Below are 72,089 nucleotides of genomic sequence, written 5' to 3' on the forward strand. Positions count from 1 at the left end.
TGTCTACTTTATGTTGGCATCATTTTGGAAATGTCATTTTATTTTTTTAGGACGTTAGAAGGCTTAGAAGTTTAGAAGCAATTCTTACCATTTTTAAGAAAATTTCCAAAACCCACTTTTTAAGGACCAGTTCAGGTCTAAAGTCACTTTGTGGGGCTTACATAGTGGAAACCCCCATAAATGACCCCATTGTAGAAACTACACCCTTCAAGTTACTCAAAACTGATTTTACAAACTTTGTTAACCCTTTAGGCGTTCCACACGAATTAAAGGAAAATGGAGATGAAATTTCAAAATCTCACATTTTTGGCAGATTTTCCATTTTATAAAAAAAAATTCTTTAACACATTGAGGGTTAACAGCCAAACAAAACTCAATATTTATTACCCTGATTCCGCGGTTTATATAAACACCCCACATGTGGTCGTAAACTGCTGTACGGGCGCATGGCAGGGCGCAGAAGGAAAGGAATGCCATACGGTTTTTGGAAGGCAGATTGTGCTGGATTGGTTTTCTGAACGCCATATGTTTATTTTTTTTCTGCCGATCGTCTTGTGCAGGGGCTCGTTTTTTGCAGAAAGTGTTGAGGTTTTTATTGGTACCATTTTTGGGTACATAGGATTTTTTGATCATTCATTATTACACTTTATGGGGCAAGGGGCCCAAAAATTGGCTGTTTTGGAACAGTTTTCATTTATTTATTTTTACAGCGTTCATCTGAGGAGTTAGGTCATGTGATAGTTTTATAGAGAAGATCGTTACGGACGTGGAAATACCTAATATGTATACTTTTTCTTATTTATTTAAGTTTTACACAATAATAGCATTTCTGAAACCGAAAAAATGATGTTTTAGTGTCTCTATAGTCTGAGAGCTATAGCTTTTTTATTTTTTGGGCGATTGTCTTAAATAGGGTATAATTTTTTGCGGGACGAGGTGATGGTTTGATTGGTGCTATTTTGGGGGTCATACGCCTTTTTGATCGCTTGCTGTTGCACTTTTTGTGATGTAAGGTGACAAAAATGGCTTTTTTTTTACACCGTTTTTATTTTATTTTTTAGGGTGTTTATCGGACGGGGTCTATCATGTGATATCTTTATAGAGACGGTCATTACGGACGCTGTGATACCTAATATGTGTAGTTTTTTTTTTTCTTTTTTTTATAGGAAAAAAAGGCAATTTTTTTTATTTTACATTTTTATTTATTTATTTTTACTTTTATTTTTTTCACATATTTTTATATTTTGTATCAAGTCCCTCTTGGATCATGAAGATCCAGTGGGGCTGATGGCTGTACTATACTTTGCAATGCTCTGCAGCAGCCCCGGTGGTGGAGAGAGGGAGCCCCCTCCCTCTATTAACCCCATGGATACCACTGCCGCAGCATCTATGGGGTATCAGCAGAGTGTCAGCATAGAGCTGACACTCTGATGATGGTGGCGGCTCAGGAATGGAGCCGCCGCCATCAAGCACAGCGGGGGGGCAGCACTGGAAGGGGGGGGAGGAGGGAGGTATGTCACTCAGGGGGCGGACTCAAGGAGGGGGCAGCACTGGGAAAGATGGGGTGCACAGATCACTGATGGGCTGCACAGATCGGGGGGGTGTCTGCACAGATCGGGGGCGGGGGGGGCGCTGCACAGATGAGGGGGCTGCATAGATCGGGGGGGGCACGAGGACACTGATTTCAGGCTCTGATCTGCAGAGCGCAGATCAGAGCCTGAAACCGGCATTTTAACACTGCCACAATCCGATTGGTTAGTCTGCACAGACTAACCAATCGGATCGATTGCCGGCAAGGGGCCACTCTGATTGGTCCCTTGCCGGCATTACTGCACTGTATGCTGTCTGTGACAGCATACAGGGCAGGGGCAGAAGCTTTAATCCAAGCGCTTTGCAGCGCTTGGATTAAAAAGCTGCCAGAACGTATATATACGTGGTAGCTGCACGGGGTATGTGCAGCTATCACGTATATATACAGATTGCGGTCGTGAAGGGGTTAAACTACTTCACTGTATTTGCAGCTACAACTTCTGCAGGAAGGCTATTCCATGCATCCACTACTCTCTCAGTAAAGTAATACTTCCTGATATTACTTTTAAACCTTTCCCCCTCTAATTTAAAACTATGTCCTCTTGTAGCAGTTTTTCTTCTTTTGAATATTCTCTCCTCTTTTACCTTGTTGATTCCCTTTATGTATTTAAAAGTTTCTATCATATCCCCTCTGTCTCGTCTTTCATCCAAGCTATACATGTTAAGGTCCTTTAATCTTTCCTGGTAAGTTTTATCCTGCAATCCATGTACTAGTTTAGTAGCTCTTCTCTGAACTCTCTCCAAAATATCAATATCCTTCTGGAGATATGGTGTCCAGTTCTGCACACAGTACTCCAAATGAGGTCTCACTAGTGCTCTGTAGAGCAGCATGTGCACCTCCCTCTTTCTACTGGTAATGCCTCTCCCTATACACCCAAGCATTCTGCTAGCATTTCCTGCTGCTCTATGACATTGTCTGCCTACCTTTAAGTCTTCTGAAATAATGACCCCTAAATCCCTTTCCTCAGATACTGAGGTTAGGACTGTATCACTGATTTTATATTCTGCTCTTGTGTTTTTACGCCCCAGGTGCATTATCCATTCGAAAATATGGGAGTCCAAGCTCAAAGACTGCAATTTATTGATAAGCTTTCTATGTGGGACAGTATCAAAAGCCTTACTAAAGTCTAGATAAGCGATGTCTACTGCACCTCCGCCATCTATTATTCTAGTCACCAAATCAAAAAAAGCAATAAGATTAGTTTGACATGATCTTCCGACGTAAACCCATGCTGTTTTTCATCTTTCAATCCATGGGATTTTAAATGTTCCACAATCCTCTCCTTAAGTATGGTTTCTATTAATTTCCCCACTATTAATGTCACGCTTACTGGCCTATAGTTGCCCGATTCCTCCCTACTACTTTTCTTGTGAATGGGCACAACATTTGCTAATTTCCAATCTTCTGGAACCACTCCTGTTACCAGTGATTGGTTAAATAAATCTGTTAATGGCTTTGCTAGTTCACCGCTGAGCTCTTTTAATAGCTTTGGGTGTATCCCATCAGGCCCCTGTGACGTATTTGTATTAATTTTAGACAGCTGACTTAGAACCTCTTCCTCTGTAAAGACACATGCATCAAAAGATTCATTAGTCTTCCTCCCTAACTGAGGTCCTTTTCCTTTATTTTCCTTTGTAAAAACTGAACAGAAGTATTCATTGAGGCAGTCAGATAGTTATTTATCTTCTTCCATATACCTTCCTTATTTTGTTTTTAATTTGGTAAATTCCTTGTTTTAATTTCTTTTTTTCATTTATGTATGTAAAGAATATCATATAACCTTTTTTCACTGACTGAGCTAATTTCTCTTCTGCCTGTGCTTTAGAAGCTCTTATAACTTGCTTGGCCTCTCTCTGCCTAATCTTATAAATTTCCCTGTCATCCTATCTTTTTGTTTTTAATGATTTTGGCCACTTCTGCTGAGTACCGCAGTGTTCTCTTCCTTTTTTTTGCTTTTACTGTCAAGCCTAATGCAATTATCTGTTGCCTTCAATAGTGCCACTTTTAAGTAGTCCAATTTCTCCTGGACTCCATTGAAACTGTTCCAATCTGATATGGACTTGTATACCACTAATCTAATTTTAGAAAAGTCAGTTTTTCTAAAATCTAAAACTTTTGTTTTTGTGTGGTGTGACTCAGTCACTGTACCAATAGTAAACTACACTGACTCGTGATCACTAGATCCCAAGCTTTCCCCTACAGTAATATTAGATACCAAATTTACATTTGTGAATACTAAATCTAAAATAGGCACCTTTCGGGTTGGCTCCTCAACTACTTGCTGTAGAGATAATCCAAGTAGGGAATTTAGAATATCTGTACTCCTGGCAGAACTAGCTATTTTGGTTTTCCAGTTTACATCAGGAAGATTAAAGTCTCCCATAATTATAACCTCCCCTTTCAATGTAATTTTATCTATTTCCTCAACTAGTAGATCATCTAATTCTTTGACTTGGCCAAGTGGTCTATATATCACACCTACATGAGTCACCTTATGAATATCAAGCTGCAACGTAACCCAAACTGACTCTAAATTGGTCCTGCTAACTTGTATTAGATTAGATTTTATGCTATCTTTCACATACAGGGTCACCCCTCCCCCTTTCTCGCCTTCTCTGTATTTCCTATATAGAGAGAACCCTGCTATTGTTATATCCCAGTCAATACTCTCATTGAACCATGTCTCAGTAACAACCACTAAATTTATATTCTCAGATGCCATTATAGACTCAAGTTCATTGATCTTATTCCCTAAACTGCGAGCATTTGTAGACAAGACTCTGAGCTTGTAATTTCTTAAACTATGTGCTACTTGCATCTGCTGACATTGTTTCGGGGGGCAGTCGGACTGATGGATTATTACTCTTTTGCCCCCCTTTCCTAGTTTAAATGCTCCTTAGCAAATACTTTGAACTGTTCACTGAGGACATTCGTTCCCTTAAGAGAAAGATGCAAACTATTTTTTTTGTACAGTTATTTTCCATTTCAACTTGAGCTAACATTAGACACAAAGCCAAACCCTTGGTTCAGACATCACTCACCAAGCTATACATTGAATTCCTTAATGCGCATCTGCCTGTCATGCTGAAGGTTATGCACAGGCAAAATTGCAGAGAATGAAACAGTCGATGTAACCTACCGTACATCATTACAAAGTGTGTGAAAAGCTTCCTTAACCTTTGAAAGCTTATTACAAGCCAGATCATTTGTCCCAAGATGGACAATAACACCCACCTCCCTTTCCTGCTTTGCTTGCTTAACAATATTAGGGATACATTGTCTGTCCCTGCTAGCGGTAGTGCCAGCGAGAAATCTCACAAAACCATTTTCCTAGAACTTCACACCTGCTATGATAGAATCACCCACCAACAGCTGCTTACTATCAGTCCTCACCTTATCGTTATTTTCTTCGGCTGCAGTCTTGCATACTTTAGGCATAGGAGATGATTGTTCCTCACCCACTGTGCCTGAGCCATCCTCCATGTTGCTCTTGCACTCTGAAAGTGCTGCAAATGAATTATGGAGAGTAAAAGACTGTGGGACATGTCTTCTATCAACAACTCTAAGTCTACCAGAACCTGCAGTAACCCATCTTCCATTTCTGGGGGGCCTCTGTGGCAGTGGCATTGCAACATTCCCAGCCTGAGTTTAACAGTTAATGGAAAAAAATCTCAGATTTCAAAAATGCATTTCCTGCTTTATTACGGAGAGATGTCTACAGATCCGACAGCATCCAAACCTCCAAAGAGTGGAACCTGAAATAAAAGCACAACAATTCCTGCACAGAACTAAGTCTGCCATTTTAAACAGGGTAAAGATTTTAAACAAACCTTACTTTTTAGATTGTATCCACCCCACAGATTACCTCCTGAGTATCTCTTGAATATCTCTAATGCACTTAGAAATGCTGCACTTTGAGAATAATGCAAGCTAAATTTAGGCAAACTAATACTTTGTTACTATATATACACACACTCCCACAGAAGCTCCTCCCCCAACTACAAATTTAACACCTTAATGGCCCTATGCCCAATTGCAATCAGACAATAGCAAAAACCTGTCTCACAAATGCCTTACCTTACCTATTACCTAAATTCCTTACCTAACAACACTTATTTTCAGACAGAGCCTGCTTGGCTGTTGGGAATAATTTGTTGCCCTTTTTAGGGTGTTTTGTCCAGGAGAGTCATTGTTTCCAATGGATTTATATTGCGTACAGTAAAGGTTAGAGAGTAGACAAATACAGAGATTACTGCAGCTCTCACCCCTCACCAAGTGGAGCATGGATGTACAGACCTGAAAATGTGAAAAATAAAAAAAATTCCAGCTCTTCACAATAAAAGGCTTCTTTATTCCACTTCTTTAAAAACAGACATCAAGAGCAGAGTAGTATGCTGTGACGCGTTTCAGGCTGTTACATCTTAGCCCTTCATCAAGACAAATATACAAACTTAAAATCTCCTTTTTATACACAGTGAGGAACAACCCCTCCCACCTGATTGGTTGACTTCCATGCCCTAGAACAGTATCAGGTGTTCCTGACCTGTTAATCCCAGGGAGAAACAATTCCAATCAGGTGGGAAGTAATCCACAGTTTCAGGAAAAAACACTTCATTTATATTGTAAAGTTAGGTCATGCTTCCTATTCAATCCTTTAGGTATACATGTCCCTAAATTAAACATCCAGAATGTTTCACGACTGTATAATTTTTGCCTACGGTCTCCTCCTCTAACTGGAGCCGTGACTCTCTCAATTCCCTGCACACAAAACGCAGAGGTATCGCCCTTATGTACTATCACAAAGTGCGATGTAGCCGCTGAAACATTGCGTGTTGCAATATGTGGGATGTCGCTCAGATGCTTCCGAATTCTCACTTTGAGCTGGTTGATCGCACATCCCACATATTGCAACATGCATGCACGACATGTGATGACATAAACTACATACTCTGTATTGCAATTGATATATTGCCGCATTTTGTGTATGCTATTATTTGATGTAGATACAATCTCTTTACTCACTGACATGTGTGTGCAACATATACATTTTTTACTTCCACATTTGAAGTTTCCTTTAGTGTTCAGCCAGACTGGTTCATACCTTGCGTTTTCCATACACAAACTGGGGCTGACTTTTTGTCCTATAGTTGGTGCTTTTTTCGCGATACATCTGACACCTGCCTCCGCAATCTCCCCCCAACCTTCATCAAAGCCTATAACTGGAAAATGCATGCGCAGAATATTGCAGATAAGGGAATATTCTACACTATAATTAGTGACAAAAGTCGCAGTGTTGCTCGGATCGCGAGTGCGGACCCGAATATTTTAGTTTCGATTTTTTCGCTTCTTCTTATTCGCACTCTTTATTCGAGCAAAAATAAGAGACTCCTTATCCACCGAAATCGCATATTCCCTGGCTTTGCGAATATTTTCTCTCAAATATCCCCTGATCTGCAACCTGGTTGAAATATCAGATGCCTCTTTCACAAACAGATCCAGAGATGAGCAATTTCGACGCGCCCTCAGCATCTCCCCTTTGGGTATGTCCTTGGCCACATGTGGGGGATGGCAGGATGATGCATGAAGTAAGGGGGTTCTCAGACGTAACTTTACGATGTGTACAGGTACTAACATTCTGGGTTGTTCGATTACCAGATAATACTAGGTCAAGAAAAACAATTGAGGTGGAATCACTGACCATAGTAAGTTTGATCGATGGAATACAACCATTAAGAAAATCCACAAATTATGTCAACACTTCTGCATCACCCTGCCAAACCCACAACATGTCGTCAATGAAACGCCCATACCATTTTAGTGATGTTACATATGGGTTGTAATCTGAAAATAAATTCATCTCCCACCATGACATGAACACATTTGCCACTGAAGGCGAAAATTTGGCACCCATTGAAACTCCGGATATCTGTAGGTAATATAAACGATTAAACATAAAATAGTTATGTTTAAGTAAAAAAATCTGTACATATATACAGATATAATCACGAAGTTCCAAGGTGTAATTGCTGAATACATCTAAAAACCATTTCAGGGCTAAGATCGCCAGGTGATGGGGGATATTGGTGTACAAAGAGTTAATATCTGCGATAACCCACACAAACTCCTCCTCCCATACGAATTGATGGAAATTCTGAAGTACACTACATGTATCTCTAAGGTAACCAGGTATATGTGGTATGAGGGGTTGCAACAGGAAGTCACCCCATTCCGAAAGTCGTTCTGAATACGACCCAATTCCAGCCACAATCGGTCTTAATGGTGGAGGAAAACCCTCCTTATGCACCTTCGGAAGGGCATGGAATATGGGTGTACTCGGATGTTTGACATATAAGAATTCTTTCTCCTTTTCAGATAGGATGCCAAGGTGCACCCCTTCTTGAAGGATGTCGTACATCCTGGATTGATATTGGGGGATAGGGGTAGTTGCCAGAGGTAGATATACTTCACTGTCTTTTAACATATTCCCAATTTGTACTTTATAAAACTCACTGTCTAGCAACACCACCGCTCCCCCTTTATCAGCCCTCCGGACAACATCCTTCATATCAGACAGACTCACTAGAGCCGCATATTCTTCCTTTGAAAAATTTCTTTGTCGATCAATTCTGGTAAAATCCTTAAGGGAGCAAAGATCCTTCTCCACTAGTTCTTGGAATCTATAGAGAGCCAGGGACCTCGATTGTATGGGATAAACATCCCTATTTGAGGTTTTAAAACCAACAGAAGAATTCTGTAGAGGTGTATCCTCTGGCTCTCGATACATTCCCTGCCGTGAGGACACAAAAGAACAAGCTCATAAAAATCAAAAACATTCTGATTACAACATATATCTTCATCGGACAAAGTTTTAGCTTGTAAATTATCGTCCGAGGCTGTTGGTTGCCCCCCATCAACATCTCTGTCCATGTGGGCAAAATGCTTTCTCAAGGTAAGATTTCTTGCTAGATGATTCACATCTATAATAGTGCGATAAAGGTCAAAATCGCAGGACGGGTGGTCAAAATGGCAGTGAGTGTTCCTCACTGTGTATAAAAAGGAGATTTTAAGTTTGTATATTTGTCTTGATGAAGGGCTAAGACGTAACAGCCCGAAACGTGTCACAGAATACTACTCTGCTCTTGATGTCTGTTTTTAAAGAAGTGGAATAAAGAAGCCTTTTATTGTGAAGAGCTAGAATTTGTACAGTAAAGGTTACTATTGTATGTGACCTTCCCTAAAACAATACTACTGTAAGATCCTCACCTGCTTTGCACTCCAGGGGAACCAAGAGGGGTCCTCGTGGAGTTGCGGGACAGGTTATGCGTGTCTCTGATGCACCAGCGCTGACCCCTTTGCGAGCCAGTGCGGAGATGCGTTCGCGTGGACATCGGAGGGGAGGACCGTCGGAGTCCCGGGGACAGAGTGGCCAGGCGAGTGACAAGACGCCGCGGCCAGGGTTGTCTCTGGTGTCTCCTGCGACTTCCGTTTCCGCATCTGGGTCCACGCGCTCGCATACTCGCGCTGAGTCAATCATGCGTCCATGTGTACGCACGAGGGCAGGTTCGCAAAGGGATACACGGTCGTGAGTACGCGCTTCTTATGCACTTCGTCGACCAGTGGCGCATATTATACTGACTCACAAGAGCAAAGTGGATTAGGGAGCCAGCCATGGGTTAATCAACTTGTGATTGCCTTAGGCCTTGTACTCAGGTGCAGGGCAATTTGTTCACCTATGGTAGTGGACACTTGGCACCCTGGGATTGGTCAGCAGGCATTTAAAAGGAGGTCTCTCAGGGTGATCAGTGCCCACTGTTATTTTCCCTCAACCAGGTATAGGTCACAACTCCTAGTGACTGAAGACTGCCAGGAACTTTGTCCTTACAGCGGACCCAAGATCTGGAGTGACTCCGCTGCCAAGTGCACAGCATCATTCAGCACTGGTTGGGACTATTCCTGGAATCTCCTTGCCTGGTTTTTTGTTATTATTCCTTGTTACCAGCAAGTGTCCTGGACGTTTATGTTTCTGGTGAATAAACACCTTTTTGCTTTCATCACTGGTCTGTTTGTTGGTGCCTTGCATTACAGAACAGTGGGCCCAACTAACAGTTGCCATGGACAAGATCCAGCAGCAGCTGAATGAATTAACGGGAGCTGTTAACCTGCTGTTCCAACGACGCCCAAATATACCAGCAGCCACTGCAGCGCAAATTCAAGAGCAACTGACAACTGTGATGGAGGAGGTTCAGCAGCTTATCCAGGGAGCCTCAGCACTACCCGTCACTATCGCAAGGCATCAAACAGAACCTAAGATCCCTCTGCCTGACCCCTTCACAGGAGAGCGACAGGAGTTCTTAAACTTCAGGGACTCCTGTCTCCTTTATTTCCAGTTACGACCGATGGCTTCTGGCACTCTCAGGCAGAGAATTGGGATTGTAATGTCACTGCTACGTGGAGACCCCCAACGTTGGGCATTTAACTTGCCTCAAGACCATACAGCTTTTTCGTCAGTGGATGCCTTCTTCGAGGCTATGGCTGTGATTTACGATGACCCGGATCGTACTCACACCGCAGAGACCAATCTTGAGCATATTCAACAAGGCCGCCGCCCAGCTGAAGAATACGCTGCAGAATTCAGGCGATAGGCAGCTTTCACCACCTGGGGCGACGCAGCCCTACGCCATCGCTTCCGTTTGGGACTTTCGGATGCGGTCCGGGATCTTCTTTTGGCCTTGCCTACCCTCTTCTCGTTGGAAATGGCTATCTCTCAGGCAATCGATGCCGACAGGCGAATCCGTGAGAGGCGAGTGGAACGGTCGTCTCGGTTTTCATCCTCTCGACCACATCCAGGGCCTCTAAAATCGGCCGAAGAGCCAATGGAGGTTGGATCCTCCCATCTCACACAGGCAGAACGAGCTCGTCGCCAACAGAAAGGCCTGTGCCTATTTTGCGGGAAGTCTGGACACCTCGTTAAAACCTGTCCCCTCCTGCCGGCGGGAAACAAATGAACCTAGGGGGCATAGAGGAGAACCCCCTAGGTGCTATTATCCCTCCTCCAAGCCGGGTGATGGTATCCATATCCTTATGGTGGCAAGACAATGTCCATAAGTTGTTAGCACTAATCGATTCTGGGGCCGCTGGGAATTTTGTGGACTCAACCTTGGTTCGTCGACTTGGCATCCCGTTGATCCAGCCGAAAACCACCATGTCAGTGACTGCGATTGATGGTTCCCCTCTTCAAGATGGTCGTGCAGTGTGGATGACTCCGGGAATACAGGTAACGGTGGTGGCTGATCATCGGGAGACCTTAAGCCTTTTTGTCCTTGACATGCCATCCACTCCCGTGATTTTGGGTCACCCTTGGTTAAGGCTCCATAATCCAGTAGTGGACTGGCGCTCGGGTCTTATCTGTCAGTGGAGTACGGAATGCCTTACTAAGTGCATTCGTCCCGACCTGTCACTAGCCTCCATGGAAGTATTAAGTACTTTACCACAGCAGTATCATAATTTCCGAGATGTGTTCAGTCCTCAGGGGGCTGATGTATTACCTCCCCACAGGTCATATGATTGTCCTATAGACCTGTTGCCAGGCACCATGCCACCACGAGGGCATCTTTATAATCTCACTGGGCCTGAGGTTCAGGCTCAGCGGGAGTATATTAAAGAGAACCTTGAGAAGAATTTCATTCGTCCATCCACTTCCCCTGCTGGAGCTGGATTCTTCTTTGTGGAGAAGAAGGATGGAGGCTTGAGACCTTGCATCGATTATCGTACCCTTAATCGGATTACGGTGAAGAATCGGTATCCACTGCCTCTGATTGATGATCTCTTTTCTCAGGTGGCAGGGGCCCGAGTCTTCACCAAACTCGATTTAAGGGGTGCTTATAATTTAGTTCGCATTAGAGAGGGTGACGAATGGAAGACCGCATTTAATACCAGAGACGGGCATTACGAGTATCTCGTGATGCCTTTCGGTCTCTGTAATGCTCCCGCGGTCTTCCAGGAGTTCATCAACGATGTTCTCAGAGATTTCTTGGATAGATGTGTTGTTGTCTATCTAGATGACATACTAATCTACTCCTCGGATCTGGTCTCTCATCGGAGACACGTGTGTCAGGTTTTCCAGAAGCTGAGGGAGAACCGCCTCTATGCCAAACTTGAGAAGTGTCTGTTTGAGGTGAAGGAGTTGCCTTTCTGGGGTACATTATCTCAGAAAAGGGATTGGCTATGGACCCATCCAAACTTTCTGCTGTCTTGGATTGGCCTCAACCTAAGGATCTTAAGGGGTTGCAGCGTTTCTTAGGCTTTGCCAACTTCTACCGCAAGTTTATTAAGAATTTTTCTGCGATAGTAGTACCTCTCACCAACCTCACTAAGAAGGGAGCTAATCCTTCTAAGTGGACGAGAGAGGCAGTCAGAGCCTTTGAGACGCTGAAACAGGCCTTTTGCACGGCACCAATTCTTACTCATCCAGACACCTCCAGACCTTTTGTTCTCGAGGTCGATGCCTCAGAGGTCGGTGTAGGGGCAGTTCTCTCACAGTATTCTGGGGACCCCGAGAGGTTACATCCCTGTGCCTTCTTCTCTCGGAAGCTCTCTCCAGCCGAGTGTAATTATGATATCGGCAATAGAGAGCTTCTGGGAGTAAGATTGGCTTTTCAAGAGTGGAGACATTGGCTAGAGGGTGCAGAACATCCCATCACGGTTTACACTGACCACAAAAATTTGGAGTATCTAGAGAGTGCCAAAAGACTCAACTCCCGACAAGCCAGGTGGGCATTGTTTTTCACCAGCTTCAATTTCCGCCTCACTTATAAACCAGGTTCCAAAAACGTGAAGGCAGATGCCCTGTCCCGCTGCTTCCCTGAGGCTGCTTCCGTCCTGGACTCTGAGCCAGAAACCATTCTCCCAACTAAATGTTTTCTTGCTGCCCTGGGGGCCGCAGAAGTAATGGAGGACTTGTCCTCTCTTCTTGAGCCCTCACAGGCAGAGAGTCCACCTGACAAACCCGAGGGTCGATGGTTCGTACCCATTAACCTTCGATTGGAGGTCATCCGACAGCTTCATGACTCAAAGTCTGCCAGGCATTTGGGTGTTAAAAAAACACTTGCCCTTGTTAAACGTCACGTGTGGTGGCCCAACATGTCCGTGGATGTTAAGGCCTATATCCAGGCATGTACTGTTTGCGCCAGATGTAAACCGTCTCGGTCTGCCCCTTCTGGGACTTTACTCCCACTGCCTATTCCCCAGGCTCCATGGACTCACATTTCCATGGATTTCATCACAGATTTGCCAAGGTCCTCTGGAAGTACGGTAATCTGGGTAGTGGTGGACCGTTTTAGTAAAATGGCCCATTTTATCCCACTCCCTGGATTGCCCTCGGCCAGAGAATTGGCAGATCTGTTCTTGAATCATGTCTTTCGATTACACGGAGCGCCGGATGACATTGTTTCAGACAGAGGAGTGCAATTCATCTCCCGCTTCTGGCGTTCTTTCTGCTCCCGATTGGGTATTAATTTGTCTTTTTCTTCTGGTTTTCACCCAGAGACCAACGGTCAGACGGAAAGGACTAACCAGACCCTGGAGCAATATCTCCGGTGCTTCGTGTCAGACTGCCAGGAGGAATGGGCAGCGTATCTACCCTTTGCGGAGGTGGCTTATAATAACTCTGAGCATGCTTCCACTAAGATGTCTCCGTTCAGGTGCGTGGGGGGCAGGGATCCAAGACTCTCTTCTTTGGCCGGACCCTCCACTGACTCACCGGTGGTGGATCAGTGGTTCAAGGATAGGCGTCCCATTTGGTCGTCGGCCCAGCGGAATCTCCGCAGTTCGGTGGCGCAACAGAAGAAATTTGCTGATCATCATCGCACCGTAGAGCAAAAGTTTAAGGTGGGAGATCAGGTGTGGGTCTCCACCCGGAACATTCCGCTGCGTCAGCCATCTTCCAAGTTGGGTCCTCGATTCATTGGCCCATACCCAGTGACACAAAAGATCAACCGAGTTACGTACAAGGTTGCTCTTCCACCGTCGATCCGAGGAGTGAACACCTTTCATGTTTCACTTCTCAAATCGGCAGCCGACTCCGCTCCCTTCATTCAGACCCCATCCCCGCTGGAGGTCTAAGGGGTACCGGAGTTCGAAGTGAACAGAATTTTGGACTCTCGTTTTGTCCAAAGGTCTCTTCAATACTTGGTGGACTGGAAGGGTTTTGGTCCGGAGGAGAGATGTTGGATACCTGCTCGCCAGGTGCATGCGGATGAGTTGGTGGCAGCCTTTCACCGGGATAATCCGGGGAAAGCTTGCTTGGAGTCTTCAGAGCCGCCTCCTCGAGGGGGGGGGTAATGTAAGATCCTCACCTGCTTTGCACTCCAGGGGAACCAAGAGGGGTCCTCGTGGAGTTGCGGGACAGGTTATGCGTGTCTCTGATGCACCAGCGCTGACCCCTTTGCGAGCCAGTGCGGAGATGCGTTCGCGTGGACATCGGAGGGGAGGACCGTCGGAGTCCCGGGGACAGAGTGGCCAGGCGAGTGACAAGACGCCGCGGCCAGGGTTGTCTCCGGTGTCTCCTGCGACTTCCGTTTCCGCATCTGGGTCCACGCGCTCGCATACTCGCGCTGAGTCAATCATGCGTCCGTGCGTACGCACGAGGGCAGGTTCGCAAAGGGATACACGGTCGCGAGTACGCGCTTCTTATGCACTTCGTCGACCAGTGGCGCATATTATACTGACTCACAAGAGCAAAGTGGATTAGGGAGCCAGCCATGGGTTAAGCAACTTGTGATTGCCTTAGGCCTTGTACTCAGGTGCAGGGCAATTTGTTCACCTATGGTAGTGGACACTTGGCACCCTGGGATTGGTCAGCAGGCATTTAAAAGGAGGTCTCTCAGGGTGATCAGTGCCCACTGTTATTTTCCCTCAACCAGGTATAGGTCACAACTCCTAGTGACTGAAGACTGCCAGGAACTTTGTCCTTACAGCGGACCCAAGATCTGGAGTGACTCGACTGCCAAGTGCACAGCATCATTCAGCACTGGTTGGGACTATTCCTGGAATCTCCTTGCCTGGTTTTTTGTTATTATTCCTTGTTACCAGCAAGTGTCCTGGACGTTTATGTTTCTGGTGAATAAACACCTTTTTGCTTTCATCACTGGTCTGTTTGTTGGTGCCTTGCATTACAACTACGCAATCAACCAATCAGCATGTACGTTTAGTTTTATAAAGAACAATAGACATGTGTGTTTAGGTTTGAAATTTTGTACTGTCCAATTAGATATCCTCCACGTGTTAGTCAATGGGTAAGTATGGTATAAGAAAGGATAGAATGACTGGAGAAAGGAAAAGAAGAAGGTAAGGCAAGAAGAAATGAATGAATGGAGGGATGAATAAATTGATGTGTGAATGAACTGAGGTAACATCATTCTGGGTATTAGTAGGTTCATTCATCTATCCTTTACGCTAGACGCTGTACCAGAAAACAATGGGATGGCCGATTCACAATTTTTTCTTCACTTCTCAAAACCAATTAAATAATGTGTGATCAAAAAGTCATACATGCATCAAGATGGTATGAATAACAACAACCACTCACCCCACAAAAAAGGAGCCCTTACACAGCTCCGTAGATGCAAATATAACGTTTTGGTGGTAAAAATACGGCAATGCAAAGAAAAAAGCTTTTTTATTTTGTTTTTATTTTTTAAGTATTAACAAAAAAACTATATAAATTTAGTATATAATATAAATATAAACTATATAAATGTGATCATATAATGCTAGAACAGCTCCTGTACATGTATAGCGCAATGAAGGAACTCCTTGCCAACTGCGCCATACATGTATAGCGGATGTCGGAAAGGGGTTACTCAGAAGGAGAATAATCAGGGGTGGGATTCAAATTTTTAACAACAGCTTCCCTACTCAACGACAGATATGCAGCATCACATCACTTGTTTACATATACAGTACAGACCAAAAGTTTGGACACACCTTCTCATTCAAACAGTTTTCTTTATTTTCATGACTATGGAAATTGAAGATTCACACTGAAGGCATCAAAACTATGAATTAACACATGTGGAATTTTATACATGACAAAAAAGTGTGAAACAACTGAAAATATGTCATATTCTAGGTTCTTCAAAGTAGCCATCTTTTGCTTTGATTACTGCTTTGCACGATCTTGGCATTCTCTTGATGAGCTTCAAAAGGTAGTCACCTGAAATGGTCTTCCAACAGTCTTGAAGGAGTTCCCAGAGATGCTTAGCACTTGTTGGCCCTTTTGCTTTCACTCTGCGGTCCAGCTCACCCCAAACCATCTCGATTGGGTTCAGGTCTGGTGACTGTGGAGGTCAGGTCATCTGGCGCAGCACCCCATCACTCTCCTTCATAGTCAAATAGCCCTTACACAGCCTGGAGGTGTGTTTGGGGTCATTGTCCTTTTGAAATATAAATGATGGTCCAACTAAACGCAAATCGGATGGAATAGCATGCCGTTGCAAGATGCTGTGGTAGCCATGCTGGTTCAGTATGCCTTCAATTTTGAATAAATCCCCAACAGTGTCACCAGCAAAGCACCCCCACACCATCACACCTCCTCCTCCATGCTTCACGGTGGGAACCAGGCATGCAGAGTCCATCCGTTCACCTTTTCTGCGTCGCACAAAGACACGGTGGTTGGAACCAAAGATCTCAAATTTGGACTAATCAGACAAAAGCACAGATTTCCACTGGTCTAATGTCCATTCCTTGTGTTCTTTAGCCCAAACAAGTCTCTTCTGCTTGTTGCCTGTCCTTAGCAGTGGTTTCCTAGCAGATATTCTACCATGAAGGCTTGATTCACACAGTCTCCTCTTAACAGTTGTTCTAGAGATGTGTCTGCTGCTAGAACTCTGTGTGGCATTGACCTGGTCTCTAATCTGAGCTGCTGTTAACCTGCAATTTCTGAGGCTGGTGACTCGGATGAACTTATCCTTCGCAGCAGAGGTGACTCTTGGTCTTCCTTTCCTGGGGCGGTCTGCATGTGAGCCAGTTTCTTTGTCGCGCTTGATGGTTTTTGAGACTGCACTTGGGGACACTTTTAGAGTTTTCCCAATTTTTCGGACTGACTGACCTTCATTTCTTAAAATAATGATGGCCACTTGTTTTTCTTTACTTAGCTGCTTTTTTCTTGCCATAATACAAATTCTAACAGTCTATTCAGTAGGACTATCAGCTGTGTATCCACCTGACTTCTCCACAACGCAACTGATGGTCCCAACCCCATTTATAAGGCAAGAATTCCCACTTATTAAACCTGACAGGACACACCTGTGCAGTGAAAACCATTTCAGGTGACTACCTCTTGAAGCTCATCAAGAGAATGTCAAGAGTGTGCAAAGCAGTAATCAAAGCAAAAGGTGGCTACTTTGAAGAACCTAGAATATGACATATTTTCAGTTGTTTCACACTTTTTTGTTATGTATACAATTCCACATGTGTTAATTCATAGTTTTGATGCCTTCAGTGTGAATCTACAATTTTCATAGTCATGAAAATAAAGAAAACGCTTTGAATGAGAAGGTGTGTCGAAACTTTTGGTCTGTACTGTACATAAATACACCATGTATACACTACAGACACATACCACAATTTTTTTTTAAAGCCTAAGGAGCTAAACTATTAGTGTCACGCGAAAGTTTTTACAGCGCTGGCCCACACCTCTAACTCCTCCTAATGTCTATCTGTACATCCTGCTTAGTCTCCATTGTGCCCCCCACACAGTAGTCATGCCATATCTGGGATGGTTGGGAGGCATGCATACATAAACAGACTATATAGACCAGTAATGGCTACCCTTGGCACTCCAGCTGTGGTGAAACTACGACTCCCAGCATGCTCCATTTATTTCTATAGAGTTCTGGGAGCAGCCAAGCAAGGGGGGCATCTTGGGAGTTGTAGTTTTACCACAGCTGGAGTGCTATGGTTAGCCATCACTGATATAGACACTACACTCACATAATCACATACACAATATACACCATACAGTAGTAGGCTACACTTACAGTAGATTTACATACACCATATACATTTTATACACATTTGTACCTAGCACTAAATACATATTTGCATACATTTAATATTCTGTGCTATCCAGAATTTAGCATCACATACCTCTTACATCAAGTGACTTCTCCTCTGATGCAGACCTTCTCTTTCTTAATCTTCTCCTTTGAGACCAGACCACCATGATGATTTTTCACCCATCTCTCCTCTCTGCAGTTTGACAAAATACATCTTAGGTTCCTACTTTTCCATCCTCCTCCTACCTTCTTAACAACTCACCTGCCACCTTCAATAATAATAATATTAATAATAATAATAATAATAATAATGTGCACTAGTTCAAAAATGCTCCCGTTCTGTATGCCAGTACAAAAAAATTCCCCTCAGTGCCCCCAGTTGAGCTAATGTGCCCATAGTGCCCCCATAATGTGTGCAAGTATAAAATACCCCTATATAATGCCCCTAGTAAATGCCCACATAGTGCTTCTCTCCTCTTCCCTATAGTGCCCCCATAATGCGCCAGTATAAGATTCCCCCATAGTGTCCCCCAGAATGTGCCAACATAAATGTCACTTCTTAGTGCCCCCATAATGTGCCTATATAATATGCCCCTATAGTGTTCTCCCCCCCCTCCAAAACCATAGTGTCCCCATAATGTGCCAGTATAAGATGCCCCCATAGTGTCCCCAAGGATGTGCCTGTAGATGCCTCATAGTGTCCCCCATGCACCAGCAATGCCCCAGTAGATGCCCATAGAGGGAACCAGCTGAATCGCATGCCTGAGAATAACCTCTTTGTGCATCGTGTTATTGAGCCTAAAGACTGTTGGATCTTAGCAACTTCATGTCACAGTCAGTTTTTATTTGTTTATTTTTTTCATTTTAGATTTTCCATCCCCAGCTTCCAAGGAGTCATACATTTATTATTAAAGTTTTTATAAATTATCTTCGATACAACCATACGAGGGCTTGTCATTTGCAAGATGAGTCAATGAACCATATAATGTACTGAAAAATGTATTTTGGGTTGGAATGGAAAACAAAACACAATAAGGGTCCATTCACAGGAACGTTTTCACAGGAACCACAATAGATGTGGACACCGGACAAGAATAGGCATTTCTATCGTTTGGCTGGCTGTGTTCGTTCCTCATTTTGCGGAATGCACATGGCCGGAACATATGTTTTGCGGATCCACAATTTCATGAATGGACCCTTACACCAATTAATAAAGGTCAGCATGATTTCGGCAATATCAAATTTATATAGAAACAATTTTCTGTGTTCTGCCAAATTCAGAGGTCCACAACAATGGAGCTACGTGAGGGCTTGTTTTTTGCTGGGCAAGCTGTAGTTTTTACTGTTACCATTTTGTAGTACACAAGAGTTTCTGATCACTTTGTATTCTATTTATCCTATTTTTTGGAAAGGCAAGGTGACCAAAAACAGCAATTCATGCATTGTAATTTTTTGTTAAAGCATTCATTGTGCAGGATAAATGAATGGGGTGATCAGGAGTAGGGTTTAGCAAACACCTGGAAGTTTGGCCAAACTTTGCCGCAAAGTTTGGGTTTCGGGACCCGAACTTGACTCTGAACCCGAACCCCATTGAAGTCAATGGGAACCCGAACTTTAGGGCACTAAAAAGGCTCTAAAAAAGTCATAGAAAGGGCTGCAAAAGGAAGAAATAGGGGTAAGAGCAGGACAATTGCCCTGTAAACAAATATGGATAGGGAAATTAATTAAAATAGCATAGAATTTTAAAAAAGTACAAAATAATGATCTTAAACTAGGAGGAGGAGGTCAAAGTGGAGTAGGAGGCTGAGGAGGCGCCGGGCATGGTGGTGTAGGTGGTAGCAGTGGTGCAGGAGGAGGAGGCAGCCAACACTATTTTTGTAGTTCTTTAAAAAAAATTGGGAAGACCCAAAACATTGGGAAATATAAAAAAAGAAAACAAAAAGAAAGTGTGCTGGAGCATAAAAATAGCTGGGTATGACCGGTATACTTGTCTATTCTGCACAAGGTACCGAGAAGTCCTGTGGTATCCATGCCTGGTTCATTTTAACCCTTTCAGGACCAAGCCATTTTTCACCTTTCGCCTAGGCTATTTTTAGCAAATCTGACATGTGGCATTTTATGTGGTAATAACTTTAAAAGGCTTTTACTTATCCAGGGCATTCTGAGATGATTTTCTCACATATTGTACTTCATGACAGAGGGAATTTTAATTTTTATTTATGAAAAAATACAAAATTTACGAAAAATTTGGAAAAATTAGCAAATTTCCAAATTTGAAATTCTCTACTTTTATAATAGATAGTAATACCTACTTTTACGTTCCCCGTATGTCTACTTCATGTTTGGATTATTTTGTGAATGCCATTTTATTTTTTGGGGACGTTAGAAGGCTTAGAAGTTTTGGCCACCCACTTTTTGAGGACCAGTTCAGGTCTGAAGTCAGTTTGTGAGGCTTAAATAATAAAAACCATCCAAAAATGACCCCATTTTGGAAACTACACCCCTCAAGGCATTCAAAACTGATTTTACAAACTTTGGTAACCATTTAGGTGTTCCACAAGAATTAAAAGAAGATGGAGATTCAGGGGATTAAGGGAAAATTCACTTTTTTGGCAGATTTTCCATTTTAATCAATTTTTTTCCACTAACAAAGCAAGGGTTAACAGCCAAACTAAACTCAATATTTATTGCCCTGATTCTGAAGTTTACAGAAACACCCCATATGTGGTCGTAAACTGCTGTACGGGCACACAGCATTGCGCAGAAGGAAAGGAATGCCATATGGTTTTTGGAAAGCAGATTTCACTGGGATAATTTGAAGCTGCTATGTCACATTTGAGGACCCCCTGATGCACCCCTAGAGTAAAAACTCCCAAAAAATGACCGAATTTTGGAAACTACGGGATAAGGTGGCAGTTTTGCTGTTACTACTTTAGGGTACATATGATTTTTGGATGCTCTATATTGCACTTTTTGTCAGGCAATATAACAAAAAATAGCTGTTTTGGTGACTTTTTTTGTTATTTACAATGTTCATTTGACAGGTTAGATCATGTGGTATTTTTATAGCGCAGGTTGTTACAGATGTGGCAATACCTAATATGTATATTTTTTTTATTTATGCAAGTTTTACACAATGATATCATTCTGAGAGCCATAGTTTTTTTTTTCAATTTTTGGGTGATTGTCTTAGGTAGGATATCATTTTTGCGGGATGAGATGACGGTTTGATTAGCACTATTTTAGGGTGCATATGACTTTTTAATCACTTGCTATTACACTTTTTGTGATGTAAGGTGACAAAAAAATTGCTTTTTTTACCCCATTTTTATTTTAATTTTTTTACGGTGTTCATCTGAAGGGTTAGGTCATGTGATTTTTTTTATAGAGGAGGTTGTTACGGACTTGGCATGTCCTTATGTGTATACTTTATTTAAGTTATGTAAATTTCACCCAATTATATAATTTCTGAAACAAACAAAATCATGTTTTAGTGTCTCCATAGTCTGAGGCCCTAGGATTTTCAGTTTTTGGGTGATTGTCTTAGGTAGGATGCCTTTTTTGCAGGATGAGATGATGGTTTGATGGGACTATTTTGGGGGGCTATCATTTTTGCAGGATGAGATGACGGTTTGATTTGCACTATTTTGGGGTGCATATGACTTTTTGATCACTTGCTATTACACTTTGTGATGTAAGGTGACAAAATATTGCTTTTATAACACAGTTTTTATTTTAAAAAAATTACGGTGTTCACCCGAGGGGTTAGATCATGTGTTATGTTTATAGAGCAGTTTGTTACGAATGCGGCAATACCTAATATGTCTTAGTGTTTCCATAGTCTGAGAGCCGTAGTATTTTTATTTTTTGGGAGGTAGGGGCTCATTTTTTGTGAGATGAGGTGATGGTTAGATTGGTACTATTTTGGGGGCATATGCCTTTTTGATTACTTGGTGTTGCACTTTTAGTGATGACGGTGTTCATCTGAGGGGTTAGGTCATGTGATATTTTTATAGAGCCAGTCGATACAGACGCGGCAATACTTAATATGTAGTTGTAGTCAATGGAGAACATTCAAAACAAGGTCATGTTACCAGTGGGATTCCACAGGGATCTGTACTGGGACCAATTTTGTTTAATATCTTCATAAGTGATATTGCAAAAGGCCTCGATGGTAAGGTTTGTCTTTTTGCTGATGACACAAAGATATGTAACAGGGTTGATGTTCCTGGAGGGAAACGCCAAATGGAAAAGGATTTAGGAAAACTAGAAGAATGGTCAGAACTCTGGCAACTGAAATTTAATGTGGATAAGTGCAAGATAATGCACCTGGGGCGTAAAAACTCAAGGGCAGAATATAGAATATTTGACACAGTCCTGACCTCAGTATCTGAGGAAAGGGATTTAGGAGTAATTATTTCAGAAGACTTAAAGGTGGGAAGACAATGTAATAGAGCAGCACGAAATGCCAGCAGAATGCTTGGATGTATAGGGAGAGGTATAAGCAGTAGAAAGAGTGAAGTGCTTATGCCGCTGTACAGATCACTGGTGAGACCTCACTTGGAGTATTGTGCGCAGTACTGGAGGCCATATTTCCAGAAGGATATAGATACTCTAGAGAGAGTTCAGAGAAGAGCTACTAAACTAGTACATGGATTGCAGGATAAAACTTACCAGGAAAGGTTAAAAGACCTTAATATGTATAGCTTGGAAGAAAGAAGAGACCGAGGGGATATGATAGAAACTTTTAAATACATAAAGGGAATCAACTCGGTAAAGGAGGATAGCATATTTAAAAGAAGAAAAACTACCACAAGAGGACACAGTTTTAAATTAGAGGGGCAAAGGTTTAAAAGTAATATAAGGAAGTATTACTTTACTGAGAGAGTAGTGGATGCATGGAATAGCCTTCCTGCAGAAGTGGTAGCTGCAAATACAGTGAAGGAGTTTAAGCATGCATGGGATAGGCATAAGGCTATCCTTCATATAAGATAGGGCCAGGGACTATTCATAGGATTCAGATATATTGGGCAGACTAGACGGGCCAAATGGTTCTTATCTGCCGACACATTCTATGTTTCTATGTCTGCTTTTCTTTTTTTCCCTATTTTAATTTAATTTATTTTTTTTTACTTTATTTTGGGAAAAAGACACTTTTTTTTTTACTTGAAACTTAAATGTATTTTAAGTTTCAAGTAAAAAAAATAAAATGTGTATTTTTCCCAAAATAAAGTAAAAAAAAAAATTTCAATTAAAATAGGGAAAAAAAGAAAAGCAGACATATTAAGTATTGCTGCGTCTGTATCGACTGGCTCTATAAAAATATCACATCACCTAACCCCTCAGATGAACACCGTGCAACACCAAGTAATCAAAAAGGCATATGCCCCCCAAAATAGTACCAATCCAACCATCACCTCATCTCACAAAAAATGAGCCCCTACCTCCCAAAAAATAAAAATACTATGGCTCTCAGACTATGGAAACACTAAAACATATTAGGTAATATCACTTTATTTTTTTGTCCCACTCTCAGACTTCAACTTTTGGGGGTCTGATCCCCTTTACAATGTGATGCATTGGCTGTAGCCTGTAAGTATATTACAGACTGTAATACACTTACAGCCTGCTTGCCTGTGAGATCCAGGGGGCTGGATCTCACAGGCTCTCCCGGAAAACAGCCACCATGCCTAAAAAAGGCATCGGGCTGCCTTCCCTGCATCGGGTCCCCGTCACAACAGCACGGGGACGCGATGCCGGCTTCCTCCCTGCACGGACATAGCTGACCATGGCCGTGCAGGGGTTAATGCGCTGGCATCAGTGATTTCACCGATGCCGAAGCATACAGCAGGGGTCTGGCTATCAGTGACTGCCGGACCCCTGCCGCGGATCGGGCGGGCGCAGCTCCTGCACCTGCCCGATCAGCGCGCCATATGTAAGGTGCTGGGCGTTAAGTCACGTCCAGTTGCGCCGTATATGTACGGCGATGGGCGTTAAAAGGTTAATGAACGTAAGCTTGTCCACATTGGCTGTGGACAGGCAGCTTTGCTTGTCTCTGATCACCCCCCTGCCATGCTGAACATACGTTCGGACAAAACACTGGCCTCAGGGCAAGCCAGCACCTCCAAGGCGTAAAGGGCATGTGCCCAATTTGGAGACCCAGAAGTTGAATGGGGCAGACCCATCAGTCAGTACGTGTAGGCGTGTGCACACGTACTGTTCCACCATGTTGCTTAAATGCTGCCTCCTGCTAAGACGTTCCATATCAGCTGATGGTGCTGGTTGCTGTGGCGTGCTGACAAAGCTTTTCCACATTTCGGCCATGCTAACACTCCCTTCTGAGGTGCTGGCAGTGCTCTGGCTGCATTGGCCGCTTCTCCCTCCTCCTCTGCCTTTGCCTTGTGCTTTCACTGAGCCCCCAGTGTCAGGTGGGAATGCCATCAGCAGCGTGTCTACCAGTGCGCGCTTGTACTTGCGCATCTTACATAGTAACATAATAACATAGTAGATAAGGCCGAAAAAAGACATTTGTCCATCCAGTTCGGCCTGTTATCCTGCAAGTTGATCCAGAGGAAGGCCAAAAAAAAAAACCTGAGGTAGAAGCCAATTTTCCCCACTTTAGGGGAATAAAAAAATCCTTCCCGACTCCAATCAGGCAATCAGACTAACTCCCTGGATCAACGACCACTCTCTAGTAGCTATAGCCTGTAATATTATTGCGCTCCAGAAATACATCCAGACCCCTCTTGAATTCCTTGATTGTACTCACCATCACCACCTCCTCAGGCAGAGAGTTCCATAGTCTCACTGCTCTTACCGTAAAGAATCCTCTTCTATGTTTGTGTACAAACCTTCTTTCCTCCAGATGCAGAGGATATCCCCTTGTCACAGTCACAGTCCTGGGGATAAATAGATGATGGGATAGATCTCTGTACTGACCCCTGATATATTTATACATATTAATTAGATCTCCACTCAGTTGTCTTGTTTCTAAAGTGAATTACCCAAATTTATTTATTTTTTAATAGCTTTTATTTAACATTTTTCAAGTTAATACACCAATCCCAAAAGGGAAAAAAGAGAAAAAAAAAAAAAAAAAAAAAAAAAAACCTGATCCAGTTGCCAGCCACACATGCAAGCAAGACCAGACAGAATCATCAATGACAAAAATGTACAACAGTACGAGATACAAATGCAATTAATTACAGTACATCACTGTTATCACAAAAGAAAAGGAGAACAAAGGTCTGTACTCACTCACTCCACAACCACACACACAGCCACACACTTGGGTGATGCAGTCCCAACCGACAGTGGGCCTCAAACCGTACCCTCCGCTTGCACCCATATACCCCAGATTTTGTCAAAACGATCAGGGGGTCCTCTCGCTTCATACGTCAATTTGTACATCTGAAGATCCTTGTTAATAAGTTGCACCCACTGATTCACCGTGGGACACTTGGGAGGTTTCCAATTCAAAAGTATGTTCTTCCTGCCATAGAACATTAATAATCGTAACAGTATTCTAGTATACTTGGATGGAGTCGCCTCCACAACTAATCCCAACACGCATATGATGGGATCGCAGATCCCTGGTAGGCCCAATTTATCACTAATGAAGTTGCACACCCCTTTCCAGTACACTTGTAAAGATGGACACAACCAGACCATGTGGAAAAAGGATCCGCTATCACCCCCACATCTGTCACACCCAGGATTCGGTATCTGACGCATCTGGTATAGACGCACCGGGGTCAGATACTGTAATGACCGGCAACACACACAGGGAGGAAAACAGGGAAAGCCCTGCACAAGGGAGAGGGAAAGGTGGTGACCCCTAACTCACCTTGCAGCTGGTACCTGCCTGCCCTGTCGTCCCTAGACGGGTTCCTCACCCGTGCGGCGATCACGTGCCTAAACCCTGGCTTTCCCTGAAATGAGCCCTAGATAATGAACGGGCCGGTGGGATCGCTAGTCCTCACCACTGCACTAAGAGGGAAACACCAGGGAGAGGACAGACAAACACAGACAAACACAAACACCCAGGTGGACGGCAACAATTGTCCACAAAGGTCCAACAGGGATCCGGAGGGTAGCGTTCTAAGGCAACACTCAGAGAACGCAGCAACACAGCTCCAGTGGGTCAGAATAGATGTCCAGGCAGGAAGCTCTATATCTGGCAACCAGAGAAGTGTGAGAGGGGAATATAAGGAGGATTGGGAGTGCTGGACAAGGAACAGCTGAGAGAAGGAGCTACGGATCCCTGAGTGAGCCAAAAGGGTTTGTAAAGCAAACCCAGAAAGCTACAATAAGGAAACTTCCCTATCTGACATAGAGCGTGCAGCCAACCGCTGCGACCTCCTGACCCCGGGTACAACGGAGTCAGGCGTGGCTCTTGACACCCTCGTGACAGTACCCCCCTCTCTACGAGGGGCCTCCGGACACTCAGGACCAGGTCTCTCAGGATGAGAGGCATGAAAAATCCGGACTAGCCTGTCGGCGTTTACCTCAGACGCAGGAACCCACATTCTTTCCTCGGGACCGTAACCTCTCCAGTGCACCAGATATTGGAGAGAGCGGCGGACCCGACGAGAATTAACAATTTTGGATATCTGAAATTCCAAACTACCATCCACGACAACAGGAGGGGGTGGCAGCGGTGACGGTTCTAGAGGTGGAACATATTTTTTGAGTAACGACTTATGAAAGACATTATGGATTTTAAAAGTCTGAGGTAACTCCAGGCGAAAAGCCACGGGGTTGATGATGGCTACAATCTTGTAAGGACCAATAAACCTAGGACCCAGTTTCCAAGAGGGAACCTTCAACTTGATATTCCTTGTAGACAGCCACACATAGTCATTCACTCCTAGGTCCGGACCTGGCGACCGTCTCTTATCAGCCATGCATTTGTATTTACCTCCCATATTTTTCAAGTTAGCTTGCACCTTCTGCCATACTGATGAAAGAGATGACGAAAACCGTTCCTCTTCGGGAACCCCAGAAGACCCCCCCTCTTTGAAAGTACAGAATTGGGGATGAAAACCATATGCACCAAGAAAAGGTGACTTGCCAGTGGTAGTGCGGGTAACGCAATGAAGTGTGCCATTTTGCTAAACCTGTCCACTACTACCAAAATCACTGTTTTACCCGCAGACAAAGGTAAGTCAGTGATAAAATCCATAGACAGATGTGTCCATGGTCTATTGGGAATGACGAGTGGTAATAGAGACCCTGCAGGACGTGTATGTGAAACTTTTGCGCGCGCACAGGTAGAACAAGAAGACACAAAATCCAATACATCCTGACGCAACCTTGGCCACCAAAAACGACGAGACAATAGCTCTAAGGTTGCTTTACTACCCGGGTGCCCAGCAAGTGCCGAATTATGATGTTCCTTTAATAATTCGAGACGTAGGTTCAACGGTACAAACAACTTCTCTGAAGGGCAAGAGACCGGGGCGTCCCCCTGGGCCTCTAACACCTTCCCCTCCAAGGCAGAGTGTACCGCAGAGACAACTACTCCTCTTTGTAGAATGGGTACCGGATCACTCACATTACCCCCTCCAGGGAAACAACGAGATAGTGCATCAGCCTTGGTATTCTTTACCCCAGGACGATAGGTAATCACAAAGTTAAACCTGGTAAAAAATAGCGACCACCTAGCCTGTCTAGGGGTGAGACGCTTAGCTGATTCGAGGTACAGCAGATTTTTGTGGTCCGTAAACACAGTGACGGGGTGGACTGCCCCCTCTAAAAAGTGACGCCACTCCTCAAACGCAAGTTTAATAGCTAACAGTTCCCTATTGCCAATATCGTAGTTCTGTTCCGCTGCAGATAGTTTTTTAGAAAAGAAAGCACAAGGACGCCATTTGCCAGGAGACGGACCCTGAGACAGCACAGCCCCCACTCCCACCTCTGATGCATCGACTTCAACAATAAAAGGCTGAGAGACATCAGGTTGGACTAGTACAGGTGCTGAGGTAAACCTCTCTTTTAGAGAGGAAAAAGCAACTTTAGCGGCGTCAGACCATTTAGAAAAATCAGTCCCCTTCCTAGTCATGTCAGTAAGGGGTTTTACGATCACCGAATAATTTTTAATGAATTTCCTATAGAAATTCGCAAAGCCCAAGAACCGTTGTAGTGCTTTGAGGTTCTCAGGAAGATCCCAATCCAAAATTGCCTGGACCTTCCTAGGATCCATACGGAAACCTGACGCAGATAAATAATAACCTAGGAATTGTATCTCCTGAACGGCAAAAACACATTTTTCAATTTTAGCATATAATTCATTTGTCCGTAGGACCTGTAGTACTTGTCTGACATGCTCCTCATGTGTTTTCAGATCAGACGAATAAATTAAGATATCATCTAGGTATATTACCACAAACCTGCCGATTAGATGACTAAAAATGTCATTAACGAAATGTTGAAAGACGGCAGGAGCATTGGTCAGGCCGAAAGGCATAACTAGATTTTCATAATGCCCCTCAGGGGTGTTAAAAGCTGTCTTCCACTCATCCCCCTCCTTGATACGAATCAGATTGTAGGCCCCCCTAAGATCGAGTTTGGAGAACCACCTAGCACCCGCAATCTGGTTAAACAGGTCAGGAATGAGAGGAAGAGGGTATGGGTCTCGGATGGTTATCCGATTTAATTCACGAAAATCTAGGCAAGGACGCAGGCCCCCATCTTTCTTTTTAACAAAGAAAAACCCTGCAGCCACGGGTGAAGAAGAGGGTCTGATGTGTCCCTTAGCCAAACTCTCGGAGATATAATCCTTCATGGCTTGTCTCTCTGGACCTGAAAGATTATATAACCTGGTCTTGGGTAATTTTGCGCCGGGAATGAGGTTAACCGGGCAATCATAAGGACGATGAGGTGGTAACTTCTGACAACCCTTTTCAGAAAAAACGTCCTCAAAGTCCGAAACAAATGTAGGTAGGGTAGTTATGGAGGCGACTAAGCAATTGCTATTTAAGCAATTTTCTCTGCACGGCTCACTCCACTCCAATATCTCCCTGGCCTGCCAATCCACCACTGGATTGTGCGCTACCAACCAGGGTAGGCCCAGCACCACCGGAGTGGGAAGCCCCTCCAGAACATAACACGAAAGCATCTCGTTATGGTGGTCCCCTACCCGAAGGTGTAAATTATGAACGATGTGGGTGAGGTTTCTCTGAGACAGAGGAGCAGAATCTATAGCAAATATGGGAATAGGTTTCTGTAACGTACAGAGAGACAAACCCATAGTGCGGGCAAAATGGGCATCTATCAAATTTACCCCTGCTCCACTGTCTAGAAAGAAAGAAACAGTCTCTGTCTTATCACCAAAAACAATAACCGCTGGCAACAAAAATTGCGATGTACGTATGGAGGAAACGTATACCCCCCGGCTGACATCCTCCACACAGCCTGGGGTTAGTAGTTTTCCGACGGTTTTTTGGTTTCTGAGGAAAGAAGGACAGACGTTAATGAAATGACCCCTCTCCCCACAAAAAAAACAACCCCCACGCCTACGGCGAACCTCAGGAGGACGAACCTGACGAGTAGTTCCTCCTAGCTGCATAGGCTCGTCTATGTCCGTACAGACTAACTGCTGCTTGGGAGGGGTTATCAATGGCTCCGGTTTTTTCAACCTGTCCCTAAGGCGTCTATCTATACGGATAGAAAGGGACATACTGTAACTGCATCAAGGGAAAAGGGGGTCTCATACAGCGCAAGCGCATCCTTAACCCTTTCGGATAACCCAGAGCAGAACTGACTCCTGAGAGCCGGGTCGTTCCATTGGGTATCCGTAGCCCACCTACGGAAGTCAGAGCAATACTCCTCTACCGGCCGCTCTCCTTGTAGGAGTCTCCGTAATTTTGATTCAGCCAGTGCGACTCGGTCAGGGTCGTCATATATGAGACCCAAGGCCCCGAAAAACTCATCCACTGACCGAAGAGCCTGGGAATCAGTAGGTAAAGAGAACGCCCAGGACTGCGGGTCCCCCTGCAGCAGGGAAATAACAACACCCACCCGCTGTTCTTCATTACCAGAGGAGTAAGGACGCAGTTTAAAGTATAGTTTACAGGCCTCACGGAACGTCAAAAACTTGTCCCTTCCCCCAGAAAATCTGTCAGGGAGAGGGACCTTGGGTTCCGCAACAACCTGGTTACCAGTAGCAACCGCTGGGCTTGCGGTCTGTTGTAATTGCTGCTGTTGCTGGAGGACCGACGCCTTCAATCCTGCCACCTCCAAAGACAGGCCATGAAATTGTTCGGACAGAGCAGCAATTGGATCCATACTGGATTCTAAGTAGGTAAAAAAAATTTTTTTTTTTTTTTTTTTTTACCTACACAAAAATAAGGGCCAGATATAATGTAATGACCGGCAACACACACAGGGAGGAAAACAGGGAAAGCCCTGCACAAGGGAGAGGGAAAGGTGGTGACCCCTAACTCACCTTGCAGCTGGTACCTGCCTGCCCTGTCGTCCCTAGACGGGTTCCTCACCCGTGCGGCGATCACGTGCCTAAACCCTGGCTTTCCCTGAAATGAGCCCTAGATAATGAACGGGCCGGTGGGATCGCTAGTCCTCACCACTGCACTAAGAGGGAAACACCAGGGAGAGGACAGACAAACACAGACAAACACAAACACCCAGGTGGACGGCAACAATTGTCCACAAAGGTCCAACAGGGATCCGGAGGGTAGCGTTCTAAGGCAACACTCAGAGAACGCAGCAACACAGCTCCAGTGGGTCAGAATAGATGTCCAGGCAGGAAGCTCTATATCTGGCAACCAGAGAAGTGTGAGAGGGGAATATAAGGAGGATTGGGAGTGCTGGACAAGGAACAGCTGAGAGAAGGAGCTACGGATCCCTGAGTGAGCCAAAAGGGTTTGTAAAGCAAACCCAGAAAGCTACAATAAGGAAACTTCCCTATCTGACATAGAGCGTGCAGCCAACCGCTGCGACCTCCTGACCCCGGGTACAACGGAGTCAGGCGTGGCTCTTGACACCCTCGTGACAGATACACCCTATGCATCCACTTGACCTGAATAAGCTGATCTCGAGCGCTCACGACGGACCTCCTCCACCCCAGACGCCATTCCTCCAAATGAGAGTCCTCCAACTCCGGGATATCCGTCGACCACTTCACAAATGATCGCCGAATAGGAGATTCCTGCATCTTAATAATTTCACCATAAAAGGAAGAAATCGGTTTATATGGCTGTGCCCTCCTAGCTATTGATTCTAGAGGGCCGCACTCCAAGCTCAAGGTCAAGGAGTGGAATTGTTTATCACAAGCATGTCTCAGTTCGAGGAACCGGTAAAAACACGTCTGAGGCAACAGGAAGTCCGACCGCAAACTCTCAAAAGAGCAAAAGACCCCCTCCTGGAACAGCTGCGTCAAGTACTTAAGCCCCTTCCTAGGCCAAAATTCAAAATCTGGCAAATGTAAAAGCTCAGGGAGGTGCTTGTTACGCCAAAGTGGGATATATGGAGACCAGATGTCCCCTGCCTGAGTATCCATATGAGTATCCACAAACCTCGCCCAGGCCTCTATAACTGTCACCATAGCCTCCGTGTATCTCCCCTCGACCAAAACTCCACCTCCCCTGTAAACCAAGTTCGTTAGAGCTTCATATGAGCCAACCAGCGCTGCCTCCAGCACCACTGCTGGATTGTTGGGGTCTGCTCTAATCCACCAGGATGCGTACATCAGGCGTGTCGCAATATAATAAACATATAGGTCGGGAAGTTGCAAACCCCCCTGTAAGTAGGAGGCTTTCAACGTCTTCCTTGCTATCCTAGGGGCCCGATGGCACCATAAGAATCGGGTCGTGACCTTGTCCAAGGCATCAAAGTGGGACTTCGGGACCCTCACTGGAGCCGCTCTATATACGTATAATAGTTTCGGTAACAACACCATTTTAAAGATGTTAATCCTGCCTATTAAAGACAAGGGGAGATTTTCCCAGGCCTCTAACTTGCGCGTGACATATTCCATAGTGGGCCTCAAGTTTAGATGACAGAACTGCCGAGGATCTCTATGTACATGTATCCCCAAATAAAGGAAGCTATCTACCACCTTCAGGGGGGATACCGGAGAGATATCCACTCCCTCCTCCGTGTCCACTATACACAGACTGGATTTGGCCCATTTCACTCGTAGTCCTGAATATCTACCATACCCATTTACCACATCTAGGAGGGTTTCTAAGGAGGGACCAGGGTCCGCTAAGTAGACCAACAGGTCATCCGCATATAGCGATACTTTCTCTTGTATCCCAGCTATCGTCCACCCTTCTATCAAAGAGCTATTATTGATCAACTGCGTAAGAGGTTCCATTATCAGAGCGAACAGCAACGGGGACAGGGGGCAGCCCTGCCTCGTACCCCTAAATAGCCTAAAAGGTCGGGAAAGAACGCCATTAACTCTGATGCGCGCTGTAGGCGCCTGATACAATAATTGAACCCACTGAATAAAGGAGGGAGGGATGCTAAGGCGGGACATTGTTTCCCAGATAAAATGCCACTCTACCGAGTCAAAAGCTTTCTGATTATCAAGAGAAGCCAGAGCTCTTGAACCCGCATTATCATGCCTGACCTGCAAGTTCGTAAATAATCTCCTAAGGTTGATATCAGTTGTCTTCCCAGGCATAAAGCCAGATTGGTCAGGATCAATAATAGATAAGACTACCCTACTAAGTCTCTTGGCCAAGATTTTAGCCAAGATTTTGGCATCAGTATTCAGTAGGGAAATAGGTCTATATGACGCACAGTGGTCCGGAGGCTTCCCAGTTTTATGAATCACCACAATGGTAGCCTCTCCCAAGGATGAAGGCAAACCACCGGCCTCATACGCATAGTTGAACAGTTTCAATAGACGTGCAGAGTGCATCTCAACATCCAATCTGTACCATTCGACTGGGAACCCATCCGGACCAGGTGATTTCCCCACTGCCATATCTCCGATCGCCGCCTTAATTTCTTCTACATCAATAGCAGCCTCTAAAAAATTTCTATCCGTCCTCTCAATTGGTGTGAGGGGGATGGTATGAAGGAAGGATCGGATCTCTTCCGGGGACAACCCAATTTTGGAGCTATACAGATCCGCATAAAATTGAACAAATTGGTCACAGATGTCCTCCGGCCGGTATACCCTCACGCCATCCCCACAAGTGATGTGCGGGACCACTGTCTGAGGCGACTCAGTCCTAGCCAGGAACGCCAAGGCACTCCCATTCTTATCCCCATCAGCAAATAATAAACGCCTTTGATACAATAGCTTCTTCTGGGTATATTCTGTCAGGTGTAGACTAAGTTTCCTCTGAGCCTCATCCCATAACCTACGGCTTTCCCCATCTGGATTTGCAATAAAAGCCTGCTCTTTCTCTACCACCTCCCCCTCTAACTTAGTCCTAGTAACACTTATCTCCTTCCTATACGTTGCTATTGCTTGAATCAGAGTGCCCCTCATTACCACCTTGAAGGCATCCCACTCTGTCAACGGGTTAGTTGAGCCCTCATTGAGATCCCAGTAGTCCTTTATTCCTTGCTGTACCGCCCAAAGAACTGGTAGGACCTCCAGCCATTTACTATTGAGTCTCCATACTCTCTCAGCTGGTGTAATGGGCTGCTTCAGAACCACCAACAGGGGGGCATGGTCAGAAATACCTCGTGGCAAATAGTCAGCCACCACCAGAGCGGGCAATAGATCTCTACTAAGGAAAACTAAGTCTATCCGTGAAAGCGTTGCATGCGGGGCAGAATAACAGGAATATTGGCGCAAACCCGGGTGCAAGTACCTCCAACCCTCTGTTAAATCAAATACATCCGCCCAGGAGCTTAACGCGTCAGTATGGGCATCACTAGTGCGAAGCCGATCTAATGACCGGTCTAGTGTCGCGTTGTAATCCCCAAATGCAATCAGAGGCGCCGGGGGCATAAATGCTACTCTCCTCATAATCTCATCCAAGATTTCCCTACGAAAGGGAGGGGGAATATAAATACCCACCACAAGGTAGTCAATGCCCCTGATTGCAACATGGATAATCACAAAGCGCCCCATCGCATCAGTATACACAGAATATGACCGGAAAGGAAGGGATTTTGCTACCAGAATGGACACTCCTCTGGCCCTAGAATTGTAAACAGCGTGGTATGCCGAGCCCACCCAGGGCTTCTTTAACGCCAAAAGTTTCCGCCCCTGTAAATGTGTCTCCTGCAATATCAGAACATCCGGGTTGTGGTTTCTCAGAAAATTAAAGACCAGTGATCTTTTAATCTTGTCATTGAGACCCCTGACATTCCAAGAGACAAATCGACATACCGACATCATGGCGGCTTGTTAAGGCAATAACCCCAGAAGTAACCGCACCACCCAAGCCATACACTCACACAGTCATACCATCTTCCCCAACTTAGAACCAGAGCCCCAAAACAAGCCCGTATCGACAGGCAATGCCCCCCACCCTGCCCAGATGCCCCCAACTCATCCAAGCCTAATAACCCCCCCCATTTACCTCGTTAATAGAAAAGGGGAAAACGAGACCCCGTTTTTAACCCCACTGCTCTAGGTAAACCCTAAACTGAACCTATGCAGCAGGCAACCTCAACCATCACACATTCAGCTCCGATGATATTGCGAACGTCTGAAAACATACGGTGAGACACCCCAAAACATCAGATAGGTAGCATTCAGCCCCTGCGGTCAAGCCAGTCCGATGCCTCTTCAGGGGTGGCAAAGAATTTCACCTGCTCTCCCTCCTGCACTCTAAGCCGTGCCGGATACATCATGGCATACATAAGTCCCTTTTCTCTTAGTCGGGCCCTCACCGCCGTAAACTGCCTACGTTGCTTCTGCACCTCTGCAGAAAAGTCCGGGTAGAAGGAAATCCGGGTGTTGTCAAAATGAATGTCCTTCAGTCGGCGAGCTGCTGCCAGGATAGCATCACGGTCTCTATAATTAAGGACCTTGAAGATAAAAGGACGAGAAGGTGCTCCCGGAGGCAGGGGACGGGTGGGAATCCTGTGGGCCCGTTCAACCGCAAAAGTCCCTGAGAGATTTATCGGATCAAAGATTTGCTTTATAAGACGCTCCACAAACTCCTCAGGAGAGGGCCCCTCTGCTCTTTCGGGTAACCCCATAATGCGGATATTATTCCGTCTGTTACGGTTCTCGGCGTCCTCCACCTTCGCCATCAGAGTCTTGACTTGATTCTGCAGAGCGTTTATCGCAGAGTCATCACGCTGAACCCTGTCCTCCACGTCACTCACCCTCCTTTCCACTTCAGTTGTTCTCTCTCTAATTTTCTCTATATCATGTCTGAGGAGAGTAAGATCAGCCTGGACATGGTCAATTTTAACCGTGAGCGCCGTCTGGCAGGTAGTGATGGCCGCCATAACTTTCGCAAGGTCCACTGCTGAGTGCCCAGAGGAGGTCCCAGCCTCCCGATCATCCGTTTGGCTCATGTTGTCCAGCATTAGTTTAGGTGGAATAGCTGTGCTCGAGGTGCCCGTTTTTCGGCCCATAAGGTGACCAGCCCTCCACCGGCAATAGGAGTACTGGCCCTTTAATCAGCGCCCTCACACAGGGGTAACAGGACAGCAGCTGCACCACTCGGCACTTGTCTCACAGCTGCAGGCAAGCCGCCGCTGCACCCGATACAACCAGGAGCACAAGGGTCCCGCGCCAGTTCAGGAGCGCGAAAAGGACCGTCCCCAGCGTCACCGGTAAGATGGCGCCCGCACCACCAGACACGTGGGGAGCCGCCGACAGTCCAGTAAGGGAGGAGGGAGAGAGCCCAGGAGTCACACCAACCTGCAGCTCCAGACTCCACCCGATCGCCCGAGCTGGTGAGTACAATCCTGTAGCGTCCCCACTTCTCCCGCTCTCACCGAGGGGTCCGTAGCACAGGGAACCACTCCGTTCACAGGCCTCACACAAAGGGATCCCGCAGACAGAGACCGCAGCAGCTACAGTCCAGAAAGCCCGGGTAACGGTAAACCGCAAGGCTATGAGTCACATAGGGGTGTTTCAATCCGGTCAGATGCACAGACGATCAGGATAATACAGGATAGTGGCGGAGCTGAAACGACTTGCGTCCTCACACCATGACAGTCAGGCCACGCCCCCTACCCAAATTTTAATAATCTTTCAGGGTACTTTAGTTGCCCTCCTCTAGACCCTCTCCAGCTCTGCTATGTCTACCTTGATTACAGGAGCCCAGAACTGTAAACAGTACTCCATGTGTGGTCTGACTAGCGATTTGTAAAGTGGTAGGACTATGTTCTTATCACGGGCATCTATGCCCCTTTTGATGCAACCCATTATCTTATTGGCCTTGGCATCAGCTGCCTGACACTGGTTTTTGCAGCTTATTTTGCTGTTTATTAAAATTCCTAGATCCTTTTCTATGTCAGTGTTACTGAGTGTTTTACCATTTAGTATGTACGGGTGACTTTCATTATTCCTTCCCATGTGCATAACTTTACATTGTTTACATTGTCAGTGTTAAACCTCATCTGCCACTTATCTGCCCAAGCCTCCAATCTATCCAGATCCCTCTGTAGTAGTATACTGTCCTCTCCAGTGTTAATTACTTTACACAGTTTAGTGTCATCTGCGAAAATTGATACTTTACTATACAAGCCTTCTACAAGATAATTAATAAATATATTGAAGAGAATAGGGCCCAATACTGACCTCTGAGGCACCCCACTAGTGACAGTGACCCAATCTAAGTGTGTACCATTAATAACCACCCTCTGTTTTCTATCATTGAGCAAGTTACTTACCCACATACAGACGTTTTCTCCCAGTCCGAGCATTCTCATTTTATATACTAACCTTTTATGTGGTGCAGTGTCAAATGCTTTTGAGAAGTCCAGATATATACGACATCCATTCATTCGCCGCTGTCAAGTCTAGAATTTACCTCCTCATAGAAACTGATTAAATTAGTTTGGCATGACCGATCCCTCATAAAGCCATGTTGATATGGCGTTATTTGCTTATTTCCATTGAGATGCTCTAAGATAGCATCTCTTAGAAAACCTTCAAACAGTTTACCCACAACAGATGTTAAACTTACCGGCCTATAGTTTCCAGGCTCTGTTTTTGGACCCTGTTTGAATATTAGTACCACATTTGCCATGCGCCAATCCTGTGGGACATTCCCTGTCAATATAGAGTCCGCAAATATCAGAAATAAGGGTCTGGCTATGACATTACTTAATTCCCTTAGGATACGGGGGTGTATGCCATCCGATCCTGGCGATTTGTTTATTTTAATCTTTTTAAGTCGCTGATGAACTTCTTCCTGGGTCAGATAGGACACTTTTAATGGGGAATTTATTTTTACATTCTGCATGTCACCTGACAGTTTATTTTCCTCAGTAAATACATTGGAGAAAAAAAAATATTTAACAGCTTTGCTTTCTCCTCGTTGCTCTCTGCGACTCCCCCCTCATTACTCTTTAAAGGGCCAACATCTTCAGATTTATACTTTTTAACATTTATATAATTGAAGAACATTTTAGGGTTAGTTTTACTCTCTTTGGCAATTAATCTCTCGGTCTCTAGTTTGGCCGCTTTTATTTGTTTTTTACAGGTTCTAATTTTTTACTTATAGTTTTTCAGTGCTTCCTCGCTACCCTCCTGTTTTAGTGATTTATCTTTTTGTCATTTATTGCTTTCTTTACAGTTCTATTTATGCACATTGGTTTATTTTTGTCCCTTAACCTTTTATTCCCATATGGTATGTACCTCTCACAATAAGATTTTAGGATGCTTTTAAAGATATCCCATTTTGTGGCTGTATTTTTATTTTTGAGGACTTTGTCCCAGTTAGTTAGGCCTATGGCCTCTCTTAGTTGGCTAAATTTAGCTTTTTTGAAGTTTGGTATTTTCGTTCGTCACTTTAGAAACGCTCTTTTGAATGATAATTGGAAGGTTATTACTTTATGGTCACTATTTCCCTGGTGTCCCCCAACCTGCATGTCTGTTGTTCTGTCAGGCTTATTGGTTAATACTAAGTCCAGTATGGCCATCCCTCTAGTCGTGTCCTGAACCAGTTGGGAGAGGTAATTGTCTTTGGTTATTGCCAAGAACTTGTTTCCTTTATGAGATATACAAGTTTCAGTTTCCCAGTCTATATCTGGGTAGTTGAAGTCCCCCATAATAACCACCTCATTATGATTTGCCGCCTTGTCTATCTCGTTTAGTAGTAGATTTTCTGTGGACTCTGGTATATTAGGTGGTTTATAGTAAACTCCTATTAGTAATTTATTATTGTTTTTAGCTCATGACCTTTGATCATGCTCCAGTGATGGAATTAAGGACGGCACGTTGTCCTTGTAGTCTAGGACTAGTGATGGCCGAACATCCGCCGGGACGATTCGCAAATGGGCGAACGCGATCAAATGTTCGCGAACCGCAAGATCGCGGCGGGCCCCATTCACTTTAATAGCAGACGAACCTGATAAACCTTCAGGTCGTATTTGCAGCCACCAAATACTTACTAGAAGTGCGCAAATTTCCACAACAGGGACAGTGACAAACCAGAGGGGGATCAATGGCAAAAATTCCCACAAAAAATATGTATTTTAATCAGGGGCCATTTTTATGCATCTTAAAGGGAAACTTTTTATTTTAGACCACGGCAGTACATGCCCCAAACATTAGGCATTCGCCAGACAGAAAACATCAAGTGATTATGTGGCTGGAGGTATATTAGACGGTCATTGGATTTCAATTGTACTGCAGGCCTGTGGATTTCACGGTACAGAAAAGAACAATTGATAATGTGGTTGGATGTACATTAGGCGGTCACTGTATAACAATTTTACTGTTGGCCAGTTAGATTACAGGCCCCAAAAATTATGCATTTACCATACAGAAAAGATCAAGTGATTATGTGGCTGAAAGTATATTAGACGGTCAATGGATATCATTTTTTACAGCAGGCCAGTGGACTACAGGCCCCAAAAATTATTAATTCAACAGACAGAAAACATCAAGTAATTATGTGGCTGGAGGTATATTAGGCGGTCATTGGATATCAATTTTACTTCAGGCCAGTGGAGTACAGGCCTCAAAAATTATTCATTCACCGTACAGAAAAGAAAAGTGTTTATGTGGCTGAAGGTATATTAGACGGTCATTAAATATCAATTTTACTGCAGGCCATTGGAGTACAGGCCCCAAACATTAGGCAATAACTGGACAGAAAACATCAAGCGATCATGTGGCTGGAGATATATTAGACAGTCATTGGATAACAATTTTACTTCAGGCTAGTGGAGTACAGGCCCCAAAAATTATTCATTCAACGTACAGAAAAGAAAAAGTGACTATGTGGCTGGAGGTATATTAGACGGTCATTGGATAACAATTTTACTGCAGGCCAGTACAAATACATGTCAAATACATATGTTTAAAAGAACTAAAAATATAAATGTGGATTAAAAACATGGCTAACAAAATCCCCCCTCTTGAAAAAAAACCAGATGATAATATTTGAAATTTGATAACACGTGGTCGTCACAGGTGTTAAATTCCTCTGTTGCCCCAAACATTAGGCATTCACCGGACAGAAAAGGACTTTTATGCCTCTGTATTTACGTAAGACAGGGACCATTATTTGTTCTAGATGGTGCCGAATATGTGTGGGCTGGCATGAGGCAATTCAATTAAACCTGGTCGTCACAGGTGTTGAATTCCTCCGAGATCCATGCCTCATTCACTGTCGTGAGCAAGGCAAGTGCGCTTATCGGCCACAATCCCCTCTGCTGCGCTAAACGTCCTTTCAGACAGGACACTCGACGAGGGGCAAGCCAAGAGTTCCATGGCAAATTGTGCGAGCTCTGGCCACAGGTCAAGCCTGCAAACCCAGTAGTCAAGGGATTCCTTGCTTCTCAGAGCATCCACATCGGCCAATAACCCGATGTAGTCGGACACCTGTCGGTCTAGGCATTTCCTGATGCTGGATCTGCAGGGCGGCTGTCGATGGGTTGGCTGCAAGAATGATCTCATATCCGAAATGACCAACACATATTAAAGGGAACCTGTCACCGGGATTTTGGGTATAGAGCTGAGGACATGGGTTGCTAGATGGCTGCTAGCACATCCGCAATACCCAGTCCCCTTAGCTCTGTGTGCTTTTATTGTGTATAAAACCAGATTTTATACATATGCAAATTAACCTGAGATGAGTCAGAGCTTGAAAATATGACTCTTCTCTGGTCACACAAGTAAGATATGACTCTTTTATGTTAATTTGAATATGTATCAAATCAGTTTTTTTACACAATAAAAGCACACAGAACTATGGGGACTGAGTATTGTGGATGTGCTAGTGGCCATCTAGCAACCCATGTACTCAGCTCTATACCCAAAATCCCGGTGACATGCGCTGTAGGATTGGTACCAGCAACTGTTTCTCTGTGGGTGGAAATTCCACTGCCAGCGCCTGTAAAGCAAGGCCTGGAAATGATGCATTCTGACAACCCTCTGTGATGCTGGTAACATGTCTGCCATTTTGTGTTTGTAATGGGGGTCTAAGTACGTTACCACCCAGTACTGGTCCTTGACCTTTATTCTTTTTATACGGGGGTCCATCTTCAAACACTGGAGCAGGAAGGCCCCCATTTGCACTAAATTGGAAGCTGTGAAGCAGCCTGGCTCCTGCTCATTGCCCAGGATAATGTTGTCTTCGGTCTCCTCCCCCCAGCCACAGACAACACCAGGGATCCCAGAAAAGTTTAAAGCCTGCTTTTCTTGCTTATCCTCCTTCTCCTCCTCCCCCAGGCACCATCCTCCTCTGACTCTTGCTGACTTGTCTCAGATTGTGTAGCCCCCACTAAAATATCATTTAGCATTGCTAATTCCTCATCTTCAAGCTCCTCCTCCTCGATGGCTTGATTAATGACGCAATGCACGCTCCAGAAAGAAGGCGCTGTAGGATTGGTACCCGCATCTGTTTCTCTGTGGGTGGAAATTCCTCTGCCAGTGCCTGTAAAGCAAGGTCTGGAAATGCTGCATTCTGACAGCCCTCTGTGATGCTGGTAACATGTCTGCCATTTTGTGTTTGTACTGGGGGTCTAAGTACGTTGCCACCCAGTACTGGTCCTTGACCTTTATTCTTTTTATATGGGGGTCCATCTTCAAACACTGGGGCAGGAAGGCCCCCATTTGCACTAAATTGGAAGCGGTGAAGCAGCCTGGCTCCTGCTCATTGCCCAGGAGAATGTCGTCTTCGGTCTCCTCCCCCCAGCCACGGACAACACCAGGGATCCCAGAAAAGTTTAAAGCCTGCTTTTCTTGCTTATCCTCCTTTTTCCTTTTTTTAAAGCCTGCTTTTCTTGCTTATCCTATCCTCCCCCAGTCACCATCATCCTCTGACTCTTGCTGACTTGTCTCAGATTGTGTAGCCCCCACTGAAATATCATTTAGCATTGTTGCTTCCTCATCTTCAAGCTCCTGCTCCTTGACGGCTTGATTAATGACGCAATACACGCTCTAGAAAGAAGGCGTAAGGTACGATTTCACTGATGACACCCTGGCTTGCGACTGACCAGTTTGGTGATCTCATCAAATGGCCGCAGAAGTCTGCATGTGTAACACATGAGCATCCAGTGGCACATTGAAATAAAAATAAAAAAACAAGCTCCCCAGAACCTGTCCTACTGTGTGTCATTTTGCCCTGTTTCAGCGCGCTCAGCAGATTGGCACCGTTGTCGCACACCACTTTACCAACTGTCAAATTGAGCGTGGTTAGCCACTGATCGGCCTGTGTCTGTAGAGCTGAAAGCAGTACAGGACCAGCGTGGCTCTTGGCTTCCAGGCAAAACATCCGCAGCACAGCATGGCAACGTCTCACCTGGCACGTCAAGCAGGTGACACGTTAAAAAAAGCCCACACTGCGGAGCCATGTTTTGGCGTCCTGGCAGCGCCAGATGTAACCGCGCATGGTGGATGGCTCGCTCCAGATTTTCAGACTGGATTTGCAGTCTGCTTTTTGCCTCCTGTGCACTGCGAGTTCAGCGCAGGCCAGGAAGATGGGAGCGCGACAGCTGAAGAGGAGCCGCGGTGCAGACCAGGGAGGGTAAGTATTACCTGCGCTTGCGGTGCTTCGCTCCCCGCTCCTAATACATACTAGTGACCACTTCCATAATGGAAGCACTGACTAGTATTCGTTTTATAAGACGCACTTATAAAGTGAAAAATACGGTATATCACGCCTGTTGCAATTACAATAGTGTTTGTCCCTCTATCTAGCTGTTGTATCACAGCAGAACCACACACAACTGCTGCACAATAAAAATGCACTATAATATACTTTCTATGTTAGAAGGTATACTATAGGTATATCACACCCCCCAATCAGATTTTTTTTTGGGGGGGGGGGAGCAAACAGGTGTATAACACCAGTTGCAATTAGTTATTCCAAAAGCGCCTGTCCCTCTATCTAGCTGCGGTATCTCAGCAGAACCACACGCAACTGCTGCACAATACAAATGCACCATAATATACTTTCTATGAAGGTATATTATAGGTTTTTCACACCTCTCTATCATTTTTTTTTTGGGGGGGGGGGGGGGGGGCAACAGGTATATCAGACCTGTTGCAATTACTTATTCCAATAGTGTTTGTCCCCCTATCTAGCTGCGGTATCTCAGCAGAACTGCACGCAAGCTGCTCAATACAAATGCATTATAATATACTTTCTATGTTAGAAGGTATATTATAGGTATATCACACCCCTCAATCAGTTTTTTTTTTTGGGGGGGGGGAACAGGTATATCACACCAGTTGCAATTAGTTATTCCAATAGCGTATGTCCCTCTATCTAGCTGCAGTATTGCAGCAGAACCGCACAAAAGTTCTGCACAATACAAATGCACTATAATACACTTTCTATGTTAGAAGGTATATTATAGGTATATCACACCCCTCAATCAGTTTTTTTGCAGGACAACAGATATATCACACCAGTTGCAATTAGTTATTCCAATAGCGTTTGTCCCTCTATCTAGCTGCAGTATCGCAGCAGAACCGCACACAACTGCTGCACTATACAAATGCACTATAATATACTTTCTATGAAGGTATATTATAGGTTTTTCACACCTCTCTATCATTTTTTGGGGGGGGGGCAACAGGTATATCAGACCTGTTGCAATTACTTATTCCAATAGTGTTTGTCCCCCTATCTAGCTGTGGTATCTCAGCAGAACTGCACGCAAGCTGCTCAATACAAATGCATTATAATATACTTTCTATGTTAGAAGGTATATTATAGGTATATCACACCCCTCAATCAGTTTTTTTTTTTGGGGGGGGGGGGGGGGGGGAACAGGTATATCACACCAGTTGCAATTAGTTATTCCAATAGCGTTTGTCCCTCTATCTAGCTGCAGTATTGCAGCAGAACCGCACAAAAGTTCTGCACAATACAAATGCACTATAATACACTTTCTATGTTAGAAGGTATATTATAGGTATATCACACCCCTCAATCAGTTTTTTTGCAGGACAACAGATATATCACACCAGTTGCAATTAGTTATTCCAATAGCGTTTGTCCCTCTATCTAGCTGCAGTATCGCAGCAGAACCGCACACAACTGCTGCACAATACAAATGCACTATAATACACTTTCTATATTAGAAAGTATATTATAAGTATATCACACCCCTCTGTATGTCACACCTATCAATAGCACGCCTATACCAGGCCTTAAAAGGACTTTTGTGGCCCTATTAGCTAGAGTTTGGTGTCCCTAACAGTCTGTCCCTGCTCCACACAGCAACCTCTCCCTACACTGGCAAAAACAGAATGTAAAATGGCTGCCAGATCGGGTTAATTTATAGGGTAGAGGGTATGTCCATATGCTGAAACGTTTCAATTGGCTGTCCTGTCCCACTTGATGGATGTGTCATGGGTCAAAGTTCTGCACAATGCAAAGAATATGGCACCGGCGGACATCGCCATATGTTCGCCTGTTCAGCGAACTGCGAACGAGCAAAGTTTGCTGCGAAATGACCGCTGGGTGAACCGCAAGGCCATCTCTAAATAGGACCTCATCATCCTCCACATCATCTTCCACCCCCTCTTCACCCCTGCTTTCCTTGCCGGTCTGCACACTGCAAAAAGCCACAGCAGTTGGCACCTGTGTTTCGTCAACATCACATATGTGCTGTGGTGGTCCACCCATGTCCACATCCTGAAACATAAGTGGTTGGGCATCAGTGCATTCAATCTCTTCCACTTCTGGGGCAGGGCTATGTGGAAGGCCCTCGAAACCCTGCCAGCAGAGTCATCAAAAAGCATAAGAGACTGCTGCATGACTTGGGGCTCAGACTGCTTGGCTGATTTGCAAGGGGGTGAGGTGAAAGACAGATGCCCATGAGCTGCAAGTGCCAATTCTGGGTTTTCAGCAGGGGACCTGGTGGGAGACAATGTGAAGGAACTGGAGTCACTGTCAGCCATCCAATCTACTACCGCCTCTACTTGTTCTGGCCTCACCATTCGTACACCGGTATTCGGGCCTACAAAATGCCGTATTTTTCGCCCTATAAGACACACTGGCCTATAAGACGCACCTAGGTTTTTGAGGCGGAAAATAAGAAAAAAATGTTTTTAACCAAAAGGTGTGCTTTTGGTGGATTTTGAATTAATGGTGGTCTGTGCATGACACTATTATGGGGGATCTGTAAATGACGCACTGTCATGTGGGGGATCTGTGGATGGCACTGTTATGGGGGACCTGGGTAAGGTGCGATTTCACTGATGACGCCCTGGCTTGCGACTGACTAGTTTGGGAATCTCAACAAACGCTATTGGAATAACTAACTGCATCATCCTCCACCCCCTCTTCACCCCTGCCCTCCTTGCCAGTCTGCACACTGCAAAAAGCCGCAGCAGTTGGCACCTATGTTTCGTCAACATCAGAGATGTGCTGCGGTGGTCCACCCATGTCCACATTCTGAAACACAAGTGGTTGCACTCAATCTCTTCCACTTCTGGGGCAGGGCTGGCCTCACCATTCGTACACCGTATATTCGGGCCTACAAAATAACGCTGAACGTTCTGTCGCCTACGTGCACCTGAGGAAGGTGCTTCATTTGTGCGTGTAGCTGGCACAGATCGACCACGTCCTCTCCCTGCAACAGGAGCTCCACTAACCCCAGCAACACCACGACCAGGGCCACGTCCCATATTTGATGCTTTCCTCATTCTTTGAGGTCACCCACTGAACTAACAGACAGATTAACTATATTATTTTCCCTGTCACGTATGCAGTGCAGGTGTACTTCACGCAATGAATGGGTATATGATGTGCACCTAACTAACAGACGGATTAACTATATCAATTTCCCTGTCACGTATGCAGTGCAGGTGTACATTAAGCAATAAATGGGTATATGACGTGCAACTAACTAACAGACGGATTATCTATTATATTTGTGTGTCAGGGGTACAAAATACAATGTTGTATTGCACCTGCAGTGGCCAGTACTGGGTTGTTAATGTTCTGTATTTGTTGTGATGCCAATTGCAGCGTGCGCAGGGTACTACCCCAAGGTAAGGGCCCTTTCAAGGTGTTATAATGCACATCCCAGATTAGGAATGCCAGAGTGGTGTAATGGCCTATAATGTCTCTGTGGGGTAGTGATAGTTGTGTCACGGTGTCTCCTACCTGGGTAAGGCTGGACTCCTGGCTCACTTGCAATAAATTTGAGTGTAGTGATAGTAGGAGTAATAGAGGAATTTTGCAGAGTAAATTATGTCCAAACCTTTAGATGAAGTTCAAACGTTTCTTTACTGAAGATAATTTGTATCCAAGCAGTGTACAGCTTTGGTCTCTGGTCCCAGCAGGTTTTATCAATGATTGGCAGGAAATGAATGCTTCTGCTTTAAATTTGGAGCTTGCAAGATACGTTGTCTGCTTGGTAGCTCTGTAATTGTGACAGGAATTAATCTTCTGCACTTTTCTGTAACTTCTGCTTTGTGGGGACAGACTAGCTGAGGAGAAATGGCCTCTCCTAGGTCTCTGGACTTAACTCATAGATAGATTCTCAGGGGATGCAAGGCTGAAGGTGCTCAGACTGGGCATATGATCAAGTCTCAGACCGAGATTTGGTCCTTGCTGTCTTCCCTATACAGGAGAAAACTAGATCTGGATCTGTTTTTTCCCTCCCTTGCTGCAGGAAGATGGAATCCTCCACTTCAGTTCAGCAGGGGGGCAGAATAGAAAAGAATCGTTCCACTCTGAACTGCCATAACATTAAAACTATCTCTACCAATGATGCTGCCACCTGCTGGTATACCAGGAAAATGACTTGAACAATTGCATTTAACATAGGTTTATGCACATTTGTGAAGACATAATATAAATTACATCAGATGACAATATACCTTAACAGATAGTATCGGTGTAGAGGAGTGTAGTAACACAACTCTGGGGTGTTACACACCCACCAAAAAAATAAAAAATAAAAAAAATCGCTGTAGGTCACCCACAGAATTAACAGCCAGATTTATGATTAGCTTTCTGTGCTAGGGTGCAAAGATGGTGTATTGCACCCACAAAAATATCGCTGTAGGTCACCCACAGAATTAACAGCCAGATTTATGATTAGCTTTCTGGGTCAGGAGTGCAAAGATGGTGTATTGTACCCACAAAACAAAAAACAAAAACAAAAAATCACTCCAACACTGTCCCTCACTTCAGCTGCCTGCTTTCTGTCCCTTCACTATTGAGAGCTGATGGGCAGTGCTACACGTGATCCAGCTTATATAGAGGCTGGGTCACATGATGCACCGGCCAATCACAGGCATGCCATTAGTAGGCATGGCTGTGATGGCTTCTAAGGGCACACAGCTTAAAGGCTTGTTGATTGGCTGCAGCCTTTCAACAAGCTTTATTAAATGCCCGAACCCCCGAAATCGAACCCAAACTTTTCCATCAAAGTTCGGGTTTGGGTACCAAAAATCGTAAAGTTCGGTATGGACCCGAACTTTACAGTTTGGGTTCGCTCAACACTAATCAGGAGACATCTAAGAGGATGCAGATGAGTGACAGCTATATAACACATCCGACTCCCACTCTATACACTCTCCTCGGATATGTGACATATATGTATATCATATGTCGGAAAAGGGGTTAAATATAACATATTGCAGGTTTGGAAATTGTATTCAATTATTGAGGTAGTAAGGTAAATTATAGAAAAAGTAACAGCAGGTTTGTGATATTTGACAATTCTATATAGCGTTAGATGACTGCAGTGAACGAAAGTACTTTGAATCCATCAGGAAAAGATACACAAATTATATCAGAGAACTGTATGTCTTTTCGTTATACAGTCATGTCAAACCAGGATATAAAAGAATGGGAGAGATTTACTAAACAAAGTGCACCAGAATTATGGATGAATCTGAGACAAAAACTGGCATACATGCCTTAATCCAGATTTATTGTGTTTTAGATACTTTTTGCACCTTTTTGCCACAAGATATTTATGTAAAGTAAGCTGACCAAGAAGTACCATAAAGAAAAGTGTGTTTAGCAAGTTGGACAAAATGTATCACACAGCGCGAGCCAATGTGATAAAGTTGGTACATCTTTTGCCTGTCTAGTCTAGCTTTAAGACAACCTAATAAATCTGTCCACTGTATGTATGTGTCCCTACAGTTTCACAAGTTGCAAAGAGCTGCTGTAAAGAGTGTCTCTCACTCTTCTTAACCATTTAAATAAGCTTCATGTAATGCAACACTATAGATCGTCACTATCAGGGGTCGAGTCCTGGGGGAAAAAAGTGTGAGAATTCACCCAAGATCCATTGCCACCCCGACTCTCCCCCCCCCCCCCCAAAAAATAATAATAATAATATATATATATATATATATAATATAAAGAAATTCCGCAGCACATCCACGTAGTAGAAAAATAAAAAGACTTTATTCACCCAGCGTGCGACGTTTCAATCCTCTCAATGGGATTTTCCTCAAGCAGTGACATGGTAGGTTGTGCACTGTGCATATTTAAGCACAGACCCATAATTGAACAATTAATGTGCCAATTACAATCATTACAGTTAGTGTACATAAACTATAAAATGAACAATATAAAAAATATAATAACACAGTTATATCATATCAAAAAACTATACGTGCAATAATGTGACATGAAAAATGTCCCCAATTCATTCAGTATATAATATACAGAGACATTCATTGATAACAATAAAAATCAATTCAGGTGTGTATCATCCAAATAATTAAAGTGTGCAGGTGTACCTTCGAAAATGGATGGACAAAATTGCAGAGGTATGCAGCGGGGGTCAATGCTCGTGGATGTCGGCGTCTCAGGCATACCATTGCGCATGTCGCAAGGACCTTCCTGGGGCTCTCCATCACGTGATCGCATATCTTAGTCATTCCTTAAAGTGCGCATGTCCAAGGACCTTTCAGCATGTGATCAGCCTGCGGTCATGTGCCTGGACATGTCACATGATCGGAATGAGTCAGATCGGAATCACAGTGTATGTTAATAGTACAAGTTCGTGTGTAGCTGATAACATTAGCAGTAAGTGTGTAGCAGTAATCGCATATAGCCATCAATATACAGATTATATCCATATATACATTCAAGTTTGTATCTGTGGAACATACAATTTTTGCACATACAATTTATACCTCCGTTGCATCAGCCCGTGTCAGAAATAAAGATCTCGCACACAGTCATGGGAATCACAGAGCCAATGAGCAGCGCGATTAGGGGGGGATCGACCCCATTCCACAATGTATCGATCCACATGAAGGGCCACATATGAGAGACAAACGTCATAAAGGAAGATGTAGGTGGGAATATCATAATAGTATAGAGAGGGGCGGGAATACCGCCACTTCTCTCATTCAGTATTGAGTACAGTATAGTAGTTGTTTAGAGAACCCCTAGTCTTATCGAGGACTTCAGTGTTAGTGGCCAATGTTGTCATCATCAGGTCACAAACTGAGTAATTCCCCCTGTCAGTTGGTTACCATTCCTGGAAACCTAAACATAGCAGACCCGGGAACATCCTCTAGATTACGGGGACTCACTTGTCCATGTCCAAAAGAAATCCCACCCATCTCACCAAAGACAATTGTTCAAAAGGAGGCCAATCATGTAGTGAATCTAGACACGCGAATGTGTCGATCAGACACCCCCGTTCACACACAGCCCCACTCTTGTTATCACATGCATGTATGCGGATCAAAAAACGCACGGGCAATGCAACGGGGGACATAAATAAATCAATCATGCTATGTATTCAATTTTAGATGACATTACATACAAAGTATATTCATGTATTATGCGATATCAACACAATGTCTTGTGAGCCTTCATACTCAAAATTTAATCGTAAGAACAGAAATATAAAAATCTATATAGAAATGTTATAATGGTAAGTCTCATGATGGTCCAATGAAGAGACCTTCCATCCTTCCCCCTACTGCAACCACGCAAGATGTTCACCCTTAGTCCTAAGGATGAAAAACAATATATAAGATATAAAATCACCCTGTTCAATGAACAGGGGGCACAACCACATATTATTCCTGATAGAAGCAGGAGAACAGAATCCGAGGCACAAGCATCTAAGACAATAACCAGGGTCTATAGTCCACATTTAATCCCTGAGGTTTTACTGTATTGAGTTTGGCAATCCATCTCATCTCACATCTCTTGAGTAGAGCATGTCTATCTCCACCTCTCCGTGGAGTGGGGATATGATCCACCAACATGCATTTGAGGTCCCTCTCCTTGTGACCCACATCAGTAAAGTGTTTGGGGACTGGAAGATCCCCAAACTGTAGATACATGCAAAAGGGGAGTTTCTTTATACATCCGCAAACACAAAAAAAATACTATATAAAGCACTTCTTGACATGCGAATCTTCATTTGTCATATACATCTTGTGGTGCCCATGTCAATTATTATACATTGGAGAGACCTCATGGGATTTTAAAAGTAGAATTAACCAACATCGTTACACCATCCGCAAAAAACGGATGGATCTTCCAGTCCCCAAACACTTTACTGATGTGGGTCACAAGGAGAGGGACCTCAAATGCATGTTGGTGGATCATATCCCCACTCCACGGAGAGGTGGAGATAGACATGCTCTACTCAAGAGATGTGAGATGAGATGGATTGCCAAACTCAATACAGTAAAACCTCAGGGATTAAATGTGGACTATAGACCCTGGTTATTGTCTTAGATGCTTGTGCCTCGGATTCTGTTCTCCTGCTTCTATCAGGAATAATATGTGGTTGTGCCCCCTGTTCATTGAACAGGGTGATTTTATATCTTATATATTGTTTTTCATCCTTAGGACTAAGGGTGAACATCTTGCGTGGTTGCAGTAGGGGGAAGGATGGAAGGTCTCTTCATTGGACCATCATGAGACTTACCATTATAACATTTCTATATAGATTTTTATATTTCTGTTCTTACGATTAAATTTTGAGTATGAAGGCTCACAAGACATTGTGTTGATATCGCATAATACATGAATATACTTTGTATGTAATGTCATCTAAAATTGAATACATAGCATGATTGATTTATTTATGTCCCCCGTTGCATTGCCCGTGCGTTTTTTGATCCGCATACATGCATGTGATAACAAGAGTGGGGCTGTGTGTGAACGGGGGTGTCTGATCGACACATTCGCGTGTCTAGATTCACTACATGATTGGCCTCCTTTTGAACAATTGTCTTTGGTGAGATGGGTGGGATTTCTTTTGGACATGGACAAGTGAGTCCCCGTAATCTAGAGGATGTTCCCGGGTCTGCTATGTTTAGGTTTCCAGGAATGGTAACCAACTGACAGGGGGAATTACTCAGTTTGTGACCTGATGATGACAACATTGGCCACTAACACTGAAGTCCTCGATAAGACTAGGGGTTCTCTAAACAACTACTATACTGTACTCAATACTGAATGAGAGAAGTGGCGGTATTCCCGCCCCTCTCTATACTATTATGATATTCCCACCTACATCTTCCTTTATGACGTTTGTCTCTCATATGTGGCCCTTCATGTGGATCGATACATTGTGGAATGGGGTCGATCCCCCCCTAATCGCGCTGCTCATTGGCTCTGTGATTCCCATGACTGTGTGCGAGATCTTTATTTCTGACACGGGCTGATGCAACGGAGGTATAAATTGTATGTGCAAAAATTGTATGTTCCACAGATACAAACTTGAATGTATATATGGATATAATCTGTATATTGATGGCTATATGCGATTACTGCTACACACTTACTGCTAATGTTATCAGCTACACACGAACTTGTACTATTAACATACACTGTGATTCCGATCTGACTCATTCCGATCATGTGACATGTCCAGGCACATGACCGCAGGCTGATCACATGCTGAAAGGTCCTTGGACATGCGCACTTTAAGGAATGACTAAGATATGCGATCACGTGATGGAGAGCCCCAGGAAGGTCCTTGCGACATGCGCAATGGTATGCCTGAGACGCCGACATCCACGAGCATTGACCCCCGCTGCATACCTCTGCAATTTTGTCCATCCTTTTTCGAAGGTACACCTGCACACTTTAATTATTTGGATGATACACACCTGAATTGATTTTTATTGTTATCAATGAATGTCTCTGTATATTATATACTGAATGAATTGGGGACATTTTTCATGTCACATTATTGCACGTATAGTTTTTTGATATGATATAACTGTGTTATTATATTTTTTATATTGTTCATTTTATAGTTTATGTACACTAACTGTAATGATTGTAATTGGCACATTAATTGTTCAATTATGGGTCTGTGCTTAAATATGCACAGTGCACAACCTACCATGTCACTGCTTGAGGAAAATCCCATTGAGAGGATTGAAACGTCGCACGCTGGGTGAATAAAGTCTTTTTATTTTTCTACTACGTGGATGTGCTGCGGAATTTCTTTATTTTATAATTTGGAGGTGGATCGCCGACTCAGCCGCTGGCACTCCCATTACAGAATACGGATAGTGGTGCTGCCCACATTGCTTTTTCTATATATATATATATATATATCGCTGAAAATTCAGTGCAACATAAAATGTAAACAAAAACTGGACTTTGCGCTTTATGTCTGTTCAGACATAATTTCTCTCTTTCATATTATAAGCTCCCCTTATATATAATTTTCTTACAGTTCTGAAGACTCAGGGGTGCTGGCTGGCTTGGTCTCAGGTGTGCTGGCTGGCTTGCCTCAGGGTGTGCTGACAGGCTTGGCCTCAGGGGTGCTGACAGGCTTGGCCGGGCAAAAGGAGTGAGGGAGACTATGAGGCCTTTTTTTTCTAAGCTGCTCCGGAAAAAAAATATTTTTCATTACACCAATTACACCAACCAGACTACCAATCAGACCCCCAATGTTAATCAGACCTCAGCTAACAGCCCCAATAAGATCCCTAATGTTCATAAGACCCAAATAAGACCTCAGATCACACCTCAGCTCAGACCCCAATATGAATGACCCCCAATCAGACCTCAGATAAGAGCCCTATGCTTCATAGCAGCCCCCAGTAGCCTCATAGCAGCCCCCAGTAGCCTCATAGCAACCCCCAGAAGCCTTATAGCAGCCCCAGTATCCTTATAGCAGCCCTCAGTAGCCTCATAGCAGCCCCCAGTAGCCTCATAGCAGCCCCCAGTAGCCTCATAGCAACCCCCAGTATCCTTATAGCAGCCCCCAGTAGCCTCATAGCAGCCCCTAGTATCCTCACCATCAGCCCCCAGTGTTTCTCACCAGCCCCCAGTGCCTCTCCATCAGCCCCCAGTGCCTCTCCATCAGCCCCCAGTGCCTCTCACCAGCTCCCAGAGCCTCTCCATCAGCCCCAAGTGCCTCTCCATCAGCCCTCCCCCTCCCCCCCATCATTGGTGGCAGCGGCAGTTGCAATCAGAGTCCAAGCAGTGTAATGCTGGAGCACCAATCGGTTACCATGGCAGCCAGGGCGCTAGTGAAGTCCTGACTGCCATGGTCAGTTACTCTGCAGCAATATACTTACATGCGCTGTGGCCGCCTGGCGCTCCTTCTTGTAACTCACAGATCTGTGCGGCGCATTGATTATGCTTATAGCAATGTGCAGCACAGATCTGTGAGTTACAAGAAGAAGGAGCAACCGGGCGGCCACAGTGCATGTAAGTATATTGCTGCAGAGTAACTGGCCATGGCAGACAGGACTTCAGTAGCGTCCTGGCTGCCATGGTAACCGATCAGAGCCCCAGCATTACACTGCTCAGACTCCAATTGGAACTGCCGCTGCCACCAATGATGGGGGGAGGGCGCACTGGCCACCAATGATGCAGCGTCCCCATCACCATGGAATGCCTTGGTTTTAGAATATACCATCGGATCAGAGTTTTCTCCAATTCGATGGTATATTTTAACTTCAAGCGTTACCTACAGAGGACCAGGAAGCAGTGAGTACAAAGCCTTCACCGCTCCCTGTTCCTTTTGCCCGGCGTTAAAGACGGGCGACCCTGAAAGGGAACAGAGTTCCTGTTATGAAAAAAGTGCAGGAATGCTGTTCCCACACGTTCCCGCAGGACTTGAGCCCTGGTCACTGTGTTTTAATAACTGGCCATCCTAAAGGAAAAAGCCTTTTAAACAATGTTCTCTACCTATTTTAGATTAGCACTATCTTAAACAGCTTATCATCTCTCCCATAGTAATTATTAAATCATTAAATTCTCCATAAAATAATCCTGTAAGAAAATTAGGAACATATTGACAAATTAGGCAGGTGCATAAATTTGGGCAACACAAAAAAGAAATGAAATCAATCTTTAGTAGATCCTTCTTTTGCAGAAATTACAGCCTCTAAACGCTTCCTGTAGGTTCCAATGAGAGTCTGGATTCTGGTTGAAGGTATTTTGGACCATTCCTCTTTACAAAACATCTTTAGTTCATTCAGGTTTGATGGCTTCCGAGCATGGACACCTCTCTTTAAGTCACACCACAAATTTTCAATTATATTCAGGTCTGGGGACTGAGATGGCCATTCCAGAACGTTGTAATTGTTCCTCTGCATATATGCCTTAGTGGATTTTGAGCAGTGTTTAGGGTCGTTGTCTTGTTGAAAGATCCAGCCCCGGCACAGCTTCAGCTTTGTCACTGATTCCTGGACACTGGTCTCCAGAATCTGCTGATACTGAGTGGAATGCATGCGTCCCTCAACTTTGACAAGATTCCCAGTCCCTGCACTGGCCACACAGCCCCACAGCATGATGAAACCACCACCATATTTTACTGTAGGTAGCAGGTGTTTTTCTTGGAATGCTGTGTTCTTTTTCCTCCATGCATAACGCCCCTTGTTATGGCCAAATAACTCAATTTTAGTTTCATCAGTCCACAACACCTTATTCTAAAATGAAGCTGGCTTGTCCAAATGTGCTTTAGCCCACCTCAAGCGGCACTTTTTGTGCTGTGGGCGGAGAAAAGGCTTCCTCTGCATCACTCTCGCATACAGCATCTCCTTGTGTAAAGTGCCCCGAAAGGTTGAACGATGCACAGTGACTCCATCTGCAGCAAGATGATGTTGTAGATCTTTTGTGCTGGTCTGTGGGTTGACTCTGTTCTCACCATTCGTCGCTTCTGTCTATACAAGATTTTTCTTGGTCTGCCACTTCGAGCCTTAACTTGAACTGAGCCTGTGGTCTTCCATTTCCTCAATATGTTCCTAACTGTGGAAACATACAGTTGAAATCTTTGAGACAGCTTTCTGTATCCTTCCCCTAAACCATGATGGTGAACAATCTTTGTCTTCAGGTCATTTGAGAGTTGTTTTGAGACCCCCATGTTGCTACTCTTCAGAGAAAATTAAATTAAAAGAGGAGGAAAACTTACAATTGACCCCCTTAAATACTTTTTCTCATAATTGGATTCACCTGTGTATATAGGTCAGGGGTCACTGAGCTTACCAAGCCAATTTGAGTTCCAATAATTAGTTCTAAAGGTTTTGGAATCAATAAAATGACAACAGTGCCCAAATGTATGCACCTGCCTAATTTTGTTTAAACAATTATAGCACACTTTCTGTAAATCCAATAAACTTGTAATGCTGCAGAACCCCAAGCAACCAGGCAAAGATCTGAACAAACGTGGATTTATTGAAAACACAGCAGTAAAGTCCAAGCCAGAAATCATACAGAAATAACGTAGTCCAAATAATAACCTCTGTGGGAAAACGTCAGAGAAAAGCCAGACCAGGCTAAAGTTCATACAGAATAGTCTGTGAAACCAAATACCTAAGGATGAGACTGTGAAGTATCCAAGATCCGATCCGAGGCCACATACGGTGCAACTGTAGAGCATAGACGAGGTTTCCAGATGCATTCACTAAATGGAGAAACACAGAGTTCATGCATGGAACAAACTTAGTGAATCTGAACCAGCATACTCCCAGGTTGTAGAGACAACAGTGAGCACTGGTCAGCCAGGGAGATCACCTTTTAAACACCTCCTGGCCAATCACAGAGTGCTGCTTGTCAGAACCTCATAGGTCATGTGATGATCCTACTCATTAGCACCTGTGCAGCAAATCCCTAATCAACTTTGAATTTGTGCACAGATGCTTTACCTGCCAGTGGCCGACGTAGCGCATAAGATGCACACACACTCGGCCGTGCATTCCTTTGCGAATAACCCGTGCGTGCACGCGGAAGCCCAACAGACTCGGCACGGGCACAGGATTGTGCCAGCATGAACGCCGGAACGGAACCCGCAGGAGACACCGGAGGCAGGACCGGCCGCAACGTATTGCCATCAGCCCGGCAATTCTGCCTCAGAGATCCCCGCGGCCCTCTACTCCAGCTCCCATGTGGATGCCCCACCGCATCTGCCCGCAAGGGAACCAAAACCGCAGAGTCCCTTACATTACCCCCCCTCAAGGAGGCGGCTCAGAAGACTCCAAACGGGGCTTACCCAGATTATCATGGTGGAAAGTAGCTACCAATTCCTCTGCATGAACCTGGTGGGCAGGTACCCAACATCTCTCTTCTGGACCAAATCCCTTCCAGTCCACAAAATACTGGAGAGATCTCTGGACAAAGTGGGAATCCAAAATCTTATTGACCTCAAATTCCGGCTCCCCTTGAACCTCCACCAGAGATGAAGTTTGAATGAAGGGAGCTGACTCGGCCGCCAATTTGAGCAGTGAAACATGAAAGGAGTTCACTCCTCGAATCGACGGAGGAAGAGCAACCTTGTAAGTCACCCGGTTCATTTTTTATATAACCGAGTAGGGACCAATGAATCTAGGCCCCAGTTTGGCAAACTGTTGACGCAACGGGATGTTTCGGGTGGCGACCCACACTGGATCTCCTACCTTAAACTCTTGCTCCGTAGTGCGATGGCGGTCAGCAAATTCTTTCTGTTGTGCCACCGCCTTATGAAGATTCCGCTGCGTCAACAACCAAAACTTCATTTCACTTCTCAAATATGACTGTGTGTGTCTCTTATATGATATATTTAACTGACATTTTTTATCGTAACAACCAACGATTTATACAGGAAAATCACGACGATTAACAAGGTTGTCCAAACTTTAGCATCCCACTGTAGATATATATATATATATATATATATATAAATATATATATATTTTGTAGGAAGGCGCAGGGGTCCGCCATTGACGGAAGGTACGTGTCACTGAAGTTCCTGGCCTCGGTGAGATAAGAACCAGTAATTTTGTGTGTCAGCCGCAGCTAGTGCTCGCTGACACTGTTGTACTTAGTATGGCTGTAAAGCCAATCCGGGACGGTTCTTATTGGGAGCAGCCAAAGAGCAGGGTGGGTGGCAGTTCCCCACATCCAGGCCTTGTTTTGGGATGGGGTTTAAAAACCCAGCCAGCAGCTCAGCTGGGTGTGGTGTAATTCTGCAAGTGATGTTGGACCTGTGGAATCTCTGTGTTTTGGGAGCTGAGGAGACCCGTCACGCTGCCAGGGTGAGAACTGCATGAGAGCAGCCTGCTGTGGACTGCGAGGTGATTTGTGGAATCTTGCTGTGTGAATTAACACCAAGACCCTGTAAAGCGTTGTTTTTCCTTTCATGCTTGTTTTTGTGTGAATAAACACTGAACTTTTGTTTTTCAACCGTGGTCTTGCTTCTGTGTTGCATCCGCTTACCCTGCCTACCAGAGCAAATCCCTACAATTGGTGGCTTGGAGCTGGCAAGCGCAGTAAGGCTGGCTTAAACGCCAAAGTATTTTTGGTTTGCATTTTTGGGCACAGTTGTATGTCATTTATTAAACCAGCTAAATTCAAACCTGTGGCTCACGACAAAATGAAGGCTGTTGTGAAGGCCCTCATGGAGGCTAATTTATAGCAGCGAGAGACCAACCTGTAGCAGCGAGAGGTTAACAAGCAGCAGCAAGAGACCAACCAGTTGCTTTTGCAACATTTTATGGCTTTGCAAACAGCAGGAGCAACCCCAAGCATCCATGATGCCCGGAAAGCAGTCCGTATAGCGATCCCTAAGATGACACCCACAGATAACATCAAGACCTACGTGGCGATGTATGAGAAAGTAGCCACCAGGGAAAGGCTGCCCCAGGACCAGTGGGCTGAGGTCGTTGCTCCTTTCCTGGCGTCAGAATCTCAGCGGGTGTATTTCAATTTGCCGGACGATCAAGCAGCCAACTACCCAAAGGTAAAGGGGGAAATTTTGGCAAGACTGAGGGTGAAGGTGCTGGTCCGGACCCAGTGGGTTCATCAGTGGGAGTTCAACCCAGCTGAGCCTGTGAGACCCCAATATTATAATCTGCTCAACCTGTTGCAAAGGTGGCTACAACCTGACATGCTGAGCCCCACTGCTATGCTGGACCGTTTGTTAGCAGACAGGTTCTGGAGGGCTCTGCCACCCCCTCTCCACCAATGGATTGGCCAGGTCTCTCCAGGTAATGTGCTGGAGATGGTCAACCTGGTGGAGCGCTATGAGGCAACCCGGAACTTACAGGGGGGTTCTTTTGGGAGGGGGGCACTCAAATCCCGTATCCCTCCACCCCAGACCCAGCGACTGGTGCCCACCAAACCTGCCCGGGATGTCACCCCTGTGGACCCTGCTCCAATAATCTGCTGGTGGAGTCGGGAGCCTGGCCATGTTCGAGCGGACTGCCCACAGCAGGGAGAACCCATGGACACGAACTATGGCTTCCGTCAATCATTGTATGCCAGGAAACTGTGTGCCGTGGGTACTCTGGAGTCTCTAAACCACCTGTGCCAGGTGGAGGTGGGGGACACTCCAGCGGAGGCTCTGTTGGACTCAGGGAGTCTGGTGACCCTGGTAAGGGCTTCCCTGGTACGCTCCACTGAGTACACGGAGTCATGTGTATACATGGAGACTTAAAAGACTACCCCGCTGCTATGGTGTGTCTGTCCACGGTTTCCAGCAGGTGGACCCAAGAGATGGCTGTCACAACCAACCTTCATTATGTACTTATAATAGGGAGAGACTTCCCGGCACTGTGGCCGGCTACTAGAGTGACTGATACCCATGTGACAGGGGTAATGTCACCGCCAGATATCTGAGAAGCTCTGACAGACGTCCTTCAGAACCTCTTGCTTGAGGTTCTTTTGTTTTGCTTTCGTTTTGTCATCTTGTTTCCCTCTCTCAGCTGTCATCTAGTTGCAGTGATTGCATCCCTTTAAATCCTCTCCCATACTGCATCACTTTGCGGTTTATACTACTTCCTGGATTGGAGTGGTCTGCTGGAGGCTTCAGTAGCTGCTTGTTCAGATAAGTCTTTTTCTTGTATTGTGTTTCCTTGCTGGCTTGATTCTAGATGACCCTGACTCCCTCTGTATTTAGAGCAGGGAGTCGGTAGTTGTGTCCCCTTGCTATTATAGGGTTTTCAGGTGTCACTCAGTCTAGGTACAGGGGCATACAGTCGTCTACCTTCAAGACCCTTGTATGTGCTTAGCAGTCAGGGAGAGCTCTTAGGGATTTATAGGGCTTACCTTGCCTTCCTTAGTTTGGGATCACTCCAGTCGCTCATTTATTCATAAGTTCCAGCTATCTGCAACATCATCCGTGACATTATAAACCGCCGTAACCGTCTTAAGCATGGATCCGGTCTCAGCCTTGATTGACCGCATGCAAGGTCTTTCACTGGAGGTATCAGATCTCCGTAAAACTGAGTCTCAGTTTCAGGTGACCGGTTCTGCTTGTGTTCATGGAGTTTGTTCCGAGCCTAAGATCTCGCTTCCGGATACATTTTCCGGGGGTAGTGAGAATTTTCTTCGCTTTAGAGAGGCTTGCAAACTCCATTTTCGCCTACTTCCCTATTCCTCTGGTGATGAGGAGCAGAGGGTGGGGATCATCATCTCGCAGCTCAGGGATAACGCTCAGTCTTGGGCCTTTTCGCTGCCGGTGGGGGCACGGCCCCTCCGTTCAGTGGATGAATTTTTTGTAGCCCTGGGTCAGATATATGATGATCCGGATGGGATTGCTCTGGCTGAATCTAAATTGCGTCCTTTATGCAAGGGTAAACAGTCCGCAGAGATATACTGTTCAGAATTTCGGAGATGGGCAGCTGTTACTGGTTGGAATGATGCTGCACTCCGAAGTCAATTTTGCCATGGTCTTTCAGAGGGATTGAAAGATGCATTTGCCTTTCATGAGAGACCTACCTCCTTGGAGTCTGCCATGTCTCGGGCTGTTCGTATTGACAGGCGTCTTAGAGAGAGAGGAGAGATCACTCCTTCCTGTCATACTCAGTCCAAGGACAATGGGGTGGTCTCATTCAGTGCGCAGGAGCCTCGGTTTCTCTCAATCCTCTCTGAGCAGGAGCCCATGCAGCTGGGTTTGCTTGCCTCTGACAACAGAGGATTCAGCTCTCAGGGGAGGGTTTGTTTTTGTTGTGGAGGTATAAATCATTGGGCAAATGTTTGTCCCTCTAGGAGATTCAGGCAGTTTTTTTAGAGTAATAAAGAAACAAAAAGAAAAAAGTCCTCTAAAAACATTCCATCTGTTACTATTGGCAAGGTTGATGCGGAAATTGAAGGTTTTCCGTTTGCTTGTATCTCCCGTTTTGTCCTACCTGCCAGGGTGGCGCTAGAGAGCAAGAACATTCTTTGTGAGATTTTTGTAAATAGTGGAGCAGCTGTCAATCTCATTGATAATCAATTTGCTATAACACATGGTTTCCAGGTATGCACTTTGAGAAAGGACATACCTGTTTTTGCTATTGATTACGCTCCACTTTCTCAAAAATCGTTAAAAGGCATAGTTCACAATATCCGTTTGATTGTGAGTGATGCTCATGTTGAGGATGTGTCGTGCTTCGTCCTAAGCGGCTTACCTACTCCTCTAGTATTGGGGCTAACCTGGCTCACTAAACATAACCCGACCATTGATTGGCAAGCAAGGCAAATAAATGGTTGGAGTGACTTTTACAGAGAGAATTGCCTCTCGACATCTGTTTCAGAGGTTTCTGTTAAGATTGTACCATCATTTCTCTCTGAATTTTCAGATGTGTTTTCTGAGAGTGGTGCTCAGGAGCTGCCCCCTCACAGGGAGTATGATTGCCCTATTAATCTCATCCCAGGCGCCAAGCTGCCTAAATCTCATTTATACAATCTCTCCCAACCTGAAATGGTTGCTCTGCGTGCTTATATCTCCGAGAGCCTAAGAAAGGGACACATATGACCCTCAAAGTCACCTGTTGCCGCTGTATTTTTTTTGTTAAGAAAAAAGATGGTTCTTTAAGACCATGTCTGGATTTCAGGGAGCTGAACAGTATCACAATTTGTGACCCTTATCCGCTTCCTCTGATCCCAGACCTGTTTAACCAGATTGTTGGGGCTAGAGTTTTTTTCAAGTTGGATTTGAGAGGGGCATACAACCTGGTCAGGGTCAGAGAAGGAGACGAATGGAAGACGGCCTTCAATACCCCTGAGGGCCATTTTGAGAATTTGGTTATGCCTTTTGGTTTGATGAATGCTCCAGCCGTCTTCCAGCATTTTGTGAACAGCATTTTTTATCATTTAATGGGGAATTTTGTACTAGTGTATCTAGATGACATTTAGATTTTTTCTCCTGATTTCAAAACTCATCAGGACCACCTACGTCAGGTCTTGCTCATTCTGCAGGAGAATAAATTGTACGCTAAACTGGAAAAATGTGTGTTTGCGGTTCCAGAAATTCAATTTCTGGGGTTTCTTCTCTCCGCTTCTGGTTTTCGCATGGAACCCGAGAAGATCCGCGCTGTGCTTGAGTGGGAGCTTCCTGAGAATCAGAAGGCACTGATGCGCTTTTTGGGTTTTGCCAATTATTACAGGAAGTTAATTTTGAATTATTCCTCTGTTGTTAAGCCACTCACTGATATGACTAGAAAGGGAGTAGAGTTTTCCTCCTGGTCGGTAGAGGCGCGTAAGGCCTTTTCTAGTATCAAGGAGAGTTTTGCTTCCGCTCCCATCTTGGTAGAACCTGATATCTCTCTGCCCTTCATAGTTGAGGTGGACGCTTCTGAGGTGGGTGTGGGTGCGGTCTTGTCTCAGGGTCCCTCTCCTGCCAAATGGCGACCGTCTGCCTTTTTCTCGAAGAAACTCTCCTCCGCAGAGAGAAATTACGATGTGGGAGATAGGGAGTTGTTGGCCATCAAGTTAGCTTTTGAGGACTGGCGCCATTGGCTATAGGGAGCCAGACACCCTATTACCGTGTTTACCGACCATAAGAATCTGGCCTACTTGGAGTCTGAAACCGAGACAGGCCAGATGGTCTTTGTTCTTTTCAAGGTTTAATTTTGTTGTCACGTTCCGCCCTGGGGTTAAGAATGTGAAGGTGGGTGCCCTGTCAGGTTGTTTTCCGGGAGGGGGGAACTTTGAAGACGAGGGTCCCATTTTGGCTGAAGGGGTGGTTGTGTCTGCTCTTTATCCTGAATTGGAGGCAGAGGTTCAAGCAGCCCAGGCAGAGGCTCCTGATCTTTGTCCTCCTGGGAGGTTGTTTGTGCCTCTCACTTTACGACACAAGGTTTTTAAGGAGCACCACGATACTGTCCTTGCTGGGCACCCGGGGGGTAGAGCTACAGTGGATCTCATTGCTCGGAGATTCTGGTGGCCGGCTCTTCGTAAGTCGGTTGAGGGTTTTGTGGCAGCCTACGAGACCTGCGCTCGTGCCAACGTCCCTCATTCACAGCCATCGGGTCCTCTCCTTCCGTTACCCATTCCTTCCCGTCCTTGGATCCACGGATTTCATTACGGACCTGCCTCGTTCCTCGGAGAAGACTGTGATTCTGGTGGTGGTGGACCGTTTTAGCAAAATGGCGCATTTCATTCCTTTTCCTGGGTTGCCCAATGCTAAAATGCTGGCGCAGGCATTTATTGATCACATTGTCAAACTGCATGGTATTCCTTCAGACATAGCCTCGGATAGGGGCACACAGTTTGTTTCCAGATTCTGGAAGGCCTTCTGTTCTCGCTTGGGGGTTCGGTTGTCATTCTCTTCTGCTTTCCACCCGCAGTCGAATGGCCAGACAGAGCGCGTCAATCAGAATCTGGAGACATATCTGCGCTGTTTTGCGGCGGAGAATCAGGAGGATTGGTGTTCTTTTCTCTCCCTTGCGGAGTTTGCTTTAACCCCTTAAAGGGAACCTGTCACCTGGATTTTGGGTATAGATCTGAGGACATGGGTTGCTAGATGGACGTTAGCACATCCGCAATACTCAGTCCCCATAGCTCTGTGTGCTTTTATTTTGTAAAAAATACTATTTGATACATATGCAAATTACCCTGAGATGAGTCCTGTACGTGAGATGAGTCAGGGACAGGACTCATCTCAGGTTAATTTGCATCAAATCATTTTTTTTACACAATAAAAGCACACAGAGCTATGGGGACTGGGTATTGCGGATGTGCTAGTGGCCATCTAGCAACCCATGTCCTCAGCTCTATACACAAAATCCCGGTGACAGGTTCCCTTTAAGGACTCAGCCCTATTTCACCTTAAGGACTTGGCCATCTTTTTCAAATCTGACCAGTGTCACTTTAAGTGCTGATAACTTTAAAACACTTTGACTTATCCAGGCCATTCTGATATTGTTTTTTCGTCACATATTGTACTTCATGACACTGGTAAAATTAAGTCAAATTTTTTTATTTTTTTGCATAATAAAATACCTAATTTACCAAAAATTTGGAAAAATTTGCAAATTTCAAAGTTTCAGTTTCTCTACTTCTGTAATACATAGTAATACCCCCAAAATACCATTGTGATGACTTAACATTTTCCCATATGTCTACTTCATGTTTGAATTATTTTGGGAATGATATTTAATTTTTTGGGGATGTTACAAGGCTTAGAAGTTTAGAATCAAATCTTGAAATTTTTCAGAAGTTTACAAAAACCCAATTTTTAAGGACCAGTTCAGGTCTGAAGTCACTTTGCGAGGCTTACATAATAGAAACCGCCCAAAAATGACCCCATTCTAAACTACACCCCTCAAGGTATTCAAAACTGATTTTACAAACTTTGTTAACCCTTTAGGTGTTGCACAAGAGTTATTGACAAATGGGGATGAAATTTGAGAAATTCATTTTTTTGCCTAATTTTCCATTTTAACCCATTGTTTTTACACTAACAAAGCAAGGGTTAACAGCCAAACAAGACTGTATCTTTATTGCCCTGACTCTGCAGTTTACAGAAACACCCCATATGTGGCCGTAAACTACTGTACGGCCACACAGAGGGGCGTAGAGTGAAAGGTGCGCCGTATGGTTTTTGAAAGCCAGATTTTGCTGGACTGTTTTTTTGACACCATGTCCCATTTGAAGCCCCCTGATGCACCCCTAGAGTAGAAACTCCATAAAAGTGACCCCATCTAAGAAACTACACCCCTCAAGGTATTCAAAACTGATTTTACAAACTTTGTTAACCCTTTAGGTGTTGCATAAGATTTAATTGAAAATAGAGATACAATTTCAAAATGTCACTTTTTTGGCAGATTTTCCATTTTAATATTTTTTTTCCAGTTACAAAGCAAGGGTTAACAGCCAAACAAAACTCAATATTTATGGCCCTGATTCTGTAGTTTATAGAAACATCCCATATGTGGTCGTAAACTGCTGTACGGGCCCACGGCAGGGTGCAGAAGGAAAGGAATGCCATACGGTTTTTGGAAGGCGGATTTTGCTGGACTGGTTTTTTTGACACCGTGTCCCATTTGAAGCCCCCCTGTTGCACCCCTAGAGTAGAAACTCCAATTGGTCAGAAGGAAGATGATGCACAAGAAAGCCCACAAACAGTTTAGTAAAGACAAGCAGACTAAGGACATGGATTACTGGAACCATGTTCTGTAGTCTAATGAGACCAAGATAACCTTATTTGGTTCAGATGGTGTCAAGCGTGTGTGGCAGTACCAAGGTGAGGAGTAGAAAGACAATTGTCTAATTGCCTACAGTCAAGAACGGTGGTGGGAGTGTCATAGTGCATGTGTGACTGCTGCCGGCTGTGGGGAAATACAATTTGTTGAGGGAACCATTGATGCCAACATGTACTGTGACATACTGAAACAAAGCATGATACCCCTCCCTTCAGAAACTGGGCCGCAAGGGCAGTATTCCAATATGATAACAACCCCAAACGCCTCCAAGACGACCAATGCCTTGCTAAAGAAACTGAGGGTAAAGGTGCTGGACTGGCCAAGCATGTCTCCAGACCTAAACCCTACTGAGCATCTGTGGGGCATCCTCGAAAGGAAGATGGAGGAGCTGAAGGTCTCTAACATACACCAGCCCCGTGATGTCATCATGGAGGAGTGTAAGGGGATTCCAGTGGCAAACTATGAAGCTCCAGTTCCATGCCCAAGAGAGTTAAGGCAGTACTGGAAAATAATAGTGGCCACACAAAATATTGACACTGTGGGCAGAATGTGGCCATTTTCACTCTGGGGTGTGCTCACTTTTGTTGCCAGTGGTTTAGACATTAACGGCTGTGTATTGAGTTATTTTGAGGGCACACTAAATTTACACTGTTATACAAGCTGTACAATGGCTAATTTACATTGTATCAAAGTGTCATATCTTCAGTGTTGTCCCATGAAAAGATAGAATAATGTGAGGTCTGTACTCACTTTTGTGAGATATTGTGTGTATATATATTGTAGGAAGGCGCAAGGGTCTGTCGTTGACGGAAGGTATGTGTCACCAAGGTTCCTGGCCTCAGTGAAGTAAGAGCCAGTATTTTTAAGTGTCAGCGGCAGCTAGAGCTGGTTGACATGTTGCTATTTTAGTATGGCTGTAAGCTAATCCGGGCCGGCTCTTACTGGTAGTAGCCAAAGTGCTGGGTGGCTGGCTTCTCCCCATGCTCCAGGGCGGGTCTTTACTGGCCCATATCAAACCCATTCAGCAGTCTCAGCTGTGTGTGGATTACTCCTCTCTGACAGTGGAGAGCTGTCAGTCCCTGTGTGTTTTGGGATCTGAAAACGTGTGCCGTGCAAAAGGGCTGGGAGCCGCCTGCTGAGAAACAGGCCCCTAAAGCCTGCTGTAGACCACAGGTGGAGAAACTGCAAACTAAGTGAGGGTTTTTGTTTTATGGACTTTTCATGGTGTGAACAAACACCTAGACTGCAAAATGTCACTGTTTGTTTTTCCTTATGTGTGAATAAAACACTGAACTGTTTAAGTTAAAGACTTTGTGGTTGCCTCTGCTAGCCTGTCTACCAGAGCAAATCCCCACTATATATATATATATATATATATATATATACTGTAAGAAGGAACAAGGGGCCATCAGTGCAGTCTGACAGAACGGCTGTAAAGCCAATCCGGGACGGTTCTTATTGGGAGCAGCCAAAGAGCAGGGTGGGTGGCTGTTCCCCACGGTTCCAGGCCGGGGTTTGGCTGGGATATAAAAACACAGCCAGCATGCTTCCTTCAAGGACTTATGTGCTGCAGTCTGGTGTGAACAAACACCAGACTCAAGGTGACTGTTTTTCTTGAAACTGTTATTTTGTCACTTTCTCTGTGTGAATAAAACACTGCACTATTTAAGCTAAAGACATTGTCATTGCCTCTATACTGCGTCCGCAAGCCTGTCTACCAGAGCAAATCCCCACAATACGTATTTTCTGCATTATAAGACGTGTTTTTTCCCTTAAAAGTGGGGGGAAATGGGGGGGCAGTGTGTCTTATTAAGCGAATACTAGTAAGCACTTCCATTACGGAAGCACTCACTAGTATGCATTATGTACAGGTCTGTACAGCGTCAGAACATAGTGTGCACAGTCAGATGACAGTTGAGCACAGGTCTGGAGAAGACAAGGAAACGCGACTTCTGGAGAGACTGCCTTACCTGGAGAGGAGCGGTGAAGCAGTAAAGGTACAGTAAGTGAAGTTATTTATTGTAAAAGTCTGATCTGAGGTCTGATGTGCTTTCCAGTTATAGGGGTTTAATGTGAGGTCCTGATATGGAGGTCTAAACTAAGTTCTTGATATGGGGTTCTGATGTTAGGTCCTGATTAGGGGGTTTGATGTAAGGATCTGATATGAAGTCTGATGAAATATTTTTTTCTTATTTTCCTCTTCTAAAACCTGGGGTACAACTTATTATCAAATGTGTCTTATTAAGCGACAAATACAGTAATATTTCATATATATATATATATATATATATATATATTGTAATGGGCTTAGCTCACGGGACCACCGTCTCCTGGGATAGACGGGCGCTATAGGCACATAAAACACAGTCCAGTCCAAGCAAGTATGGTGCAACTGGGCTCAGCCAGTTTTATTGACTTTTGCAGAAAAATAAATATAAAACAACTATTCAAAACAAATGAAATACCTGGCCGTCTGGCCACTACGTCTAAACAGGCAGTAGTCCCTAACTACATGAAACTGAGCCTTATGCCCAGCTCCGTCAACAAAACACACTGTTGTTTTCCACTCACACAGCAGGGTTCTTCCCAGGAGCAGAGAGATCAGCTAGTGAGCTGTTTGCCCTTTTATAGCACATCCAGGTTCCAAGGTGATTAGCCACAGTTACCCTGAATACCTGGAGTGGCTAATTGGAGCAGGAACCCACCCAACTCTCCCTGCTCCAAGCAGCCAGGCCCTTCTAACCAGTTTTTTTTTTAACAAAACCCTTGCAAAGATAAAACCTGGTTTTCCTTGCTGTCAGTTCCCTGGCTGCTTTTTTAGAACGTATAGGACAGGAACCTAGGTGAAATGTAGACTCCTTCTACCACTTTCCCCCTGGTCCTGTCACAATATTTAAAAATGAGTTTCTGTCTGTCTAAATGTGTCTGTCTGGACGTTCTTTATGCGCAACCAAACGACTGGACCGATCTTCACCACATTTGGCACACGGGTACACCATGTGTCCGGGAAGGTTTCTGTTCTCTAGGGCGTACAGTTCTTGCGATATTCCCAAAATATGACCTGCATTAGCCAATAGAAGCCAGCAAGCCTTTCACTTAAATCCGAACTGCCATTTACAAGGTCACATGACCCTTATTAGCCAGAAGAAGCTCGCAGGTCCTACTCCGGGTTGATCACAGTTCGCAGGTCCTTAAATATTCAGTCATATGAGGTATGATGGCACAACTACACTGCTACATGCATGGGGGGCAGGGACCACTAATAAGCAGACGAACGCTATGGAGTTCACTGTTAAAGGGGTGGGCACTGTGGAGGTAACTGTTAAAGGGGCGTCCACTATGAAGGTCACTGTTAAAGGGGTGGTCAATGTTAAAGGGTCGGGCACTGTGAAGGTCACTGTTAACCACTTCAACCCCGCTAGCTGAAACCCCCTTCATGACCAGGCCACTTTTTACACTTCTGCACTACACTACTTTCACCGTTTATCGCTCGGTCATGCAACTTACCACCCAAATGAATTTTACCTCCTTTTCTTCTCACTAATAGAGCTTTCATTTGGTGGTATTTCATTGCTGCTGACATTTTTACTTTTTTTGTTATTCATCAAAATGTAACGATTTTTTTGTAAAAAAATGACATTTTTCACTTTCAGCTGTAAAATTTTGCAAAAAAAGACGACATCCATAATTTTTCGCCAAATTTATTGTTCTACATGTCTTTGATAAAAAAAAAAATGTTTGGGCAAAAAAAAAAAAATGGTTTGGGTAAAAGTTATAGCGTTTACACACTATGGTACAAAAATGTGAATTTCCGCTTTTTGAAGCAGCTCTGACTTTCTGAGCACCTGTCATGATTCCTGAGGTTCTACAATGCCCAAACAGTAGAAAAACCCCACAAATGACCCCATTTCGGAAAGTAGACACCCTAAGGTATTCGCTGATGGGCATAGTGAGTTCATAGAACTTTTTATTTTTTGTCACAAGTTAGCGGAAAATGCAGATTTTTTTTTTTTCCTTACAAAGTCTCATATTCCACTAACTTGCGACAAAAAATTTAAAATTCTAGGAACTCGCCATGCCCCTCACGGAATACCTTGGGGTGTCTTCTTTCCAAAATGGGGTCACTTGTGGCGTAGTTATACTGCCCTGGCAATTTAGGGGCCCATATGTGTGAGAAGTACTTTGCAATCAAAATCTGTAAAAAATGACCGGTGAAATCCGAAAGGTGCACTTTGGAATGTGGGTCCCTTTGCCCACATAGGCTGCAAAAAAGTGTCACACATCTGGTATCGCCGTACTCAGGAGAAGTTGGGGAATGTGTTTTGGGGTGTCATTTTACATATAACCATGCTGGGTGAGAGAAATATCTTGGCAAAAGACAACTTTTCCCATTTTTTTATACAAAGTTGGCATTTGACCAAGATATTTTTCTCACCCAGCATGGGTATATGTAAAATGACACCCCAAAACACATTCCCCAACTTCTCCTGAGTATGGCGATACCAGATGTGTGACACTTTTTTGCAGCCAAGGTGGGCAAAGGGGCACATATTCCAAAGTGCACCTTTCGGATTTCGCAGGCCATTTTTTACACATTTTGATTGCAAAGTACTTCTCACACATTTGGGCCCCTAAATTGCCAGGGCAGTATAACTACGCCACAAGTGACCCCATTTTGGAAAGAAGACACCCCAAGGTATTCCGTGAGGGGCATGGCGAGTTCCTAGAATTTTTTATTTTTTGTCACAAGTTAGCGGAAAATGATGATTTTTTATTTTTATTTTTTTTCTTACAAAGTCTCATATTCCACTAAGGCTACTTTCACACTAGCGTTCGTCGGTCCGCTCGTGAGCTCCGTTTGAAGGAGCTCACGAGCGGACCCGAACGCCTCCGTCCAGCCCTGATGCAGTCTGAATGGAGCGGATCCGCTCAGACTGCATCAGTCTGGAGGCGTTCAGCCTCCGCTCCGCTCGCCTCCGCACGGCCAGGCGGACAGCTGAACGCTGCTTGCAGCGTTCAGCTGTCCGCCTGGCCGTGCGGAGGCGAGCGGATCCGTTCAGACTTACAATGTAAGTCAATGGGAACGGATCCGCTTGAAGATGACACCATATGGCTCAATCTTCAAGCGGATCCGTCCCCCATTGACTTTACATTGAAAGTCTGAACGGATCCGCTCAGGCATCTTGCGCACTTAGAAATTTTTCTAAGTTATTAATGGAGACGGATCCGTACTGAACGGAGCCTCCGTCTGCATTAATATGATCGGATCCGTTCAGAACTGATCCGATCAAGCGCTAGTGTGAAAGTAGCCTAACTTGCGACAAAAAATAAAAAATTCTAGGAACTCGCCATGCCCCTCACGGAATACCTTGGGGTGTCTTCTTTCCAAAATGGGGTCAATTGTGGCGTAGTCATACTGCCCTGGCAATTTAGGGGCCCAAATGTGTGAGAAGTACTTTGCAATCAAAATGTGTAAAAAATGACCAGCGAAATCCGAAAGGTGCACTTTGGAATATGTGCCCCTTTGCCCACATTGGCTGCAAAAAAGTGTCACACATCTGGTATCGCCGTACTCAGGAGAAGTTGGGCAATGTGTTTTGGGGTGTCATTTCACATATAACCATGCTGGGTGAGAGAAATATCTTGGCAAAAGACAACTTTTCCATTTTTTTTATACAAAGTTGGCATTTGACCAAGATATTTATCTCACCCAGCATGGGTATATGTAAAATGACACCCCAAAACACATTCCCCAGCTTCTCCTGAGTACGGCGATACCAGATGTGTGACACTTTTGCGCATCTAGGCTGCAAAAGTGCCCAAATTCCTTTTAGGAGGGCATTTTTAGACATTTGGATCCCAGACTTCTTCTCACGCTTTAGGGCCCCTAAAAAGCCAGGGCAGTATAAATACCCCACATGTGACCCCACTTTGGAAAGAAGACACCCCAAGGTATTCAATGAGTGGCATGGCGAGTTCATAGAAATGTATTTTTTTGGCATAAGTTAGCGGAAATTGATTTTTTTTTTGTTTTTTCTCACAAAGTCTCACTTTCTGCTAACTTAGGACAAAAATTTAAATCTTTCATGGACTCAATATGCCCCTCAGCGAATACCTTGGGGTGTCTTCTTTCCAAAATGGGGTCAGTTGTGGGGTGTTTGTACTGCCCTGGCATTTGAGGGTCTCCGCAATCATTACATGTATGGCCAGCATTAGGAGTTTCTGCTATTCTCCTTATATTGAGCATACAGGTAATGAGATTTTTTTTTCTGTTCAGCCTCTGGGCTGAAAGAAAAAAATGAACGGCACAGATTTCTTCATTCGCATCGATCAATGTGGATGAAAAAATCTCTGCCAAAAAAAAAAAGGAGGGGAAAGGCGTCTGCCAGGACATAGGAGCTCCGCCCAACTTCCATACCCACTTAGCTCGTATGCCCTGGCAAACCAGATTTCTCCATTCACATCAATCGATGTGGATGAATAAATCATTGCCGGGATTTTTTTTTGATTTTTTTTATATACAAAGTGTTTGCCAAAGCATAGGAACGCCGCCTCCTCCTCAGCTCGTATGCATCGGCAAACGTATCTGTTACTGCAGAGGAGAAATCTCGTCTTGCAGCGCCGCAAACACCGACTTGCGTGTAATCTGACAGCAGCGCAATGCTTCTGTCAGAATGCACATCAGTGCTGCAGCTAGTAGATCGGTTGGTCCACCTGGAAGGTAAAAAAAAAAAAGAAAAAACCAGGCCACAACGCAATAATTTTATTAACTTTGGAACAGAATTCATAAACTTTAACTTTTTGAACTAAACATTAACCTTTTTGCTTACTGGTGTTTTTTTTTTTTTTACCTTTATAGAACAAACCTCTCCTTCCCCATGGGACAATGTGCAAAGCGCAAATCGCCCAAAGATGTGGCGAAGTGCGTTATGCACTTTGTCCCAGGTGAAAGGAGACGTTTGCAGCAGCTGTGTGAGTGAATGGGCCCTAATAGCCCTGTGTGCCTGTCCTGGTGAGATGATCCCTATGCTAATAGTGTACCTGTGAGTGGTACTTCCGGAAACACTCTCCAAAGCATAGGGCAGGGTGGTCAGGACAGTCAGGACAGAAATAGCGGGTGTCACGCCTTATTCCACTCCTGCTACAGACACGACATTTTTTGGTTTGAGGTACCAGGAACGACACTGGGGAAATGTCGCTCGTGTAGACGGCTAACTACACTGGTGGCTGGGGCCACGGAACCTCCTGGACACAGGAGGTTCGCGATGATCTCTTCCTGAAATTTGAGGAAGTGTCACAGACGGTGTACAGGAAACAAGGCAAAGCAACATGTATAAACGACTCGCTGGATCCAAAAACTAAGGAACCAAGGGAGACCCCTGCAGAAGACCTGGCACTTTCCCTGGCTGCTCAGCCTATGCAAAGATCCGAATGGTGGAGGTTTGCATATCCACGAACCTTGACTATAAAGCCCTGAGCACCCTACAATAGTGAGGGGACACGACCACCGGCTCCCTACACAAGATATGGAGGGAGTCAGGGTCACCTGGGATCCAGCAAACAGAAAATAACAGATAAAGGTACGACACTTAGCTTTGAAGCAAACAGGAGGACAGAGTCAGCGTGCACACACACTCCAGGAAGTAGTATAAGCCGCCCAGAAAAGCCTTCTGGGGAAGAATTTAAAGGGAAGCAATTAGTCCAACACATGACAGCTGAGAGAGGCTAACGAGAGGAGGAGCTGAATACCACAACACAGAAACTCAAGGAGGAGGTTCTGAAAGGCCTCTGTCAGAGCTTCTCAGCTGTCTGGTTGTGACACTCTGTCAGAGCTTCTCAGCTGTCTGGTTGTGACAGTACCCCTCCCTCTACGAGTGGACTCCGGACACTCAGAACCCACCTTCTCAGGATGGGACCTATGGAAAGCCCTGATGAGACGAGAGGCCTTAATGTCCGTCACTGGGACCCACATCCTCTCCTCAGGACCATACCCCTCCCACTGAACAAGGTACTGAAGAGAACCGCGGACAAGACGAGAATCCACAATCCTAGAGAC

This window comes from Bufo gargarizans, chromosome 2 (genome assembly GCF_014858855.1).
Source record: "Bufo gargarizans isolate SCDJY-AF-19 chromosome 2, ASM1485885v1, whole genome shotgun sequence".
In the NCBI taxonomy this organism is placed as follows: Eukaryota; Metazoa; Chordata; class Amphibia; order Anura; family Bufonidae; genus Bufo; species Bufo gargarizans.